Raw genomic sequence first — 66348 nt, 5'->3', positions numbered from 1 at the left:
ACCGAATACTCGAATTTTGAAAACTGCTGACTAGGCTCTCTTGCTGAATTGTCATCCTACTGACAAATAACGTCCATGTTACTTTACTTATTAGTCGTGCCAAATTACCTCTCATGTGATCACATGACATGGCTTGTCGGTCCTAAGTGTAGAACATTCATATAGAAACGCCATTAAGATTGAAAAATTGGCCAACTTATTTGAAAGGTCTCTGGTTCAGCCCATGAGTCTAGCTGATTTTTCTATAAAGAAAAAGTAAAAGAGAGGGAAAAAGCCATTTGGAAAAGTATTACTCTATCACCGCCACCGTCCCATCAAGAAAGAAGAAAAAGGAAATGATGAAATCTTCTCTCCTTACTGTGGTACGCATCATCCAGATGGGATCTTGTTAGATGTTCCCGTGCAGTAGCTAGTGCTTGGTTATGGTCTAAGAGAAGAAAAGGATGTCAAGACTAGAATTAGAATGAGACAGGATGAGAGAATCTTTTGATCTTTTATTCTGTTCATATTGCATTTTAGTTTTTATCTTTTCTATTCTCTATTCATTGGTTAAAAGGAAGAATTGATTTACCTGGTTCAGATAATGATGTTGCAGATTCCAGACCATAGGATTAAACTTTGTTTGTAATACTACTTCCTTCAGTTTCAAGAATGATCCTGCAATAACACAACCATCACTCCAAATCAAGTACCTGAATGATCCAGAATTCCATGTCACGGGTTTCTCAGTTTCTGGCAATTGACATTCTACTGTTAAAAATATATATTAATTGATCAGTTTGCCCATTTGGTAACTGCTGAATTGGCTGAAATGAATTGCTTATAGGTTTGTCCGTCCGTGGATTAAATATTAATTGCTTATTAGATAAGGCAAATGGATAGGCAATTCTGTCCAGTCAATTCAGCCATTATCAAGTGGCCCCATGAAATAAATTAATCGCTGAATGGCATGTTTGGATGATTCCTGTATCATAAATACTAATATTCTATTATATGACTATTAATAATTGTCAATTCTTAGGCTGTATTTGGAAACAATGCAAATAAGTGTGAATGCAAATATGTAGAGTGTAAAATAGTTCGTATAAATTGTAAAATTGGGTTAGTTTTGCACTGACAAATTTACCTTCTTACCAAATAGACTTTTAGTTATAATGGGTGTAAACATGAATTCCAATAAAGTATATTGTTTTTTTTTTTAATCAAAAGTCCACTTGAATGCATATTTACTTCTTTTTTTATTGATGTACTTTTACAACTTATTATCAATGTAAATATGCATTGGTGTGTCATTTGTCAATGCATAAATATAATGTTGCCAAATACATGCAAAAGTAAACCAGAGTACAAATTTACCCTGAACCAGGATTTACACTCCATTTACATTGTTTCCAAATACAGCCTTATGTATTTTTATTGTTTATTTTTCGTTTTACAAAGCCCGTACATGGCACGGGTACCTGCTAATACATTAAAGGACAAAATAATAGGTCATTCAGTTCAGCCATTATCAAATGGCCCAACATTTATCTCCCCTTTAGGTATAAGTGTAAAATGACTTTAAAATCCTATTCAAGATTGTGAAAAGTATCTTACAGTAATAGAAGAATGTCAGGAATACACGAGGCTTCATCTTGAAGAACTTCTGTTGAAGTACTTTCTTTCCCTTTCCCATATCCTATTAGCCTTTATCCCAACAAATTGTTAGTGCCTGCTTTGAAGGTAAATTCTCTCCATCGAAGGTAAGGAGATGCAGAAAAGGATAACAGAAGGTGCAAAAGTTGGGTTGAGCAGAGCCCAACTTGTCAAAATCCTTAAACAAGAGGAAGCTAGTGGTGACTGGTGAGCAATGGGGAAGGTTTCATTTTGGCTTGCACAGAAATCTGTTAGGCATCATTAAAGCAATATCTTTCACTACTTGTGCTTTTGTTTAAACAAACACTATGCTTTTAAGCAAGATTGTTTTGATTTGTTTTCAGAACTAGCAACAAGAAAAAAAATTCACATTGTAGAATTAGGGGGTTTCTACAATGTGAATTGTTTTTCTTATTGCTAGTTTCAAAAACAAATCAAAATCAATTTCTTAGAAAACAGAATGTTTCTTAAAGCAAAAACACAAGAAACATGTTCTTGCTTGTGTATGTGTTTTTTGCTTTTAAAAAGCAAAAACACGTTGCTTTCAAAAACATGTTTTCATTTGATTATTGAACATCATGCTCCATAAATCATATAATTTCTATACCAGAGAAATTGTAACTAATATTTTATTGGTTTCAAAACATGTATTGTTTTTTGACACAAAACCAACTTTTTTCTCCCTTTGAAAATGAAAACAGAGTTCAAGAACATGTGTTTTTTTTTTTTTTTTTGGCTGAAGTGGTGATTCCGAAAACAAATGAAAACAAAAACTCATTTGCATGTGCAAGTCCCTTTTAACATAGACCGATGGAGTGAGTTAAATTTTTTTATTTGTTTTGTCCGAAAATCTATGATACTGAAAAGATATGGTACTGGAAGAGATTTGACCAATCAAAACATTCAACGAATTTGATGAATACCACCTGATTGGTCACCTCTTTTATGATATAGTTGATTGGTTGTAAACTTTCTGGAATCATGCCTTTCTGCCATCAAAGTCAAATTTATTTCTTTGTTCCCTAACGCCTCTTTTTTCTCTCCTTTCTCTTTACGCCTTTACCCTCTACTACCCCACTGCTGGTCATCATCAACTATCAGATTGGAGGCCTCTCCCTTGTAGCTTTTGTTGTTTTCTTCCACCACGAACCAGGCCCAAGCTAGCCATCACTGCAAATCTAGCCACCAATTGGTTCGTGAGTGTTTATTGTTAAAATAAGGGTTTGGTGAAAAAAGTCCTTCTTTTAAATGGAATTATTTTAGGTATTTTAAAAATTATGTGATGGGTGAAGATGGGTCAAAAAGCAATAGGTGCTTAATATTTTTTTTTTGAATTTCATTGGTGCTTAAAATTAAGCACTTCTTTGGTATTTATTCTACGGGCTTATTTCCAGGAATATATGTCATTATTGAGGCTTACTTACACCAATAAATGCTGATTGGTATGATCCAGGCCTAAAATAAGTGCTTAAAAATGAGCACTCCCAAACATGAGTCTTCTACCACAAACCACCGACAGAGAGAAATCGAACGGAAGAAGTAGTTTAAAGAGGTTAATCCAAACTATGGTGCTAGCCAATTTTCTTGCCCATATCTGAGTCCATTCTTTGATATGCAAGTTCCTCTTTTTCTTAGTGACACAAACCACGGAGCTATCCGTTAGAACCAACATAATCGGTTCAATTGGTCCAGTTCTATTGCATAGATCCAAAAACCAACCTATTGACAACTAACTCTATAGGACACTTCTAAATTTTTACTCATATAGAGGAATGTGAAACCAAATTTTTATAACTTCTATCCAACTATTCCTAAAATATCTTTTTTTTTTTTTTTTTTTTTTTCGTTTGGTTATACAGCAGGTAGCCCATCCCTGATACGGGATGCCCATAACCCCACAAGGCCCCAACCCCTGGTGTTGTCGGGAATCAATCCCAACTGAGACATCCATTAGTTTGGCTCCAAAAACGTCTATTTTAAGGCACCTATCATTCACCAGCATTCTATTGGTTGTTATTATTGTTTAGGAGAATTTCACCAAAGTACAAGGTCTTTTTTTTTAATTTTTTTATTTATTACTTATTATTTTTATGTTTATTTTATTTAATTAATCATTTATCTGTTTGGCTTTTCCACAGCATGGGACTCTTAACATAAATAACATAAATATTCCTAGTAAGGGGGAGAAATAATATAAATAAACATTCTTTGTTTTTAATTTTTTTTTCATAACTAATAAACTATTAAACAAAAAAGGGAAAATTATAATTAGAGCCGATTGTACATTTAAAATTAGGCTGCGGGTTGGTCTAAAACGAACAAAATTCTGACAACTCTCTACATTTCAAATTATAAAAACCCCTGTCATGTCATGAGAGGCTTATGTGGTGGTTGCTAACATGGAACTCTAAATTCATGTTAGATATAGTAAAAAGCCTATACCGAAAATAGGTTTTCGGTTTTTCTCCCGCTCCCTCTATCTCTCGATCCCCCTCCCTTCTCTCTCACTCTCAAAGTCATCTCTAGATCTCCCTCCCTCCCTCTCTCTTTCTCTCTCTCTCTCTCTCTCTCGATTGATATCTCCTTTTCCATCATCTCTATCATTTTCCCTCGATCTTTCTCAAACTCTTTCTCTTGTTTATGTTTGTTTTTCTTAAATGGACCAACCACTTATACATTCAAATTATAATTTTCTATCAAGTTGGTGTAAATTTCATAACCAAGAATTTCTTGTGAATTTTTATCAAATTGGTGTAATGATTTTAGAACCATACCATGTTGGTCTCATGTTCTTTTATACAATTTGATTAATACCATTCAAGTGTGTAAGAAAATAAAAAAAGGAGCGGGAGAGAAATTGAGGGAGAATAATAGGCAAAGAGAGAGAGAGAGAGATAACTCTTTTTATTTTCAAATCACCTAGCATTAAAGGGCAATTTTGGTATAAGCTTTTTGCTGTGTCCAACATGGATTAAGTGTCCAATGTTGGCAGCAACCACATAAGCCTCCGATGATAGGGCAATGATTTTTATAATTTGAAATGTACAATCAGATCTGACTATAATTTTCCCAAAAAAAGAGATTTTTATTAGATCTAGGACCTCTTTTTTTGGTAGGTTTTGCACTTAGTGCTAGTGGGCATAACCTTAGAAATAAGGAAAATTAATGCAAATGATTTTTTTTTGCAGTGTTTTTAGTTGGCATAAGAAATTGAAATCATACTTTTTCAAAAAATTCCAAAAGAAAATCTCAAATAAAAATATCACTTTTGGAAGTGGGAATACAAAGGGCATTCTAATAATTTCAAAGGATTTTGGAAGAAGTGTTCAATGTTTTCCATGTGATGTAGGTTGTTTCTTGTAGCAGTATTTAAAGGCTCAGTTTGGAAGGAGTACAAATACAAATATGTAGAGCGCAAAACCTTGTATTTTGTATTATTTTGTATGTATTTGCACTGTACATATTTGTATTTGTATTCTTTTCAAACTAAGCCAAAAGATTCCATCAAGGTTACACAACTGTTGATTTAGGTAAGTATTACATTGCTATTTGGCTTACTTACAAAATTTAATTAGAAAAGAAATTCTTCCAATTTATCCTACAATACCTGTATATTTTATGTTAGGGAAAATTTCAGTATAGTATCTTGAACTTTAAGGGTAGTGTCAAGTTAATACCCGAACTTTAAAACGTATCGCTGTATTACCCAAACTTTTGAAAACTATTAATTGAGTACCCACCATTAGTAGTCCGTTAGTTAATTGACACACATGATGTCACATGCGATTTATAACATTCTAAAATTCCAAAATTACCCTTTTAAAGAAGACACCGTTCATTGTATTTTTCCTTGAAACTCAAACTAAATCAAAGCAACAACAATCTTTTCCTCCTTGTTCCTTGAAACTTCCTAGTATGACCCTCCTTGTTCCTAGAAAACCCATATTTGAGTTTGGACAACAACAACGATCGTTTCGTCATGGAAGAACCAGAGTTACTAATGCAAAGCAAGGTTTTTAAAACCGAATCAGACAATGAACGGGCTAGGGTCCGGTTCTCGGGTTGAATGGTCCAACCATTCGAATCGAATGGACGACCCATTCTGACAAAAAAAATAAAAAAACAAAAAACGGCCAAAACCGTTGGACAATTCAAATGGTTCAATCACCTGGGTCAATGATTTGCTGACGAAATCAACGGTTTTTGGTGAAATAACGGTTCTAGGATGAAACAGAACTAGTCTGACCAGTTCCCGGTGTTTCCAGTCCGATCCGGTTTGGTTTTAAAAACCATGATGCAAAGTGCACCGTCAACAAAAAAATCAAACTTGTCCAAACCTGAAAGATCAAGTCCATCATCTGCCTCAACTTTGACAAGAAATTCCCAAAGAAGTTTCCATCTTGAGACCGCCTGCTCTGATTGGAAAGTCACTCTCTTGACTTACCCACTATTTAAAGATGGTGGATTCAAATATTTTTCACCCTCTAAAACTTCCTCATCCTTGGTCCCCACATCGCCACATTTCTCTTGACTCACTTCCTCATCCTTTGCAATCCCTTCACCTCAGTTTTTCTGACTTTCCATCCTTTTAGAACATCTAAACTACCTCATCCTTTGCAACCTCTTCGGCAGTTCCCTTGGCCTGGCTCATTTCCTTCATTACCAACTACATTTTCTAAGTCGTTATTCCCATTTTCTTGCCTTGTAAGCATTGAAGAATCTTTCTCAGCATCCCAAAACAATCCCTCGAGTTCATTGACCATAGCACCATATAGATTACCCATCAAGAATTTCGGTGCATCAGGGCCATTGAAACCATCATAAGTGCCGATGAAGAGCCACCCATGTTCTTTAGACATGACGACATGGCCCACTGAATTTTGCTATCATTCTTTCCCTCTGGTTCACCTCCATACCCTAATGCTGGACCATATTTCCGATTGACAAAATTAAGAACCGGCACCACCTAGGGTCATTTTTTCTCCAAAAAATTCTGGTAAAACACCTTCCAAATTCCAGAAATCCCCTTCTTCCTCTTTTTTTTTTTTTTCCATGTAAAAACCACCAAGTGGAGCCAAGAAAGGGACTCTCCCCCATCAGAAGCACTGGTCACATCGAGCAGACCAGATAATGCGCCTCGCTGAGATTACCATAGATGACGAAAATCTAAACCCCAATTCATCTGAAGAGGACGAATTCATTTTTAAGCTCAAGAGATCTCTTGTATTCAAGTAGAGGAGGCCGTGATCTCTTTGAGGAAGGTAATGAGAACCCAAGAAGAAATTAGGGCTACCCTCAGTGTGCCTCAATTGCTGTTAGCCCTGCGACCTCTCCTGGTATCACGATATTCTACTATTTAGATAAACGCGGTGGCAACATTGGTGAATCTATCATTGGAGAAGGTCAACAAGGTGAAGATCGTAAGGTCATGCAGGGGCTATACCACCATTGATTGATGAGGTGGATTCGCTGAGGCACAGGAACACACAGCCAGTGCCCTCTTCAACCTGGTGCTTGACAATGACAACAAAATGACAATAGGGGTTTTAGGGGCATTGTCGCCGCTTCTGCACCTGCTCCGTCCGAGAGCGAAGAATATCATGAAAATGGGTTCAATCCCAACGCTGTCAAGGGGAAGGGGAAGAAGAGAGATTGGAGGAGAGGGAGAGAGAGAGAGAGAGAGAGAAATGTGAAGAAATCTGAGGTAGAGGAGATTACCGCCGTTGCTGTTAGTGTATCGTGAGGCCGGGGAAGATGAACAATGTTTTTCTTGTTAGAGGGTAATATGGGGATTAAAAAATATTGCAACGGCCTTTTTGAACGGAAGACTAACAAAAGGGGGTCTTTGTCTCATGGTCATAGCATGGGGGGGGGGTCTTTGTTGCAAAACAAAGTACAAGGGGGTCTTGTAGTTTACCCAAAGAATTATGTTGGTATATGAACTTGTTGAGTTGACATTACACTACCGGTCCCAAGCCCAAATATAAGATGTTTGTTTTAGATTGGCAGATCGCATAAGAACTTGTATTTATAAACACTAGTGTGAGGGCACGAACTAGGCATGTGTGCAAGTAAAGGTAATGATATAAATTACGATGCATAAAGACAAAAATGATCAAATTTAGCTTTTATAATCTGTACCAAAATCAAAACAAGAACTTGCATTTATAAACTCATAAAAGTTATCAAATTTAGCTTAATCATTTTATGCCTCCATTGCCATCCCATCTCCCAGCAAAGGTTCAAAGTATCGAATTCAATGATGCGGTGCACTAAGATTAAAAATGTAGCAAGGTGCCAGACTTGGGATCAAATCCCACCTGCACCTGGGTTGGAGGATAGACTACCCCAGTTGTGTATCCCTTTCAAATGATACCCAAAATAATGTTTCAATCTTCAGGCTCAGTTTGGAAGGAATATATATATAAATTTGTAGAATGCAAAAACTTATATTTTGTATGTATTTGTACTGTACATATTTGTATTTGTAATCTTTCCAAACTAGACCACAAGAATAATCAGGGTATCCCTGAGAAAGGTCATTCAAAATTCAAAAACGAAAAGTGGCCACATGTCCTAAATCCCCTTATTTGGCACATCATGTGGGTTCAAAACTGATACATATTGCTCGATACACACCAATACATTGCGATATGTTGAACTTTGCTCACGACAGTATAAAATTGGTTCACTTTGAATCGTGTTTTGCTAGAAAACAGTTTCATGGTTTTACTTGCAAAATAAGGAGACAAGGACTGAAGACAATGGAAAATTGCATCTAACACAAAGTGAATGACATGAAGAAGCTTATTTTTCAAAATTTTGCCTTTCTTCTGGGTGATGAAATGCATAAATTTGAACCATTTGATAGACGACAGCTAACTTCCAAGGTAAAGAACCCCATTATCAATTCTACATGGCTAACTGGTTTGCAATGATAATACGCCCATAAAATCTCCTCCATGACATGTACTGAACTACTAATAGTAACCTATGTCATTATTACCACTCTTTTTGATAGATGAAATATATCATTATTACCACTGTGGTTAGTCAAACTACATGCAATCTCAGACTGTTACAAGCTATTTGACAAGAATTATACATACAATGTCTGCTCAGGATCACAAAATTTTTCTACACTCCATCTCCAAAGAATTGCTCATTGCATGCAAAAGTAAACATTCACATGATGAAGCTGTTTCAAACTCAAGGAATGTGAAGAAAAAGTATATTTACCTGAAAGTAAAAACTAATTAATCAGTATCATTACAAAAGTTGAAATCAAATCAATTATCAGAGCTAAGAATAATAACTCCCAGTGCTATAAAAAGTAAAGGAGGTACAACTTACAATGGAGCAACAGAAGGCATGCCTTGCATTTCACTGGAAGTTCTTTTGGACTTGTGCTTTGATTTTTTGTCCCGCTTCTTACTCCTATCAAACAAACCAATACCAACATCAATCCAAGGAAAGAGAAGGATATTACAATCATGAAAATGCTTTTGATGTATGCAAGTGTCTAGAAAGTACTCATCCTGTGAGGTTGGATCCAAACATGACTTGAGTTTCCGATCAATGTGCCTCATATCTTTGGTGGTAGGAATATTGAGTTTCCTCACCTACACAAGAGGTCATTATTCAATGATGTAAAGAGTGCATACTTGACAAGATGGAGATTATTGTTAGAAACATGTACATTTTGCTGCTAATCCCTGGGCATTGCTAAGAGTATTAAAGAGTAACAATTTGTAACCTGACAGTTCTATCAACACTTGAGGAGAGAGATATAGAGGCTGCAACAGCAATCAAGAGCTTCTGAAACTTATACCCCGAGGACAGATATAAAAATGGAATTTGATATGGCAATTTCTCAAGATTCCAGCTTCTTGAGATGGTTATAGCAAGGTACTGACATGCAACTAAGGTACAACTCAAACTTGGTTTCACCACCAAATTGATAGGCTATTCCAAGTCATTGATCAAGTCAGGCAGGGCCCTTCCTCCCCTAGGCTCAACTTTTTTTTTTTTGATTGATAACAAAGACTTTTATTAATAGATATTAATAAAGAAAGATACAAAAGGAGGGGTAAAAACTCTTAAACCTCCCAAGAAAGCAGCAGTTCAGGTTACAATATTGCCCAGAAAAAATTCTCTTCCCACCCCTTGTTTGGCCAATGAATCTGCCAAGGAATTGGCGCAGCTCTTAGTCCATTGAAACTTGACTTCCATATTTTGTATGAGATGTCTAACTTTCTTCTTTTCATTTAGAAACTTCCACAAACTAGAATTATCCTTCATTAACCAGTTTATAGCCAACTTAGAATCACCTTCCACCATCAGTTTTTTGATATTTAACTCTTGAGCTCTTTTTAACCCTTCAAAACAGCCAATATTTCAGCTCTAAGAGAGTCCCCCATCCAACAGAACCAGAATACAATGCGATAATTTGACCTTCATCATCCCTGAAAGCTCCCCCTATACCCAACAGGCCTGGATTTCCTTCACTACTACCATCAAAGTTTAGTTTAGTGAACCCTGAAGCTGGAGGGGATCAAACTGGGTAAGATACATTCTTCCTTGGAGCTGACCAAGCCACTTCTCTCCACTTCCTGATGATATCTCCTTCTAAATAGTTTTCAAAAATTTGCAAAGTCTTAACCCAATGAATCACCCTTATAGAAATTAGTTCAATGATTACACCCTTATTTCGTTCTTTCCCATGAAAGGTCCGTTGGTTCCTTTCCTCCCAGACTGTCCAACATATAGCTGTTCTTACACACCTCCACAGAATTTCCCTCTCTTCTTCAGCCCCCTAATAGTAGTAGAATGGAATAGGCTTTGTACATTTGAAAGGGGGGGGGGGGGGGTCCACCTACAACCAAAAAGATAGAAAAACCAACACCAGATTTCTAAAACAAATGGGCAAGAAACCAATAAGTGATAACAAGTCTCACCATTTTTCTTACAAAGAATGCACCAGTGTGGTTTTAAACACCAATTAGGCCTTTTTCTTTGGAGTAAGTTGCAAGTGTTACACTTTTCAAGGAAAACTTCCCAACAAAAGGCACTAATCCCTTAGGCTCAACTTTTAATGTAGTTAAGGAGTTCCTATGTTTCCATCAATGCTAAAAACCAGGATCTACACATCAAACTTGTAGGGTGGACAGAAAATCATGTATCCTACTGTTCTTTTTCTCCAAATCTGGAGGGTAGGACAATATTATATCAAGGAACCCTTAATCCCTTATAAAGATGAGCAATATCAATGCTAACAGCCGGGTTCAGTACATTGAATTTTAGTGGTTTACAGTCAAGACTTGTCTATAATGCCACAATCTCAGATAAAGACCAAGACAGGCACTTCATTGTTGATTGTCCAAACCCTGATATCCACTAAAAGATTAATATTTTTTTTGATAAACCATTAAAATATTAATAATCACTTAATTTTGCTTTATGTTGATGTAAAGTTCGAAAAATCGCAGTACTTTGAATTACTAGAGGTTATAAAGATATTTTTAGTACCCAGGAGTCTATGTCATCCAGTGATTCAGTAAGCTCCAAAATGCTATGTGCAGAATGTTGACGAGAGATGATGTTCTCCAGGTATCTGCAGAGATTTATGAAAATTTGGAGCAAGTTGAATAATTAGTTAGAACAAGAGAGCATTCCACATGCAAGAGAGAGAATATGAAATATGATGAGTGCATGATGGAAAAGCTTAGAACCTCTCAAAATTGATGACTCTGTGTACCTCATTTGACCTACGTAGAGCAGCCAATGCTAACTGCATAAAACAAAAAGAAACATCATAAATAATAGCCCTTATAAGCCAAAACCAACAATTGATTTTTCAATCTGGATTTCCTCTGTAAGAGCAAGATCTCAAATGATAGCCACCTTTTCAACTTCATTTAATTCTAAAGCCCACTAGAGCATGTCTACAGTTGGAAATGACATCAAAGAATTTATTCACCCTTTGTTTACTAGCAAATAGTGACACAGTGCATATTTAAATCAAACATTTCCTTTTAGCAGGAAACAAAGTTTTTTAATTGAAAATAAAATTGAAATATTCATATATGGAGTACAGGGAACAGTGCACCATATGCAAGAACCGTATGCAAAAGACAAAATTGTTTCTATACAACATTTTATAAATGATCAAGGTATTATGGACTTGAAATGCCTTGTCCAAAGTCTTAAAATGCGTAAAATATAAGATACAGTCATGGGCAAAAGAACTAATATCAATACAAAGTCATAGCATCCTTCTTTCAGTTTTTTATTTATATTTCACTCCTTCCAAATTCTGCCAACAAATCCCAGCATGATCTCCAGTCTCCACCAGAAGCTCTTGGCCACCCTTCAGAAAGCTCCCTAGCATGAACACCTTTCCCATTAAGTCCTACTCCATATCTAACCTTTCTCAGGTTGCAAACCTGGGGCATTGGCCATGCCGCTCTTGGTTATTTCATGCTATGGCAACCAAGATTGACAAAAACTCATCAAAGTGATTCATAGTCTTTATTAGAAAGATCAAATCAATTTTACCCATTGTTAAACCTGTCCTATATTACAAATGTTTCCCAACAATCCTTACTACAGAAATAACCACTTTGGATGAACAACCTTATGCTACACAAGAAGTTTAATTGAAGAATACCTGTCCAGGAGGGAAGAGAAGTGGTGCATCTGTAAGCATTGTTTTATCTACCTCCAACTTTGCAGTTTCTCGTAAATCCTGTTAAAGTATCAAGATAGAAGCACAAAACATGTCAGTTGAAAAAAGGAAAAGAAAAAGCTGGTGAATATAATCATTAGTAGTCAAGGCATTGCCTAGGCACCCTTGGTTGGGCACCTCACCTGAGCATCTAGACTTATAGCAAGAAGGCATTTCTCTAAGCAACCAGGTGCCAATCTAGGCAACAAGGAGCCCAGCTAGATGATAACGTGCCCACTTAGGCAACAAAATCACAAGGTAGATGCCTTGTTATAATATTATTTCTATGGCTACATCTTGCTGACATGTATGTTTATACATTCTATTATATACTATATATGTCATTTACACTTTTTTTTGAAGTTATTACTTAAAAGTTTTAATTTTTAAAAAGATTCAAGGTTTTGAGATGGAAAAAAGAAAGAAGGATAAAGAGGTTTATTTTTCTTTTGTAATTTCTATTATCCCTCTCTCTCTCTCTCTTTCTCTCTCTTACATTAAATAAAATGGTGGCTCCACCAATGTTCTTTTTCTCTTTTTTTTTATATTAATTTAAAAAAGGTCACCCTTGACTTTTGTCTCCAGCTCACTTCTTCCCTAAAAATAAGTCTCTTCAGTTCACTTTCCAGTGCTTCCTTCTCCACCTTAGCTTCCTGAGAAGAGCTCCCTTCCTCTTCCATTCTATCCAGTCTAGCCATTTTCTCAAGAATCTCTTTCTTCCTTTTCACCACATCACCAAAAACCTCCCTGTTCCACCCCCTTAATTCCTCAAACACTTGCAATTTTCTCACCAACCTGAAACCTGCAGATCCTTCAAATCGCAGGTCACCCCAATTTCCTTTCTACCCACACCCTAAAGTTAGGATGGTCCAGCCATAGTTGTCAAGGCGATGCCTAGGTGGGCGCCTAGGCGACAACGCGCCCTTGGAGTCTCGCCTCGCCTAATCGCCAAGCAGATTTCTATAGCGTGTTATAACAAACTTTTGTTCTTAATTTTTTGAGGTTATAATTATAAAATAGACATTTTTTAAACTAAAATATTCATTTTGTGTGTTTATATACTATTTCTTTTTGTTATTTTCTTATTTGTTAGGTTTTAATCAACACAAACATTTCTAAATGCTGTATTGAACCCTCAAAGACTTCAAAACCTGAACCAATAAGTAAGAAAGAACATAAAATGTTGTCCAATCAATACATTTTCTTCTTTTTCTTTACTAATTTTGTGTTTTTATATACTAATTTCTTCTTCTCCCACCTTTTCTTTTCTTCTATTCCTATAACAGAAATAGGGGTTCAGCCCCTATATTTTTCGAATTTTCTTTCTTTCTTCTTTTTCTTCTCATGAATATGTTGGAATATGTTGATTTTCTATACTTTACATGAAGTTTATACTTTTCTTATGAAAATTATGGATATTTATTAAGGAAATATGATTATGGAACCTAGGGAACTACCCTAGGATGCATGTTTTTACTTAAAAAAAATCCATCGCCTAGGCGACTAAGCGCCCCCTTGTCGCCTAGCCTTGCCTTGGCACCTTGAAAACTATGGGTCCAGTCACATATTTTCGAACTTGAATGGCTTTGTTCCTGATCTCTCAACAAAATTTCTCAATATAAGTTTATGATCTGATAAAAAAATCAGTAAAGCTTCCTGCACCACACCCCCTACATGCTCCTCCCATTCCCTTGAGAAAAGAAACCTATCCAATTTCCACAAGATAGCTGGATATTGGCCATTTGACCAAGTGAACCTACCTCCATTCAGTGGTGGATAGATTAATCCATTTCCTTTGATAAACTCCCCAAACCTCTTCATTCCCACACTTATTCTCCTGAGAAAAGAAACCTATCCAATTTCCACAAGATAGCTAGATATTGGCCATTTCCTGATTCTACGAGCCACCTCTGTGCTATGCCCCTCGAGGCAAGCCCAAACAAGTCCATGTTAGGGTCTTAAATTCTTAGTTTTCACACAAAAATAATGATTTTATAGTTTTAATTGCTTTATTAAGAAGATATTTTATTAAGATGAATGAATGAACAACATTACCTTTGGTGAGCGAGCGATGGACTTGTTTGGGCTTGCCTTGAGGGGCGTGGCATGGGGGTTCAGAGCCGGAGCCTCCGGCCCAACCACTAGAATAAAAATAAGCAAAAAAACGTCAAATTTTCAAAAGGTGCACACCTGAGCTGAGGCGCAAGGCGCACTAGGCGCACCAGGCGTGCACCTTTTGAAAGGGCTACGCCTAGGACCTGGGCGAGGCACCTACCCTAAAATGTGCCTTGCCTATGAGCCTAGGTGCGCCTTTTAAATCACTGCCCCAACACTAGTCGCCCCCAACTTCCTAAAGACACATTGAAATCGAGTAAACATCTCTCCTTTCCCCAACCTTCTTCATCCATCTAGGGTCCCATATAATCATCATACCGCCATACAACCCCTTTGCATTCAGAGCCATCCAATCTCTAGCATCATAACCCCAAATCTCATTTTTTAAACTCATGTCAACAAACTCCAATTTTGTTTCTTGTAAAAGCACCACATCCAGCTTAATAACTTCATCTTCCTACCTTTCCCCTCCTTTCAGCAATAGCCTTCTCCCATCTCCCTACTCTTCCCCTTCCTCTTCATCCCAACCTTCCTTCTCCTCTCCAAACTTTCTTTCTTCTCACTCTCCTCCCTTTTGGCTTTCTCAAAATGTTCAAATGTTCTTCTAACAACACCTTCCCTTCCCAATAAGAAAAGCCCCAAACACTTTCCAACCTCAATTTGTCTCTCCACCAAACTAGTGACCTCCACTCTTCCTTCCACGACTCCTTGGCTCCCAACTTTGTCTTCTCTCCCCCCCTGTCCCCTTTCGCTTCACCTGCCCCCCATGCCCCACCCTCGGTACCAATCTCCCCCTTCTCTACCTCAGTCCCCCTAGACTCCTTAACACCCGTACCTTCTTGAGACACCTCCTTCCTATTTCTGTTATACACTTGCTGTAATTGGTCCCCACTCTCATCCACACCATCAAGCTTACTCTTCTTCCCCCCTTCCCTTCATCCTTTCCAACTTTTCTCTCCTCTATCTTCCTCCCTACTTAATCCCCCTCTTTTGAGTTAGAGAAATTAGAAGATTCACTCACCTCAATAACCTTGAGAAGAGAAGAAACATTGACATGGGGGCCTGATGTAGTGTTGGAGGAGACACTCACAATAGGGTCACTTGAATGCACCTCGTTTGCCCCTACTTCAACTACCCAATTCACCCCACCTAAAGAAGGGCTCCACATGCTGAGTGTCTGTGATCCGTATTGTTGTAATTTGAACACCAGACTCTTAGACAAGCCGAACGAACCATGGACCAGACCCCGACCTCCTCTCCATTGTTTGAAGATCTTCCTTTATCCTTTGATGTGTGACATGTGTCTTTCCCCCTGTCGTTCCCTTACCACCCTCTCACTCGGGGCTCTATGTTATCGAAACCTTCTTGCCATTCTTGTATCTAGTCACAACCCAAACGCAATCACCTCCTCAGTCCCATCTTTTTTCTTTCTTTTTCCTCTTCGAGAGAAGACACAAGTCCCTAAAACCCACTTCCCTCTCTTTCCAATACTATCCTTACCCTTCACAACCCTTAAGCTTCCTCTTTGAATGCTACCTACATTCCCTTTTGCATAACTATCTACTATGTGGGCCCTAGCCCTCACGTTCTCCTTATCGAGACCTACCCCTTATGTTTATACCCATACTTCAGTGTCTTTGCCAATGACTCAACCCCCTCTTTAATCCCTTTCAGTCGATTGGTTCACTATCAAATCCAAAGAGCTTGTAAGGAGACTAAGTCTAACAAACTTTAATCCGTAAAACAAGATGAAGCCCTGCCTTGCTCCCTTTTTCTAGTTCTTTGTTTTCTTTTTTCCTCCTTGTCTTAGCCTGTTAGGTTTCATCTAGAGTGGAAACTCTAGTAAAGAAGAGGATAAGTCTATGTATTATGGTTTTGTTGCATTGGTGTCCATGACTCTTTGCTTATGTGAGGAGCATTTTGTTCAGCATTCCTTTTCTGCCTTTGAAATAAATTTGGCAATTGGCATTTCAGTATCAATAGCTTTTACACTTGGGCTTATTGCAAATGCTGTTTTATAAAAATTACAGGAAGAATTGTTTAAGAGAATACCAAAACCTCAACTTGAGTTTTTATGCTTTACATGTGAATCTATAATTCCCAGATTTTCCTAATTCCTACTCTGTTAAGTAGAGTATCTTTAATCTATTTTGGGTTATTGCTTCTATGAGTTTAGTTCTTTCTATAGTTCCATGCTTACTATTTACAGCAATTTATTAGTAAGTTTAGGTAGAACTTATTGAGATTCAACTTAATCACTTGTTCAAATGGGTCAAAGGTCAACAGAATCTACCATGGGTTCCTTAGTTAGAAAGGCTGTAAATAGGATGAATTGATGCAAGTCTTATTGGGTTAGCATTCACCTAAGCCAGGCATCTGAAGGTGTAAGAAAAGTACTTCATATTTTAAAGGCATGGGCCACAAGTAGGGTGAACCTCAAGGTGTAAGCATCATGCACTTTTTCAAACAATGTTATTATCTTGCCTCTATTTTGTATTTTTAGGCAATTCTCTTGGATTTTGTCATCACCATATACTCAGCTTGAACCCTCATCACATTGCATGTTTACTTATACAGGTTTAAAGAGAGACCATTATCCAATGTTGGTCCAAGATATTTGGGGTCTTCGGAGGGGTAGACTGGATACACCTAACCTTTTCTTTTTTTTTGGAATGTCATTGCTGATTTCTTTGCAGATAAATATGATTGATTCTATCCTATCAATTTGGCTGTTTTGTTAATGATATCCACTCACAAGTCACAAGTTTGGGAGACAATAGTACATTAGGGACAATGTTTTAAAAGTGCAAGGCACAAAAAAAGCGCAAGAGCCAATTTGTGCCTGAGGCGCAAGGCGAGGTGCACGCCTTTTTAAGCAAGGCGGAAAATTAAAAAAAAAAGCTAAAAAATAAAAAAGGTAAAAAAATGCCAAAAAAATTTAAAAAAATGCAAAAAAATATTAAACATAATGTTAATAAAAAATATAAACTTAAATTTTAAAATAAATGTTTTAAAAAACCTATTATCTAAAATTAAAATACAAACACATAACATGTAAAGCATATTCAAATGAAAATTTAAAAATAAAAGCAAACATATAAAGCATTTTCAAGAATGTAAAACCCACAATCTCTTTTTTTTTCCTTAATTGCATTGCTTCAAGTAGCTAATGTGATGTAAAACATATTGCACTCTTGATTCTATGAGTCGCCTTTGTACCACACCCCTCGAGGCAAGCCTGAACAAGTCTATGTTAGGGTCTAAAATTCTTATTTCTCACATAAAAAATAATCATTTTATAACTTTCATTGCCTTTTAAGAAGATATTTTGTTGTAATGAATGAATAGACAACATTAGCAAATAGGGGGTTCTCGCATGCCTGGGCTGAGGCGCAAGGCGCATCAGGTGCACCAGGCACACGCCTAGGACCTAGGTGAGGCGCATACCCCAAAATGCGCCTTGCCTGTGCACCTAGGTGCACACCTTTTAAATCAGTGATCATGGATGAACTAAAAAATCTGCTGATTGTCCATGTTTATAAACAAGCAGCAGCCATGTTCATACACCTTCACTTAAATGCATATCTGTGGAACATGACTACATGTTTGTCAAACCTTTGTTTGAAAGTGTCATAAAAAGCTAATTGACAACAAAGCAGGTAAGCAGTATATATGCATAGATAGATAGATGGAAAGGGCACCTTCAACATTTGTAGCTGGCCATTCTTAGCTTGACAAAACTCCTGAAGACCCAGCACAAAATGTTATAATATAAAAAATAAATGAGCAAAAAATAAGTATACAACAACATGATATACTAATAATAAAATAAAATCCTTGAGTGGAAGTAGAATCTGTCTGTGGTACAAAAATGTGTATAAGGTCATAGAAAAGTAAATATGCCTTAACCCACCTCCATATCATCAATGAAGCCTTCGATTGATCGATATGGTGTAAAAACAATAAGATCAAATCCGAGGCTCTGCATAAAAAGAAATAAATACTTGAAACTGATGAATGAAAAAAGCAGTGAGATAAAACAATAACATGCAAAGCATATCCATGCCTGAAGAACTATCATCTCATTATTGAGAATCACTTGATGGTCCTGCTGAATCCCCTTACCAAGCTCCTCTGCGGAAACATGATTTTCTTCTACTTTACATGATGCATATATGCAAGTTAACCTGTACATATTAAAGGGCCTAATAAATAAGTCATCTAAAATCCCGATTAAAATATCAAGAAACCAAAAAGAAAAAAAAGAATATCAGATTAAAAAAGAATTGTATCACCAATAAGAAACTCTAAGGCATATGGCTAAGATGTAGATTTCACATAAGAAAATTCAATGCATAGATCAATATTACTTTCAAGCACAATGTATGTTCCTTACCAATTATTTTTGACAATCATATTCTGATGAAACAAGAACATTTTCATATGACTTAATATAATTGTAATGTTTTAGAGGATAAAAATTCAAAGAATGTATGGAAATATCAAAACTAGGCACTTACATTATGTGTTTTGGGTGGTGCTCCATGACAGACCATTGCAGATAAAACCTTTTGAAGTATAAGATGGCTGTTGCCTGCAAAGCACAAACTTTTCATTTCCAAGAAAAGGTAATAGTACAACATGTTAAAAGCAGCCCTTATTTTCTAAACTACAAATTCACACACCTGAATTTTATGTGGGAATCCAAAGGCTCCACAAACTTCTTGAATCTTGTGTTCATAAAATACCCGCATGAGTTTCTCTTCTTCAGTATTAAGTGGCTTTGGAAGGGAATGCTTTTCAGCTAAGATGCAGATAAAATAAAATTTTCACAACCATCGGAATATAGTGATTTTTTGATAAGCTAACTTTCAGGAACTCTTGGTCAAAAGAAAAAAGAAGAATGGCCTTATCAAGCAACTGGGAAACTTCTGGAGAGACATAAATGTAGTCCAAAGAGAAGGATGAAGAACTTAGAAATCTGATACAGAAATTACCATGATTTTTTCCATCAAGCTGAGGTTCTGGGTAAGACAGTGATCCATCAACATCTACTTCAATACGTGTTGCTCCAAACTACAAAAAGTTATCAGTAGCTAACATTGATGAGAACACATATGCTATTAAGACATGAAATACCAATTAGTAAAACCAACTCAAAATAAATTCCAATGATGAGATAAAACCACCAAAGTATTTGCCTCAGAAGAATGCTGGTATATCCTATTTTCTAATAAAAAGTCAATAAATCATGCCCTAGATATGAAACGGTTGTACCTTGACGTTCATTGTCAATATCCCTAATCTTGATAGCAATTTTATCAAAAATGTCTCACTTTTAGATTCTGCTAAGAGCATGAAGTATTGATATTCTAGAACTTGTGCAATTCCTGAAACTTTTCCAACAAGCAAGTACTAATTTTACTTCGTCAACATATTCTTGATTAACTGCCTCTCAGAAAGAAAAAAAAAAAGAGAAAATACCATCTGCGCATAAAATCGAACGAACTGCATTAACATATTCTATTCAAACAATGCACATAATTTCATTCTAATAGCCATTGCCCACAAAAACAAATCATTCCAATAGCCATTTGACCACAGATCGCTTACTGTAACTATAATACTGATAGGATGCAGGAAAAAAGACTAGTTCCATACCTGCTCCAGTGTTTTTATAGCTCTTTGATTAGTAGCTTGGTATTTTTCCATCTATACGGATAAAATGTGAAAAAAAAACACATATTAGATAACCAAATTTCTTCTTTTAATTTACAACTTCCATTTCCTACATTAAAGGAGATCTGATTCAGGGACAACAGCAACGAACATAATGGTATGCTTTACCAGATCGTGTGGGGTGAAAATCCATTTAGCTCGATGGGTCGATGTCTGAAAATCAGCCATGGCGACTGAAACCCTGAATTCAGAAGCTCTGGAATTCAATATACGTATACAATTAAAAACCAAAAAACAAAAAAATCTATGAAGGTCTATATTGTTAACACCAGAGATCGAGAATCAAAATCGAGAGAGACTTGTAGGAAGAGAATAGAAAACAAATTCGAACAGATTAGGGTTTTGGCATGGTTTTGCAAGTGAACCGCGAATCACCATTAGAGAGGCTTTAACGAGGGAGGAGTGCTCTCTCAGTCTCAGGAGAGGGAGGCGCAAAACAGCGCACTGCTAGGGCCATGGGCACGTTTGGGACGGTAGGAATCTGCTACCAACAAAACGCTTCCAATCTTCAGCCGCACATCGGGAACATCTCCTCACCCGTTGAAAGATATTCCCAATTTCCGACTGCAATGGCTGGTTGGGGCCTCTTGGGAGCGTTCTGTTGGTAACAGATCTGAACTTCGTTTGGAAATGAGTTAAGCTAGTTCCTCCCAAGAAACTATTCAAACAGGCTGTAGTGGACAGCCCTTGACTGACCGACAGTGGATTGGGGCTTTCAGACTAAAATAGCCGAATGGGACCCACCTTGGAAAGCCAGAAGCCGCTGCATTCAGCCCTTCCAAAATGACACGTGCTTCGACCCGAGTCTAAACCCGAAACCCATTGGCCCAACTCCCAATTGCAGTTGGGCTGCAAACGAGCCGAGCTAAGCCGTGATCGGCTCGAGCTCAGCTCTGGCTTGTCAAGGCTCGAGTTCTGCTCTCGAGCTTGAAGACAGAACTGTGCCTGCAGCCCGCCTTCCAAGTTCCAAAGTCTGAACTCTGTGTGTGAGAGAGAGAGAGAGAGAGAGAGTTGCAGCAATGGAAGCAAAGAAGGTTCACAACGGCAGCAATAGAGACAAGAAATTGAAACGAAAAGAGGTTATTGTTTAATCCTTCTCTGCGTCCTCTTATATTTGTTGATCCTTACTTCTCAATGGAACCAAAATCGATCTTTTTTGTATTTTGGGATCACAAAGCAATTGAAAATTTCTTGCTTTTTCCTCAATTTCAACTGTAACCTATTGCCCAAGGCGATACTGTGATTTCTGCATTTAAACCGGAGTGGGGTGTGTGTTGTATTGGTGTAGATACTGGAAAAGAAGAAGGCTATTGATGAAATTATAAAAGCTGCATCGAATGAGAAGGATCATCTAACTTCTTTTCCACCCTTCCGCCGTTACGACAGAAATGGTATAATAATAGAAGACGGGCTTATTTGCTTTTCTTTCTTCTCTTTCTTTCCTCACTGTTTTGGTGTCGGAAATGCAATTCCTATGTAGAATGTTCCCTCAATAAACTTCAAGTAACTGTGCAGATTCTGTGCAGTCATATTTTTTGTCCTCTTCTAGCAGATATCTGTCATTGTTTGATTGATTAGTTGTGACTCTCTCCCCTTTCCTGTGCCTGTTCTTTGAGATTTTGAAGCAAAAAACAAGATCTATTTCCTTTTAATTCATTTTGAGTGTCATAGAAGAACTTGGTTAAAGAAAAAAATAAGCACATTTTCTATTTGATGTCTGATTATTGGCACTTCATGGAGTTAACTGTATTAAGATAATTTCATACTGTTAGCCTTTACTTTACCACTGCAGTCTCATTTGCCTTCAGTTTCAACTTGCCTTTATGTGATTGTCTGTTCATAATTGATGAGGATTGTAGCTCATAAATAAAATTTGTGGTTTGATAATATGTTAGGTGGAGCCATACCTCTAATTTATATTTGACTACGGTACTAGGGTTATATGTATACATGGAGTCAGGTTCTGGAGAGCATCTATCCTCTTCTATGAAGCGTTATATTCAGAACCTCCTTAAGGTAGTGAAAATGCAGCGGTTTAACTAGTCCTTTTCTTTTGTTGGATCAGAATGATTTATGCCTTCTCTCCATAATTGTATGATGGTATAATACCAAACCAATCTAAAACCTTTTAGGTGAATATGGAGGACCCATATGGACCAGAATGGCCAACAGAAGAGAAAGTGAAGCGCAGGGAGATGGTTGCTCCAGAGGCTCGCTATATATTTGTTCGTGAGGCTCCAACTGCAAGTATAAATGAGAATCCAACAAAAGAAAGTAATATGGCATGTATTCATCCCACAGGAGATGGAGATCCTCTTGTTGGATTTGTGCATTACCGCTTTATTGTGGAGGAAGATGTACCTCTTGTTTATGTGTATGAACTACAGCTGGAGGCTCGTGTACAAGGGAGAGGATTAGGGAAATTTTTGATGCAATTAATTGAGCTTATTGCTCGCAAGGTAGGGATTTCATTTTCTTCATTTTCTTCATTTTCTTCTTAATACAATCTTCACTAAAATAAGAAAATGGTTGGAATAATTTCTTATTGTAAGATTTAATCATATTTTTCATTTATCTTGTTGATGTCCTATGTTAAATATGTCATTGTTTTGTATCCTTATCCAACAAGGATAATAAAAATTAAAAAAAAAACAAATTTGCATATTGTTATTAAGGTGAGGGTTTGGTTAATTTTCAATAGTATTTCTATATATTTCCTATATGTTTTGACCTACTAATTTCCTTCCATTGTTTTCTACATACAAACACAATATTTTATTAATATTGAATTGTTTATTTGAGAATAAATTTCATGCATGGTGTTCAGATAGTGATTTTGGATCTTTTGTAGAACCGCATGGGTGCTGTGATGCTAACTGTTCAAAAAGCCAATGTTTCAGCCATGAATTTTTATACAAATAAGCTAAGGTAAATAATGGACTTGATTTTTAACGCACTAATGCCTCAATTTGTGGAAGTTAATTTCAGCAAAGGTGTTTTTGACAATACAGATATACAATCTCATCAATTTCACCATCAAGAGTTGATCCATTGGTATGTAATTATATGCTCTTATGTGTCAGAACTTTGAAGTTTATTGTCCACTAATTTATTTTACCTCTTTCCATCTCTTTTTGCATCACTGCTTTTTTTTTTTTTTCAGATAGGGTTTGAGAAGAGTTATGAAATTCTTTGTAAAGCATTTGACCATGAATCCAAATCCAAATTAGAGGTATATCATGTCTGGCAGAAACATATAGATATATTCTTTGTTTACTAATCTTATCCTTATACTTTTTACTTTATGTCATCTTCCATCATGCATGCTGAAAGCATGCAACCATAAATGCATACATACAGTCAAATGTTAGTCCAACCATTTTCTTGAACATGTATATGCAATAACTGGTGATTGGTTGCTTGTGAATATTGAACTAAAAAAAGATGAGTTTGATGCTTTTTTTGAGTAACTTATTGATTGAAATCACCAAGGGATGCCTAAATTTCTCATGAAATGTAGTCAGATTGGAAATAGTTTGCTACCCAGTAAAGAATTGTATAAATGTAGTTAAGGTCTAAACACTATCTCTGGGCCAACATGATAGAAGGATTTGGAAGTGGGATTATACAGGTTCTTTCACATTGAGGTCCTTTTTTAAGAAGCTAAAATCACAACCCGGAAACAAATTCCAGAGCTTCAAGCATAGTTTTCAAGGCGCCAAGGCGAGGCTGGGCGTCAGGGGGGCGCCTAGGCGTCGCCTAGCTGATGGATTTTTTATATAGAAAACATAGATCCTAGGGTAGTTCCCTAGGTACCATAGCCATATTTCCTTAATAATTATTCATAATTTTCATAAGAAAAGTATAGAGTTCATGTTAAAGTATAGAAAATCAACATATTCATGAGAAGAAAAAAAAGAAGGAAAAGAAAATTCAAAAAATATAGGGGCTGAACCCTTATTTAGTAGTAGTAGTAGTAGTAGACAAAATTTTAAGTTCTTCCTTACTTATTGGTTCAGGTTTTAAAGTCTTTGAGGGTTCAATATAGCATTTAGCAATGTTTGTATTGATTAAATCCTAACAAAAAAGAAAATAATAAAAACAAGTTAGTATATAAACACAAAAAATGAATATTTTAGTTTAATAGTGCCTATTTTATAATTATAATGTCAAAAAATAAAGAATGAAAAAATATTTTACAATGCATAGTACAAAACTGCTTGGCGATTAGGCGAGGTGAGCCTCAAAAGGCGCCTTGTCGCCTAGGCGTCACCTTGACAACTATGGCTTCAAGATATGGCTATTAACTGTACCATGAAAAGTGTTTTTTTTTTTTTTTTTTTTGCATCAACAATAATGTTAGAGAAGCATTATTGTAAATAAAACAAAAATGAAGGTTTGGGTATAAGAAGACTAAGAGAAGTGAATTTAGCATTGCTTGGTAAGTGGTTTTGGAGGTTTGGTCAACAAGGGAGTTCTTTGTGGAGAGTAATTCAAGCAAAATATGGCACAAGAAATGAAGGGTGGGATCCAGGTGAAGCAAATCAGTTGTATGGCTGCTCAAGGATTGTTGGTGTGAGAATATTTCATTAAAGGATAACTTCCCAGAACTCTTTGCTGCTGCTATCGATAAGGAGGCGAAAGTGGCAGACTATGTGCAGTTTCAAAATGGGGAATACATATGGGATCTACAGTTCAGAACTCAGAAGATACCTGAGTTCTGGAAGGATTGTTGGTGTGAGAATATTTCATTAAAGGATAACTTCCCAGAACTCTTTGCTGCTGCTATTGATAAGGAGGCGAAAGTGGCAGACTATGTGCAGTTTCAAAATGGGGAATACATATGGGATCTACAGTTCAGAACTCAGAAGATACCTGAATGATTGGGAGATTGAACCGTTTCGAAGGCTACTCCAGAAGCTGTAAAACATGCAAATTGATAGGAATTCAGAAAGATAGGAGGGTGTGGTGAGAGGATAGTAAGTGTCAGTTCACGGTTAAATCTTTTGTAATAAGTTGATTCGAGAGGAAGAGCGGGATTTTCCTTTAAACATAATCTGGTGCAGGCATATCCATTGTCGTCAAGGTGACACCTAAGTGGGCGCCTAGGCGACAAGGTGCCCTTGGAGGCTCGCCTCACCTAATGCCAAGCAGTTTTGCACATTGTGCTATAAAGTACTTTTATGTTCTTAATTTTTTGAAATTATAATCATAAAATAGACATTATTAAACTAAAACATTCATTTTGTGTGTTTTATATACTAATTCCTTTTTTATTATTTTTGTATTTGTTAGGGTTTGGTCAACACAAACATTGCTAAATGTTGTATTTAACCTTCAAAGACTTCAAAACCTGAACTAATAAGGAAGGACTTAAAAGTTTGTCTAATCAACACATTATCTTCTTCTTCTTCTTCCACTTTTTCTTTTCTTCTTTTCCTATAACAAAATAGGGTTCAGCCCCCATTCTTTTTGAATTTTCTTTTCTTTCTTCTTTTTCTTATGAATATGTTGATTTTCTATACTTTAACACAAAAATTATACTTTTCTTATGAAAATTATGGATACTTATTAAGGAAATATGGTTATGGAAGTATGAAACCTAGGGAACTACCCTAGGATATATGTTTTTTACTTGAAAAAGATCCATCACCTAAGTGATGCCTAGGTGCCCACCTAGGTGACTAGATGACAAGGTGCTCCCCTGTCGCCTAGCCTCACCTTGGGACATTGAAAACTATGGGCATATCCCTTCAAAAGTAGGCTTTCTTTTTTGTCTGGTTGCCTACCTGAACATGATCCTCATCCTTACAAAGGACAACCTGATTAGGAGGGGAGTGGTGATCGATTCACTAGGGTGCATGCTGTATAACAGGATAGAAGAATCAGGTGATCATTTATTACTACATTGCAGTTTCAGCCATAACATTTGGGTGAGAGTGTTTAAGATCTTTGCTCTAAAGAGATGTTGTCAAGCTTCAGTTAAAGATTTTGTGAAAGGTTGGTGGATCCGAGGCTTGAGTAGAGCAGGAAAAGCAATTTGGCAAATAGTTCCAGGAGCAGTCTTCTGGTTGATATGGCAGGAAAGAAACTCAAGGCTGTTCTAGAGCAAAGGATGTCAGGAGGAGGAAGTTTGGCAAAAAATTGTGAGGAAGCTGTTTACCTGGGCATCAGGACAGTTAGTTTTAGATGGATCCGTCCTTAGTTCTCTTTTGGAAGTTGAAAATCTTTTTGTAATCTCAAATTGGATAGTGGTCTAATTTGCTTTGTACTTTGCCATTGTACAGCCGCTGGTTGTACTTGGTCTTTATGCTTTAATGAAATGATACCTTATCTATTGTAAAAAAAAAAGAACAATAATGTTAGAGAAACGTTTAATAGCTGGCAAACTCGTGAGAAGGGATATGGTGCTGGATAGTAATGACTGGGTCTTATGCTCTGTAGATGTTGAAACAGCAGACACTTATTCCAATATTGTCTTTTTACTATGGTCATATGGGAAATAGCTAGGCTTTTGTGGATGGAGAGGATTCTTCCCAGCCACAATAGAAAATTTTCTACAAGGCTGGATCTACAAGGATTAAGTGAGAAAGGAAAAGTACTGTGGGAGATATTGTCTTCTTTTGTCTTTTGGTGTATTTGGACTGTGAGAAATGCATGTATACATGGCAACATATCAAGTACGAAGGTGACATTTTGGAAGAGTTCAACGAATTTTATGCTCTCAACCATTGATACACATTCTCTTTAGGGAGTTCCTTATAGTTTGTACTTTAAAAGGAATACTTTGTTTTTTAACACTAACATATTGAATTACATATTTTGAGTTTTCTCATTGTGTAGATCCTTGGTGTAGATGGGTGTTGATCTTCATAATCATCATCTAAGCCTTATCCCAACTATATGGGGTTGGCTACAAGAATCCTATTTCATCATTCGATTCTGTTTAGTGCCATATCCATTGTTAAATTAAATTATGAGCCATATCCACATGGATGCTGATGTAACCACATATTTTTATAGCAATACAATATCATCATCATCATCCATGCCTTATCCCAACTATATGGGGTCGGCTACATGAGTCCTATTTCACCATTCCGTTCTATTTAATGCCATACCATTTGTTAAAATTTGGGCACTTAAGTCATTTATAATTATAACTACTTTGACCCAAGTCCTTTTTGGTCTATCCCTAGCCCTTCTACCCTGTTTTAACTTGAAACAGATCACTTCTTCTTATGGATGTTGTTAGTGGTCTTCTATGCACGTGAACAAACCATCTTAATTTACTTTCTCTCATTTTTTCATCTATTGGAGCTATTCCTAGGTTCTTTCGAATAACCTCATTTTGTCACCTATATGCATTTCTGTCACACTCGTTTTTTGGACATGTTGTTTCTTGACTTTCCAACATTCTGCTCCATACAACATACCTAGCCTTACAACTGTTTTATAATATGCTTTCCCTTCTCTTTATGCCTTTTCTCTGTTTAAAAAAGAGCCTATCTCTTATTTTTATTCATTATCTGATGGGGTGGTGTGGAATTTGGGTTTCAGAAGAGGCTTGAGAGAGAATGGGTGCTCCCTTCTTGTCACTGAGTTATTGCAAATTCTTTATTCAATTGTTGTAGACTCTCTCATGTCTACTGAGAAAATTTGGACTACCGATTCTTCTAGGCTAGTATCACAAATTTCTAATGGGTCCTCCTTTTTGGCGAGTGAAATTTGGTGCAAACTAGTTCCTTTAAAAATAAAGGTTCTTTGTTGGGAGGTTTATCATGGAAAAATCAACACTCTGAACTTGTAGCAAAAAATAAGAAAAAAAAAGTGTAGTTGTCCCCAAACTGGTGCACACTCTATAAGGCAAATGGTGAAACTGATTATCACTTATTAATTTCTTGCTCTTTCATTACCTCTATTTGGGAGTGGTTCTTTTCTATCTTGGGTGCAAGTGGACTCTACCTACAAGTTTGGTTAGTTTGTTTGAAGGTGAAACTTTTAGGTGGCCAAGGAAAAGAGGAAGAGTAAAGAGATGCACTGGGCTGCTATACTTTGGATAGTTTGGGAAGAAAGACATGTGAGACCTTTCATGGAAGAGGAAATAAATTTGGAAGCAATTTTAGAATGCATTGTAATAAGGGTGATTCATTGTGTTAAATCTATGGACTTGTTCTCACCCTACATTTTTAATGACTTAAGAAGGAATTGGAGGGAAGTGGCTTTGTCATCTATAGGAAACAATAGAACACTTAAAAGCTTCGGAGCTATCTTTGGAAAATTTTGCAAAACTTAATTTTGATGGGAGCAGCCTTGGTAACCCAACATCCTCAGGCATTAGGGGGTGGGTAGGGATAAAGATGCAAGTATAATAGCCATTTCCTTGGGCCGTATTGGCCAAGAAGATTCCACTAAAGCTTGCTTGCTGTACTCAATGGGGCCCAAATATTAAAAGAGTTAAGTTTGGAAAGGTTGATTTTGAGGGGGACTCTAAAGTGGTGGTCAGCTGGTTAAAGAATGAAAAGAAGACAACATGTTAGAGAAGCAGATGTAAATTTTCATTGGGTTCCAAGGGATGCCAATGGGTTGGCAGGCCCTTAAGCTAGGCAAGGGGTAAATAGGGGGCAGTTGTATTGGGATCATTTGTAATGTCTGCACTCCCTAGCCCTTTGGATCCTCTTTGTAAATTATTGTTTATATTAATGAAACGATATATCATTAATTATAAAATAAAAAAAAATTTCTCTTCGATCTAAATGGTATCGTCTACCACACAGGACTCCAGATGCACTCCTCCATTTTGTCCATCCTGCTCTAATTCTATTAGCAACATCCTTCTCAAAATTTAGGGGGTGTTTTTGAGAGATGAGGGAGGTAGAGTGCTGGCCCTGTATTCAGGCCCTATAGTGGTGGGAGACTCCTTAAGAGCAGAAGTTTTTGCTTTCCTAGAAGGTCTCAGATTGGCAAAGCATTGTGGATTGCAACAGTTAGAACTGGAGGGAGACTCCAAACTGGTAATAGGCTGGTTGCAATCTAGAAGCTTGGGCACGTGGCTTTTCAGACATCAGTTAAGGGAAATCTCAACCTTAGCAAGGGAGATTGGGGTGAGGTTTATTTGGGCAAGAAGATCAGCAAATGGTTTGGTTGATGCTTTAGCAAAGCAAGGAATCAATAGGCAAGAGTTCTTTTGGGCCTGTTTATGAGACAGTTTGTATCAAAGGGTTCTGCATCTGGCCCTTGGATGGTGGAAGTTGTAATTTTTATCGATTATTATAAATGAAAGTTGTCGTTTTCTCATCATAAAAAAGAAAAAAAAAACATCCTTCTCGATCTCTCCCTTGTTATGAATTATCGAACCTAGGTACTATTAAAGGTCACATTGCATTATCCCTTGATCCCCAATTCTAAGTGTATCCTCATTTGCAGTCTTATTATTATTAAATTTAAATATCATATATTCTGTTTTAGTCCTAGTTATTTTAAATCCTCTTGTTTCTAAATTATTTGTCCATAAACTTAATTTTGCATTAAGTCCTTTGTTAGTTCCATCAATTAAGATATTGCATTATAGCAATACAATATATTACCATTAAAAAAGGAAGGGAAATTCTTACCGTGGAGTGAGTGCATTGAATGGTAAAGTATTCTCTAAATAGGATAGTTTGAGTGTAGGAAATTGGGAATTAGTTTTGGACTAGTGAGTAGTGAAGGATGGGAAGATGTTTTGAAGTTTGTCCAAGATTATTTGGACTTTCTTTATCCAAAGATTTAACTAGAGGTTAATATAAAGAAGAAAATTGAGAAAGTAAACTTCTAATCTGGTTTGCAGGCATCTATTGCTAGAAGAAAAAGAAAGTGTACATTATCTTGTATCTAGGAGGATGCAAGAGTCTAGATTCTTGGTGACCTTGTTCATTTCTATAATCCAATATTTTTCTTAATTCACTTAAATTGTATACATCTAGAGGAACCATTGTTTCCATGGTTGATCCCCTTGCATCCATAATTTCTCAAGATAAGGCCATTATGGGTGATAAACTAAAGAAGTAAGGAATCAATATTTCCAAACAGCAATTAGGTGTATTTTGTGCCCAAGAGATGAGGTAACATGGATTCTTTATTTTATTTTTTTATTGTGATGTAGCTAGGGATTTTATGGAGTTTCTTCTTTTTTCTTTCCAGTTATTGTGGTGTGTCTGTTAAAATCTTATGAAATTTCATGTTGTGGCCACTGGCCAGTGTTCCTTTTGGAGTTTGAGGTTGCCTTCTTGGATTGTTTCTTCACTTCATTTATATTAGGGGCTCATGAAAAGAAGGGGATAGGAGAAAGGACAAATTGAAGACTTCTCTGTGGCTATGTTTCACTTTTAGTTCCGACTTGAAGCTTTGGGTTGAAGGAACTCAATTGTTTTGAATTTCAGGGTTATAGGATGAGTGCAGTTTCTATTTTGTTGGAGGTATGGTGCAGAATATTTTTATGGACTGTTTTCTGGATTTAAGTTGTAAATTTGGTCCATTTTGTATTTCAAGATTAATGAACAGTAGAAATGGAAGAAATAAAGGAAAAAGAATTGGGGCATAAGAGAGTGAGAGCTACGCCTCACTAGATATATTTTTTTATATTAAATCTCAGTAATAAGGTAAAACTACAATAGTATCCTCCCTTAATTGGCAGACAATGATCAAGTGCAAAATACCCTATGCAGTATGCTAACAAAGACGCTGGAGGGTTTATTCTTTCATACTCTTATACAGCTAAATATACAAATTGAATAGAGAACGAAGCTATCACAAGTGTTTGTTTGTGCAGAAAAAAATGACAACAAAGCCTTATACCAACTTTATGGGGTTGGGCTTATGCAAAAGTATATGTGGTCAATAGTATGTTCACATATGGAAGCTAAGAAGGGCTAATTGACATCAACCACTTAGTGGCTGCAGCTCTATGGAACCATTTCATCAATTCTGCATGTTTGCATCTAGCAATGTATGTTGTTGATACTGGTAATTTTGAAAGTAAAAATTGTAGAAAAATAATAGAAAAGAGAAGCATGAGAATAAGAAGAGAAAGATGAGGCAAGAAAGAAAAAGCAAAGGTGTAGCAATAAGCTGTTCCATCCAATATGTAGAAAATGTTACAACTATGTAAAAGGACAATTATATCCTCAATAATTAAATGAAAAACAAAGCAGAAATAACTTTGATATTCAAAAGACATAAGTATTCCCGAATGTCAGCAGGTTGGGTTAGTGGTAAACCTGCATTGATCCAACCCTTACGGGTTAAGATTGGGTCAGCCTTGATTGGGTTGGGACTGCCCCATTCTAAACCTGGCCTGTTCGCACGTGGAATTGAAACATTTGTAAAAATAGCCTTGGTCGAGTATAGATTGTACTATTTGTAGGGAGGGTCAGATCAGGTTTGGATTTCTAATTCTGTAGACAGGTCTGTTCAGTTTTGGTTTAGAGTGTCTTCAGGTCAGGTTTGGGTTGAGCCTTACCTGTACTCTACCCGATCAGTTGACATCTCTAACTCTGATATTACTAGTTGTTCTCTACAATAAATGAAACTGTTTACTAATGGTTCTATATGTTTGTATGTCATTTGTATTTTTATAAAAATTGATGTGAACATTATATTGGTCAAAATTGACTAAACCTCTATTTATTGATGATAGCCCATGTGCATGTCTCTTTGTTGTTGATCATCATCATTGTTATTATTGTTAGTTTGTTATTATCATCATCATTTTTATTTTGGGTGGGGGAGGAAGGTTGGTGCTTGCATGTGTCATGACAGAATGGTGGTTAACTTTTATTTATGGGTTGGGCTTATGCTTTAGTGCAGCAACTTGCTTATGAATGTACTTGGCTGATAGACTAGTGCTTAATTTAATACAGGAAAGAAACTTTTTTATTGATGAGTAACTTCTCCAGCCAACTACCCAAACTTTTGAAAGGTATGCTTTCTTATTGCTGCTAAACTGCATGGGTCTTACTGTTGAGAAATTGTGTTTGAAGTTTTAAAGGGAGTTATCTAAGTTTAAATAATCTCTTTGTGTTTTTGATTCATAAATTTTTATTTTTAGGGCTGTTTTCCCCCAAATGTAGAGCCAAGGAGTATCAAAGGAACAAGCATGGTTGCCAAGAAGTTGGGTTTAATTGGCATTACATGTCCGGTGCTCCTGATCTTTATACCTTTGCATGTCAATAAAATAAGAAAATCACACAAGACTAACTTCCATCCATTCTGGATGATGATTTGACAAGTTTATTATTGAGGAACTTGTAAAATATAGCTTGCATCAAATTTACTCAAGAGAAGAATCCATGAATTCTAGGAAGGATGGTAGTGCATTTTACCACATTGTGACACTATTTCTTATATCTTTGGCTATTCTCGACATATTTACTTATTTAGCTTTTTTTATGTTATCACTGATGAAAATAGATTAAAAGGTTGCAAAAATGTAGAAACTAAAAAAATGGTATAATAAGCAATTAAGGGAATTAATAAAACAAAACTCAATGGAGCATAAAATCAGAAGAAAGTATTAGCTTTTGAAACAAGGATGAATATATAGACACATGAAGGGTGAGGCTTAATCAGAGTCAGAGAAAAGATTACAGACACATGAAGAGTTGGATTACCAGTCTGAGAAAGGATGAGCATTCTTTCCATTATCATTTACTAAGCAAACAGTAAATCTTCACTGAGGAAAATAAGTGACCTCAAATCACACATTTGATGCTGCTGCTAAAAACCTTAATTTTTGAAAGATAACTACAATTGTAAACCATTTCTTTTGTAGGGACTAAGAATTAAGACCCTAACATGGACTTGCTTGGACTTGCCTCAAGGGACTTTGTACAAAGGCAGCTCGTAGAATTAGAACTGAAAGATGATTTAACATAACATTATCTATTTGTAATAATGCAATTGGGAAAGAAATAAAAAAAAAAAATCAAAAGTTTGACATGCTTGAACTATTGGGTGCTTGAATATGTTTAACACATTATGTTTGATTTTATTTCTGTATTTTCACTTTAAATATGTTTTATTATATATTATGTTTATGTAATTTAATTTTAACTAATAGATTTGTTTTTTAACATCTAGTTTTAAATTAAAGTTTGCATTGTTTTTAATTAATACTATGTTTATCATTTTCCTGATTTATTTTGATTTTTTACGTTTGTTGCAAATTTTTGAATTTTTTAAAAATTGTGCCTTGTTTCAGAAAGCTGCACGCCTCACTTTGCGCCAAATGCCCTTTGCACTATTTCACGCTTTGTGCTTTTAAAACACTGGACACATTTTAGACCAGATCCACTTCCTCTCCTCTTTCACACACAGACACAAAGTAGTTTCTATTATCTTCTGCACTCGATCTGGTTGCATCTCCATGCTTTGGTTAAGGGCCATGTTTCCCTTTTCCAAACCTTTTCATTTTTCTTAGTATGTCTTTATAAACCATTCTAATTTATCTGTGTGGAAATACAATTTAAATGTCAATTTGTCCTTTATTTGGCACTTGTCAAGTGTCCTTTCATTATTTTCTAGACTTTCCAAAAAATGCCAAGCACTGCATATTTGGAGGGATACCTAACTTGTGTTCTAACCTAGTTTTGATATGGCTTATTGTCCATGGTCCCGCAACCTGTAGCTTATCCAATGTACCCACTAGTAATTAAGATCAACTTTGTCTTCTTTTCTGTTGCAACTAATCAGTTTTGGGAGGTGTACAAGGATTGCACCTGTGTTTGAATTTCTTGATGCCAAGAAAAAAGAGTGTAGCAAAAAAGCATTTTATGTGCTGAAACGTTCCCCAAAGACGTGGTTTAAAATGTTCAATAATTTAATTGTTCATCAACGGGGAACAATAGCAGTCATTGTGCATATGGATAATATCTCGATGACAAGTGATAATGCTTGAGAAACCCAACAACTTAAATCCTTTGGAAAAGTGTTTCTGATTGAAGACTTTAGGTATCTAAAGTACTCGAATTTGAAGTTGCTCGATAGTCCAAAGTTCTTTAATTCCTTTTTCTGTATCTTTGTTGTTTGTAGATTATATATAAAAGTTTTGGATTCTTTAATTCCTTCAAAACCTTGATTTTAAGTCGAGCCAGACTGTTCTAATTATTCGAGTTGACTATGGCTGGCTCTGCAAGTTGGGCAGGCTCAGGTTGAGGATTTGTTAATATTGGACTGGGCCCAGCCTGAGGCCTTAGGCCCGATGATGTGTAATTTCCAAAAAGTCGGGTATATCTGACTTGTGTATATGGCAAAGCAACAACATAACCAGTTAGCTCCAATTTTACGTGCCTTAGGAAAACTCATCTCCAAGGCTGTGTTTGGTTTGAAGGAAAAAGTAGGGAAACCAAACATAGCCTAAAAGCTAGCTGTTAGAGGGAGGGAACCCAAGCACAGATATACCTCACAACAATATCCCATACTACCAATGTGGAACAAATGGATCGTAACATCCAATCGCCTTTCCTTTTCAGTTCTCAGATCACTGTCCATTGTAGAAAGAAACTTATCTCCAAATATAATTCAAGATAAGTGGTTAGAACTTACGGTTGAATTGAATTAGGTAGATCATGATGGCTGGCTGCAGTCACCGCCAGTGCTTTAACTTTTAAGACTCGGAACCAGAATGACTCATGGCTCCCAGATTTACTGGTTAATCGGCCAGTTTGCCCTTCAGGCTTCAACCTATGAAAACCTGCCAAAATCGTCATTTAACTGTGAGTCTGAAAGACCATTGGTTCACGATTTTTATGGGCTGACCATCCAGTCTGGGTCGAGTCTTAAAACTCACCGCTCTCTTTAAATTTTAATTTTTGTTTTATGACAAGCTGTCTTTCCTTTAAACCTTTTTTTTTTTTTTTTCCTTCAGCTATCTACCATGGCACCATCAAAGGGCCTTATTGAAAGATTTTGTCTAAAACGTCAATAGTATTAGAAAACCTTTAGCTACAGCTGCAAAATATCGCTTTCTCCAAATTCCAATCTGGTCCAGGGTAGTCTGAAATCCATTTATATTTAGATTGAATATGGTTTCACTCCACCCCAATCCAACCCAACAATTTGATAATATCTGAATATATATGCCTCATGCTTGTATCAACCATTAATTTAAGTTGTCTTTCGGTAGAATTGGTTTGAATGTTGTATCCTTACTAAAACAATTAAACAATCATAGGTTCTAGTCTTGTAGTATTTCATTCATGATGCTGATATACTTATTCTTGGAATAAACCCAACGTGGTTCTAGCCTTCTAGGCTCAATGCCCCTGCCTTGGCTCATGTGGTAATGCTGGAAAGAACGCTGTAAACTAGTTATGGAACCTGTTTCAATTTACCCCCTCTCCATATTGGTTGCAGACCAAGCCCAAATTACTGAATTGATTCATTTTAGAGTAGGAGAGGTCCTCTATACAACTCGTTGGACAGCATCAACCCTGTATGATTCATCGGCTTGCTCCTCGTACTATTAAAATAAATGTAGATGGAGCTGTGGAGTCTGTGAATTCTGGCATTGGTATTATTACGCATAATCATCGTGGCCCTATTGACTTTGTCTTTGCACGCTCTATTTGCCTACCGGCTACCACATGCTGACTTTGAGATTATGGAAGCCAAAGCCTTGAAGGCAGGATTGCAGATGGAAAAAAGATATGTGCCTTTCTCACATCATCCTTGAAGGAGACACAAAAGATTGTTTCATCTTGTGGAATCCTCTCTTTGAGGTTCCTTGGTGATAGCATACCATTGTCGTAGATTGCAAGGAATCTTATAGTTGGTTATCCACATGTGCATTCAGTTGTATGCTTGATTGTGATCAAGGTTCAAAGAATTGGAAATGCAAGGTGTCTCAAAAAGGCAATTTAAAGAGACGTATTAGGACACACATAGATACAAGTGAAAAAATCAAGACAAACATGAATACACTAGAAAATCCAAAACAATTCTTCAAAAATATATTAACAACAATAAAAACAAGTTTTATATGACTAACTATTTATTTAAACATAAAGAACATACTTTAATGGTTTATAATTATATAAAGTATTGGGACATAATTGTTAATCATTGAAAAATAATGGAAGAACTAAAATGTGCTTGTATATATACTAATATTTATTATATATAAGTTGGAATATATACCTTAATTTTTAATGAATAAATATAATTTATATTTATATTTATTAGTATATAAAATTTAATAATCAAATTTTAGCATTTATTGAGAAACATCTACTAAGAGAAAATAGATTACTTAAAAATCAAAATACATATTATGAAGATAAGCAATTAAGGTATGGCATAGGTGGCCAGTACATCGTGAAATTTTAAACCTTGGCAATATTCACACATGCAAGTGTCATGGGATTTGTTATGTATTTATAAATACAGCACCGGGCTGATTGAATAATGATATAAAGAAATCTTTTTCTTCTTCCCATCTTGCTTGTCATTTTACATGGTATCAAAGCTATTGCTACAAATCAAGAAGCTCTTCCATTCCATTTTACAACTGTGATTGGTATGGCAGCAAGTGAAATCACTGATGACCAAAGCAGAGCTGATATAATAGCAGATCTAGACTCTTCTTACTACTTGACAAGCTGGGCGCAATGCTTGTATTAATGCCTTTTAATGGATACAATTATTCAACCTAGCGAAGGGCGATGATCAATGCACTTTGGGCAAAGAACAAAGGGAGAATGGCTGTTCAGCACATCCTAAGAATTCTTACTCTCGCCGTACAGTTGGGAATAGGTGCCAGCTCGGAATTGATGCCAATACACGGCCGGGTGTTGATGTTTTAGGGTGGAGGTGTTTGTTATTTTAAATTATATAGGGTTGCAGTAGAATTCAGAATTCTGCAGTGTGGTATAGTGTATTTTTCTGAAGAACAAAGTGGGATTCATTGATGGAATGATAGAGAAACCCGATCAATCCAAGGTCAGTGAACTATGTGCCTGGAAACGTTGTAATTCAATAATAATAAGGTCAATGAACAAACCACTGCTTAGGCACCATTCTTGGACAAACCTTTCAGCTACCAACACCACAACACCACCTCCAAAGACATTGAGAAGCAAAGTTGTACATCAAAAAGTCCCATTGTTCTTGCCCACAGCACCCTTGCGAACTTGCAATAAATAAATATGAGCTACCTCTTGCGTGGCCTCTCACTTTCTTAATGTGGTTGTCCATACTCCATACCAATTGGTGCTACAGTTTTCCACACTTTGGTCTTGGGGAATCTCTCCAACTCTTCATAACTTAGCCTATTGTAGAAAGATTTTAATGTGAAATTTTTTATCTATCAGGTTTGACTCTGCTAATCCTTTGCATCATCTCCATTCACTGCCCTATCTCCTAGTCATTCGGGTTCCTTCTAAAAAAGCTGACACCAGTTGGTTGCCAGGAGTTCACATCGTCTGTCCCCCACAAATGGGGAGTGGTGTGGCAAATTGCTATTGGTCGGGGACAAAAAAATATTCTGTACCAAGGGACAGACGATGTGGATTCAGTTGCCAGCATCCCTGTCATAGGAAAAGACATAAGACGTCTTAGATCATGTCTTCCTTGTTCTGTGCGATCTCAAGGAGGGTTGGGAATATCTCTTTAAGAGATTGATTTCTAGACCAACTATCCTGCCAAAATTTTATCCTTATTTCATCTCCAACTACAAACTTGATAATCTTTCTAAATTCTCTTGCTAATTTATGTGGACCCTCCATATTGCATGATTTCTCCCAGTTCCCAATTCAGATTGCTTGAACCATGTTTTGCCAAAATAGTTCTTCACCACAAATTGTTAAGTTGAAATTTTCAGTTCTCCCCCTGCCTTCCTTGAGTTGCAAACCTTACTCCACTTGACCAGGTGGAAATTGAAATCATCCTTCCACCTCCACCCTTTTCACAAGAAATCTCTCATTTTCTTTTCAATCATCTTGGCTGTATTTATCGGGGTTGGGAATAAGAATAATAAATATGTAGTTAGAGAAGATAGAGTACTTTTGACTAGGGTTAAATTTCTTCCTTCTGGCAAGTATCTTGTTTTCCAGGAGATTAATTTCTTTTTAATTATCTCCATCACCACCTCCCAAATCTTCTTTGAAATGCATCTCTGTCCAACATCTTGTATGGACCTATAGCTCTTGTTCATATCCATGGTCTAGGAAACCAACCCATCACATCAAAACAAGAAAAGGTCTACTTGAGAATGGTGTAGGCCTGATGGTTCAGCATTATTTACTCCCTAGCAAGAACATCCGGTAGATGGGTTAACCTTCTTTTAAGCCAATATATCAGTTAGCCTTGTGTTTTCCTCATGGTTTCCCTATCTTTATTTCCCATATGGATTCATATTTTTAACAATTAAATTCATTTTTAACCTACAAAAATGGAAAACAATCAACACACATTACAATAAAATCCCTCTTAGGTCTTCATTTTTTTCAATAAAATCCATCGTTACTCTCTAATATTTTTTTGATCAATATTATTACCCTCTAATAAAATCATTCTTAACCCCACTTCATCAATAGTATTACTTTGTAAGTTGTAGCATCTCCCCTCTCCTATTAAATCCCTTTTTTCCTCTTAAGTCCCCCTTTTGACTCTCTTAATAAAGGAAGGGTATAAAATAGATGGTTTTTGGGTCAGGTTAAGGGTGAACCCAACCTTAAATATAGAACCTAACCTGAATAAAAAATTATGTTAAAACCCAAATTTGCCAAATAATGTGTGGAATCGAGACAATTAAACTTATCAGTGCACTTGATTGTATGATTGCCACAATGTTGTAACTGGCAAATAGAACTAATGATGGTGTTTAAACCTCACAATTGGCAAGCCCTAGTCTAGGGTAGGGGAGCTCCTGATGAGTAACTGATCTTGGCCCTAGTATTTGGATTGAAATTGACTTAACACCTCTTTTTTCCTCTCTCTAGATTTAGTTTGAAATTAACTTAACACCTCTTTGGTGGCACTTGATATCATAGGGAGTGGGTATGAGAGACTGGCATTTTGCACCCAAAACCAGAAGAGGAGAAAAAGGTTTTAAGAACCTTCATTAGAGAACCCAATAAAGGACAGATTTCAATAAGCACCCAACCAAAAAGCACAGAATGACCCAATAAAAGACACAAGTGGACTTGGATTGGTTCGAGAGGATCGAATAGACTTTTTGGTTTTTTCAAACCATGATTTTCAGTTTTATTTATTTATTTATTTTTTTTGAGAAATTGGATGATCCATCAAATTGAACTTATGAAAATCATCTGGATTTTATAATGGGGGGACTTGAACTTGTAACAATTGAAGCATAATACCACATCTTACTTTCAATTTATCTGATGTCTATATTGACTTAATATGTATATTCTTGCATTGCAAAATTGCAATTTACATGCCACAAAAATGAGGACCATGTATGCAAACAAATGGAACCATTGGACCTATGATCAAATAGCCTTTCCGGGTTTATAAATGCTCTAGGTCTGACAACATTGGACACAAAAGGACTTCCAAGAACAATATGATACACAATGGAACAAGCTCTGACCAACCAATTTCAATCCATGACAAGCTCTTCCTCTCCATTTTGATGTTTTTATGTTAAGAAACCATTCCTTTAATATATATATATATATATATATATATATAGAGAGAGAGAGAGAGAGAGAGAGAGAGAGAGTAGATATGTTGTTGCTTAAAGTTTATGCGTTGGAAGAAGTCTACATTCGTTCTTGTTTTCCTAAAAAAGATTATGTTAAATGGGATGAGAGAGAAATGGATGCATATAGAAATTTTGTATACACAAATGTTATCTTAATTTCTTCCCCCTATTGGCCTGCTTGACTAAATTGCCCCCTCTCTAGCTTGACCTAACTTTCAGAGAATGAGAGATCCTAATGTCAACAATCAAAGAGATTTATAACCTAAATATATGGAATTGAAAATGACCTACGACAGAGTTCTAACCTATGCAAACTTGAGTCGAAGATGGTGTTCCTCTACAAAGTAGAACCTCAACAAGCTTCAACTCGTTGATGGTTAAACTCGAACCTTTGCAAAATCACTTTGAGAGATTTATTCTTTTGGTTAAAGTTGAACTCGTTGATGGTGTTCTGGTTTAAGTCAAAGAGGAAGAGTGATGGAGGGAGAATTGGAATTGGTGTGTGATTCTCAATGGAGGGAAAAGTATAAAATACGGCAGCTTGGTGGTGGAAAAGGGAAGTTTCTAATTTGTCTAGTTAGCAACAAGTAATTGTTTTTTAAGCAAATTGTCAACAAGTAAATTGATAAGACAAAAATAGCAATGGTTATTTTAATTAGCAACTAAAATAATTTAGGCTTCTTGCCTTAAATTGTGAATAGATACATAATATTATATTTTTTATTTTATTTTGGGTGTTGAATCAACAACTTGGGCTGAAACAATCGATAATTGATAGGTCAACCTATTATACTTTTAATTTTTATGTTAAAAATCAAGATTTGAGGATAAAAAAGCGATGCTATAAAAACTCATGTTTTTCGACCCACCATTGATATGGCCAATTAATTCATCACCCAATTAAGATTCTAGTTTCCATTTGCATGAAACCTATCATTTGGTCAAAAACCATCTAGACTTACACAATTGAACTGTTGAGTTGTTCAACCTAGTCAACAGATCATAGTTGCACATTCAATGTATATGCAAACTTATGGAGGCCATAACTTTGTGTTTGGATGTTCGATTAAGGTAATTCTTTTTAAGTAACATTTTGATATTTGTGTCCTAGGTTCCTTTCCCACTCTTTTCATCAAAAAAACCGCTTTTTTGGTTACGTTTCAATGGGCATTCTGGTGACCCCCAACTTTCTTGAACAGAAGAGGAAATGATTTGAGACTGTTCATTTTTATCAACATGTGAATGGTTGATAAAGAAAATTAGATGACACTGAAAGGGCATTTGTGTCTTTTCAAATGTCACTTAACGGCTGGTTAATGACAGGTACTGAATTGACACATTTTGAAAGTTCGGGTACTTTATTGTTGCGTTTTAATGTTTGGGGACCAAAGTGGCACTAGGCCCAAAGTATAGGGTACTAATCGGAAAATTTCCCATTATTTTTAAGGATTTTATCTCTAAACGCTTTGACACCAAAACTTCACATCTATAGACTGGACCATGATTCAAAGTATCGATACAATTGATATGTATGAACATGCATATCAGTCATTTTGATACTATAAAACACTATTTTTTTAATTTTTTTTCTCTGATATTTTCACCGGGGGGGTCTTAACACTTAATAAGCCAAGCTTCAGTAAAAGCCTTGAAAAAGGCATTTCGTTTAACCACCAATACGATATGATACACCCGATACAGGGGGTGTATGTGTTAAAATTTTAACCTTTGGACTGGACTGGTGACAACCACTACTTTTTCTTCTTCATTTTCTTTTCTTTAAATTTAACTTTTTAGCCAAATCCTAGTATGTAAAGACAGTGTCTTTTTCACACAGCTCCTATGAAATGAGAGACTGAGGATGTGTTAAAAAAATGTCCATGTTCCACAAGGGAGATTGTGGTTTGTGGATGAGAATAAGCTGATACAAACAACTGTGTTTTAAGTATATAAATTAGATGTTTATATTTTAATTATCTACATAAAATTAAATCTATATTTTAAAGTAGAGTGTTTTATTTTTTTGAACTAGTGTTGTAGAAGTTTCTTTCATACCATTCTATTCATGATAAACTGATTCTTGTGAAAACTTTGCAAATAAAATTAAGTGGGTTCATTTCAATTATACCAAATCTTGTGCAAAGTATATTTCATTTTTATCTCTCTTTTGTTTACTCTCAACTGATCCCATGAACCCAACATGATATAACATGATATAGAGGTATGTAGCATTTCCATCTAGACCGACCCCTGCCCTGTCACAAAAATAACTAATAAATAAATTTAAATTGTAGCAGTAGCCAGTAGGTCATAATAATTTATAGGGTCATTTACTAGAACTTCCCATATAATTTTATAGATTTTCTTAAACCTATCTATAATTTTTGTTTTACTAAAACTTCTCTTATAGTTTACAATCAATTTATTTAATCAACCTTCAATTGGGTGAAAGTAGAAAATAGCAGTTTTAACCCTAACATCAATTCAAATAAACTTATTCGAAAGAAATTAAGAACAAAAATACCATTTTTGCCTTAGTAAAACATAGACAACAATTCTATTTTTCTCTATTTAGTCAATTTTATTTTCTATGCAAAAGCGTGTTTACGTTGAATTAAATATCTAAAAATATTTTCCCTGTCCTAGGCAACCCATCATTAATAAAAAAACTAAATAAAATTAAATCTATGTGCCATGCTGGGTTTTTATCGTGCTAAAACTCCACCTTGCTCTACTATTGACATAGAATTTCATTTTCACCATGTTTCAGTTGAAGGAGAGCATTAATTGTTATAAGGTCCCTATTGGAGTTCTCTTCAAACTCCCCTTGGCGTATCCATCAAATAATAGGGGTGAACAAGAAAAATCGAAAAATGGAACTGATCGAGTTGGTTCAGTATTAAAAAAAAAAAACTGAAAGTATCGGTTTGTTTCGATTAATCAAAATAGAAAACCGGTGATTAACCGAACTGATTGATATACATATATTTATATATATTTATGTATATTATATATTTTTTATATATTATAAATTAATAAATGTGCATTATATAAATACATATATATTTATAATATAATATATTATTTATTATTTAAAATCTAATATTTTATATACATTTTTAGTGTTTTATTATATATTTATGTTATTTTTATAATATATATTGTAAATAATAAAAAACTGACAAACCGATGAATCGAACCGGTCAACCGATAAACGAATCGGCTTCGGTTCAATTTCGGTTACCGGTTTTCCAAAATCCAATAACCCCAATTTAATTTCCAAAAAACCAGTAACCTAACGGTGAGCACCCCTATCAAATAATTGCCGATTGCAGGTTATTGCTAAGACAAATCTCCTCTTGCTCAGTGGTTAGTTTCACTGAGAGATCATGTAACCACTAATATGCAAAGGAAAGCCCTCTCTATCACTAATATGCACACTTGGTCTGTCAGTCCACATTTTCTTCTCAGCATTCGAATCTGATTGTAATCTGAGCTTATAAATTTATGAATTTTGCCTTTCGGATATCAAGAAAAAAAATTAAAAAAAAAGCTAACCCTAATTAGGAATTCTAGAAAGATGATCTAAAATTGGACTGCGAAACTGAAATTTGAAGGATAGTTAGAGGGTAATTCAATAATAACAAGTTAAAAGAACCTAGAAATTAGCTGCATTTTTTTTTTCATTGTAAAATGTAAATGGAGCAAAAAAAGAAATGATTTTCACACTATTTACTTTGGCTTAGACTGTGTTTTGATTGGAGTAAAAATAAAAATAATATGTTTATTCCAGCCAAGGATTTTTTGGTGGATGATTTCAGGAGAACTTGGGGAGGGATTGCAGCCAACTCCACAGTGATCAGTCAAACTCATGAAGATTGGAAGCCTCCGAGTATTAATAGATTGAAGCTAAACTTTGACAGAAGTTTATAAGGCAATCCAGGCCCTTTTGGAATGGGTAAGGGATGAGAATGGACTGAAAGCCATCCACAATTTGCTATCAGTTTTCTCCCCTCTGATCAGGTATGAATTAAATTCAGGAAATTTCATAAAGTTTTGAGAACAAATTTGGATAAGGAATACCCCTTTGAAGGACCAATTTCCATCTTTTTATGCCTTCTCTGATTTGAAAAATGGTATATAGAGATAAAATATACATACATATAGTGTGAACTATTGGGAAAATTTTGGAACGTTGAAAAATGGTGTATAGAGATAAAATATGCATGTATATGAAATCAATATAAATTTAATTAATGCATATATGTATAATTAATAGAAATTCTAATGATCACTTTTTTTAGTTTCTTTTAAATTTTCTGATTGGACACTTGTATACACCATTCTTTATTTGAATTAAATGTCACCTACATGCAAGTTAAATAAATCCTCTGTTATTTTAACTATCAATATATCATTCAAAGAACTTGGTTTAAATTTTATTAATGGTATTAGATTTAAATCTTAGTGGTGAGTAATCATATGATTAATAAGTTAATATGAATGACCTAGGTTTACAGTTTATTAATGGCATTAGATTTTTGGATAAATCATACTGCCTCTCCCTCTACTTTGGGGGTAGTGAGTTAGTGACACTTAACCTCCCACTAACTCTCTCTTTTTTTTTTTTTTTTTTTTATGCCAAAAGGCAAAATGAAATCATTGCTTAATAAAATCAGAATACAAATGATGTCCAGAAAAGTCAAAAGCCCACGACCATGTAGTAATATGAGGCAAAGAGAAAGCATGAGAAGCAATCAAATGAAATGAGCCACGGAATTAGAGGATCGATGACAAAATTGAATTGAGCAATGAGGGATGCGGTGAAGGATATCCTTGTAGTTCGCAATAATTTGCTGAATTTTCCACGGAATATTAGAGTTTCTCTCCAATCAATGATAATTTTTGCATCATCCAACAATCATGTTATGCAAAAATTTCAGCCATTAGAGTGGTGAAAAATCAAATATTTGTTGAAACTCTAATACTGAAATTGCAGAAGAGAAAATTTTGAGTTTTCTCTTCTTGGATCGAATGGGTTTTGGACCACCAAAGATCCAATCTTTTGGAACAAGGTTTTATGCATTATTTGATTTTGAAGTTCACAAATGTAGAATTCGATGTGGTGTTCACACCTAAGCCAAATCCTCTTTAAACCATTGCAAGTTGAAGATGGTGCAACTTTGATCTTGTACTCTTAGATTTTTCTCCAAAAGTTACAATAGTAAAGGTCTGACTTTTCTCACAATTTTGGGCAAGATTTTAATCCAAAAAAAAAAACCTAAAAGAGTGTTGGAAATATTGAATAAAAGGGCTGGTCGAATGGGGTTTAAAATCTGAGTCAAAACCTCTTGTAAAGGTAGGGTAGAATTCAACAAGTAATGAGTGTATAGGATACCTCCAACCCCTTCATGTTCCAATCTATTTATAGATTTCGGAGGGCTGCATGAGCCCCTCTTAATATTATTACAACTCTTGACTCCTTTAGGATAAGATTAAAGAGATTTCAACCTCTTAAATAAGTCATTAGATTGGAATCCATCTAACAAGTCAAATGCTATTCTTACTAGACTTCTCTAGTACATAGCTTGATTAGGACTCTATTTTGAGTATTCTAATTATCAATTAATACTCTAGTAGTTTTGAAAAGATTCTTATTCATTTGGGAATTACAACTTATATGGTGTGGGACCCATAACTCAATGGGAGAGCTAATATGTCATATGCTTTATGCAAGTTAGCGGCCCAGTTACTTAAATTTTTATTAGTCTTAAGCTAATTTAACTCGTACTAATATGGGCTTAAGTAATTAGGCCCATAAAGTGTTTAAACACTTAAACTACTTGGAATTTTACCAATTAGTCACTTGTAGTTAAGGGAAGGATTTTTTCCCTCTTTGTCCTTATGACATGATGTCCAACTTCCAATACTACCTAGATCCTTCATTGATGATTTAGATAATCCTACTATCAGCAAAATTAGGAGTCTAAAGAGGAACTTGTACAAAGTATTCTTTGTATCCTGACACAATAGCAGATCTTATCACATTGATCATTAGTCAAAATACCATCCTTAAATGCCCCAACATACTTAGATATTTGACCCCAGAAGGATCTCATTGGTTGGATCATTCATTAAGGATTTAGATAATCCTATTGTCGACAAATTTAAGAGTCCAAAGAGGAAGTTATACAAAGTATTCTCTTTAACATACTAGTAGATCCTATTACATTGATCATTAGTCAAAATATCATTTTTAAATGCCTCAACATACCTAGGTATTTTACTCTAGAAGGATCACACTAGTTGGTACATAAAAAATAGACAAGTTTAATACTCAACCCAATATCAATATTAAGTCTAGGGATTAAGAGAAACAATTAGTTTTTCCACCTATCATAAAGTTCAAGAACCTGGGTTTGGTCCAATTCAATGTTTCTTATAAACGCTCACCCTCACACCTTAGGTCACAAGTCAAGCAACTAAGGCCCCACTACTCCACAAACTTAGGCAGTGTGAGAATGACAACTTGTTAGAATAGATTTCCCCAAGTGTATCCATTGGTTGTAAAATTTAAGTCCATATTAAATTAGTTATTTGGTCTTATACATAATACTAATATGAACTATGTGCAATTTACTAAAACAACCCAAATGATACTTAAAATGAATGCTCCTTTATTCATAATAAATTATGTATAATACATCAATTGGTGCTGAAACCATACACATTATCTAACGATTTTTGCATCACCTTCCAGAATAAAATGGTAGAGATCCAAACAGAGAGATAGTTTCAAAGCCTCAAATAGAGAAAATGCTTTAACATGTGAAGGGGAGTCTCCTTAGATGTTTGTAACTTGCATAGTGATGAAATTGCCCCGATGATAAAAAAGAACACAGCTTGCACCAGAATCTCGACCATTAAACGCTCCATCAAATTTCATTTTCATCATGCAACCATGTGGGGGTGCAGTCCATTGATGAGATATAGGTAGGAAGAGAGAGTGGTATATAATCAGTTAATAGAAAATTTTTCCTCTATTGAGCATTAATGATCTATACATCAAGGTAAGGATCAAAAGGTCTGCTAAAGAAGACAACCACACACCTTGCCCTACAAATATTCCAAATACTTGGGGAGAAAGCCATAGACAAAGAACTATGATAAGAATGCATAGAATAATCCATCCTAACCCAATATGATAGCCAATCTGAATGATAACTTGACTATACATGTCAATTTAATGCGACAGAAGAACATTGAAAGAGTAAATGCTCCAAAGATTTCTCATGATGATTTGTATAGAGCACACAATGTGTCAACCCTTGCATGCCTTCTTTGAATAACATCTTTCATTGGAAAACACCCATGGATGCATTTCCACAAGAAAAGCTGTATGCAAACAGGAATAAATTTAAATCTCCAAAATGCCCTCCAGCTTATTACATTTCCAAATGCCAAGTGATATTTGAGAAGATTTTAGTGATTCACCTTGTAGTAATTTACAAGCTGACGCCACAGTGAACCAACCACATGTAGGGTAAAATGCCAACCCCCACTCCCACCCCCGCCCCCTTAACGCTCATTTTCCACAAAGACCCACCCTGAATATGAAGACAATGGGTTTGCTTAATTATCTTTGGGGTGGAGGAATTTATGAGAAACTTTCTAGTTATTGTAAAAAGATTCCATGCCCCCAAAAATATCCAGGTGACTCTTGGGCTTTGTTAGTTTTTCAAAATGTCACTTACTCAAGTAAATGTTTTTTAAGAAATTTATCCAGTTAAATTCACTTGTTTATGTTTTTTTGCTTTTTAGATAAATTTTGTAATGATTTTTTTATTCATAAAAAGCTAATATTAAAATAAATAAATTTGTTCCATTATGTTTTATAAATTTTCTCCTAAAATTTACCAAAAAAAGAACAATATAAAATTGGTCAATGAAAATCACTTTTCCATTAACTAACTTTCCTCCCTTTTATTTCCCAAAAAAACCAATGGGGCCTTGATATGAGCTGATAAAGGAGAGAAGGGAGCTCATCAGTGAAGATGAACCAGAAGTGGAGGACGTCTGACTTAGCTATAAATGTGAAAAGCTCTCCGATTTGAAGTTTTGGTCCAGATTGCTGACGGTTAGGAAGGTCCAATTTGGTTGTTGTTCAATGTTTCGATCTTGGTTGTTGGCTTTGTGTTGGTCTTTGTATTGGTCATTGTATTGGTTGTTGGCTTTGTGTTGGTCTTTGTATTGGTCATTGTATTGGTTGGTGCTGTTTACTGTTTAGGGGCCGAGAGTGTATTTGTCTTTTATCTTTTGAGTAGTCCTGATTTTTTGGTTGGCTGTTTCTCTTTTATGAATCCTACTTTTCCTTTCCAGTAAAAGTTTCTGTTTTATATACTATAAAAAAAATTCAAATTCCAGCACTTTGCCCTTGCCACATTAGAGCTCCGTCAAAATAGATATTGTCATGTGACTGGAATGTGCATTATTAAAGAAAGTAGAAATTTGCATAAAATATAGAAAATACAACAAAAAATATAAAGAAAAATAGAAAATTGCAGAAAATATAACAAAGAAAGAAAAAATACAATAAAAAAGAAAATTACATAAAGCATTAAAAATTGCAAAAATAAAACAAAAATACGGAAAGAAAGGAAATTGAGAAAATATATACAACAAAAATAAAGAAAATTGTAGACAAAGAAAGAAGGAGAATACAAAAAGACTGAAAAATACCATGGTGGAAGGGGCATAGTGCTGGAATCTAGAAATTCATGGTGGGTCTTTGTCGCCAATGAAAATTTGGAGGGCTTAGATCAGTACTGCCAAAATACAGGGTAGCTAGTTGTAATTTACCCTAGAATTTTTTTCCCCTGTGTGAATGAAGAAAGGGATTAAATGGCAAGATTTACATAGTGTTTCGAAGTGTTGGCATTTTTTGGGATTGATTTTCAAGAAAAAATATGTATGCTTCCAAGACCCGTTTTTTACAAAAAAGCGCTTCTGCCACATAGGCAGTGAGCAACTGTATACTGTTTAGTAAGGTGATTTTCATCACCGTTTTTCATGTATGTGTTGACAGGTAAGCATCACATAGGATACATATCAGTCAACCGTTGGGAGAAACGATTCACCAATGCATGAAACACCAAATTTAGCGTTTCATGCATCGATGGAGTCCCGATTTTCAAGACATGTCCGATTTTTTAATAATCGGCTGAACCAAACAATGAGATACATGGGCGTTTGTTGAAATGCCTATGTGGACCTAACGTGGCACCACTGTTTTTGAAAAACAGCTGCAGTTCCAAACATCCCCTTAAAAAACCACAAATTTGGGCCATTGCACTGTTCTCTGGATTTACACAGCCCATTTTTGGAGTCCGGTTAGTGGAATTTGTAATTCCATTTCCCCGATAATTCAAACACAAGCTTGAATGGAAGCAAGATTCATAAAATTTTGTCTGAGCTGAAGGAATATATAACACCAATCAAGCAAGTAATCTTGTCCATCTAAATCAATATTTTCAAAACCGGATCGGACTGGATGGTTGGATCGGAAAAATCAGGAATCAGTCTGACTGGCTCCGTTTTATCCCAAAACCATTATTTGGCCAAAAACCATCGATTTGGTCAATGAACCATTAACCTGGACAGTCAAACCATTGAACCATTTGACCTGAGAACAGTTTTTAACCATTTTTTGATTTTTTTTTTATTTTTATGTCAAAACGGCCCATCCTATGACCAAACCGTTTGACCCAAACCCATAACGATTCCCTCTCTGGTCTGATTTTAAAAACCTTCATATAAACAACTAAATGCATAGATCATTGGTCTTCTCTGTTTATGGGTTTGGTAGACTGTCTCCCTAAACGGTGGTAGTATTTTATCACCAATTTTTTTACCCACTAATGAATTATGATTCGCCAATGGTTTCACCAAAAGTTTTGACCGAGTGAATTTTAAACAAGGCTATGTCCTAAACTTCTTCGATCAATGGTATAAATATATTGATTTGGAGTATGTCTACATATATTTCATATAGTTAGTTTACCCTGGATTCATATATAATTAGCTAGTTTATTTTGAAATGTTCTACAACTCCCTGCAGACTCTGATGTGACGACATAAATATATTGAACGCTAGCTATTCTATTTCTTGGCCCTTGACACTCTCCAAAGCATTATCTGATATAAAATGGAACAGGGAATTATTAGTCTATTTGCAACTCTCAAGATATTTTTGAATGTCAACTTTCAACAACCATAAAAAAAGTAAGCAACTCTCTAATTCTTATCAGGATAAATATCTGATTTGTCAACTTTCAACAACATTAATAAAAGGGCAGCACCTGCAACTTTCCAACTCTAGCTGAATATATGAATCATATTCTAAGCCCACTTGCTCACTAGCTTGTATCTCTACCATGGTGCTGGCTGTAGGGTTTATACGTTAGGTCTAATCCAACATTGTCTATATTGTGTTGCCCTTTTCAGCTTCTGAATGCCCTTTTAGGGTTCTCTCTACATGTGTATCAAATTTGTCGGTGGCAGTGGTTTGGGTCAAATGGGCAACCCATATTAGAAGAGGGAAACCTAAATCCTATTTACCAATATTGTCTATATTGTATAGCCCTTATCAGCCCATACCGGGTGCATTCTGTTTAATGAAAATTAAAATCCTATTGACCAAGATATATATATTCTTTTTTCAGATTTATGTATTCCTTGATTATACCCATTTCTGAGGTAGGTAAGTAACAATCTCATTTAAGGGAAAAGTTGTCAATACTTAAATAGGATAAAATTACCCATTTTAATAATAGATTTTTATGATTAAAATGGTCATTATCATATTTACCTGGAAAGTAAAAGGACATGAATAAATGCACTTGCCCGAGTAAGTATTTCCCAAGAAACACTTAAAAGAAAATGGGAGCTTAATTTAGTATGTGTTTGGTTTCGTGGTCGTTTATGGATAGAACGTTTATTTGTACATTTCCACTTTAAACGTTCTTGTTTTTTACTTTAAACATTTCCTGTTTTTGTTGTTTGATTCTTCACTTTAAACGTATTTTACTATCCACCTCAGATTAATACCCATTAAAGTGTGCCACATCAGCATTTGGTTTCAAGAAACACTGGGGTGTTGGGGAAACAAGAATTTGACATTTTTCCAAATGCCCCATGCACAAAAATCAAAGCGTTTCAGTTTTCTGATAAGTAGTAAAACTGAATAGTTATTTCATTTTGCTTCATATGCAATAAACACCAACCCCTATATGCAATAAACACAATGCTATATGACGCTGATATGACAGCATTTTTCAATAAACAAACCAAACACAACTTTATTCCTGTTTAACACAGAAACTTGAGCATGAGAGCGGAGCCATCAAATTCATCAACTACACAGAGAGGTTATATACTGCTCATCAGATGCATGCACCTGATTCTCTTTATAAAAGATAAGAAGGAGATGGATAAGGAAATACAGAGTGGACAAAAAACTAAACCAGCTGGGTCAACCTGGTGGTCAGGACAAACTAGTCGGTCTCATATTTTTTGCTACATCCAATACCGTCCCTGGTTCCAAGTTCTGCCTCTATTTTCCTGGTTAATCGGCATTCAACCAGCTCACCAATAGTAGTGTTTGCGTATGGTGGTCCAAATTCCACTTGCCCTCTGCTTTACTGTTTGTTTGTTTTCTTTTATGATCTTGTGAATAGTAATACCACAGGAAATAGAAAAATACTATCTAAACCAATCTAGTCACCGACCCACAAATTATCAGAATTGATTGAAGAGAGAAAGCAAACAGAAAACTTCTCCCCCATAACATAACAAACTTCAATATTAGAAAATTGATTAATTGCTTTTTTAATACATATCTCTACAAAGGACACCATCAGATTTTACTTTCAAGTATCAAAACTATGTCCTTTTCATCCACACCCACCACACTATTTGCATCACTCTATTCCAATTCATACCTCACCGATTAGGGTTTTTGACTCAGTTTGGGGTAAGCCAGGAGTGAAGTCAACTCGAGAATGATGGAGATGATTCAGGGGCTCATCTTAGAATTTAAAAGTTTATGAATTATCCTTATATGACATGCAAAATAATGAAATAATCTATTTTTTTTTATTTTTTTAGCACTAATCAATATAATATCTCAAGCTCATGCAAATATTAAAATAGTTAGTTATTATTGTATTATGAATTACCCAAAAAAGGCGAATAATATAAGATAATACATGATGTGTATCCAGGGATTATTGAGGAAAACGCCCCTTATATCACCCAACCCATCAATTCTAGAAGTCATCTGTTGGTGGGGTGGCATGAGACCTACCCATATTGATCAAGAAAAAAAAAAGATCATCAGAGAAGAGACGACATCTAACCACTCTATATATATATTTCTGAATTTAGTGATAGAAGGGGAAGAGTTAGACAGCATTTGAGAAGGAAAAATAACGAGAGAAATTAAAAAAAGAAGAAACAAATAACTGTACACTAACAAATAGCAAGCTAGTACGTACAACTGAGCAAGCTCAGATAAGATCTTTGGAGTTTCTCATACTAATTAATTCAGGCTAAGGATTGATCACAGCGTGATAAAAACAGCTGCTTACTGTTAAATTCAGATACTTGATCTACCATTACACAAAAATTCAACTGTTGGGCACACCTCAAATTGGATCGGTACTCGCTCAAATCTATCAGACAAGAAGTAGCTTCCAAACCCTCTTGAATCTCTCAAGACGTCGACCTCTGCAGTGAAAACTGCCGAGACGGGCCTGTGATCTGACAACTTACATTCTCCTCTACTGTACTGGCTTTGCTTCAATCCCTTGCCAAACCAAAGAATCCGATCGCACCTATATATAAGCACCCTCTCCACATGAATCCTGAATACTAATTGATAAATTAATTGAATTAGTCGATTGATCATGGAGATTTGGTTCTGCTACTTACCATGCAGGAGCTCGTCTCTTTTCTCCCCTTTTACCTTGAAGACACCCATAATATACGTCCGAATTTGGGCAGTATTTGTACGTGGGTCCGAATTCAATTACTCCTTCATTCCACCCTTCGAATACGTGACCCTCCGTGAGCTCAGTCCTTAGCTTTACGTTCACGAGAAATGATTTCAGAATACTGATCATTTACAGAGAATGTTGATTTCTTATAAATATATGAAGTTCATAACTGTGATCACTTAGAAGAGAATTTAGCACCTGATCGTTTTCTAATAAGACGTCCCATTCTCCTTTCTCGACTAACAATCGTGTGGTGGCCTCTGGTAAAGAAATTCTATAGTTCAAGTCTCCAAGCAAAATTACCCGGCTGCATGGGACCAGACATAATTAGTGGAAATACTTCAAGCCAGTTTCTCTAAATTTACAAGATGATTTAATTTACCCAGAACGTGTTTCAGGTGGTTTAATTTGGTTTAGCTATGAATTCAGTTTACTAATCTATTCCAAGTAATGATAAAATAATCTGGTATTAGCCCGCAAGAGAGAAAAATGGGTAGCACCATAATCACAGGAGAGAGAGAGAGAGAGAGAGAGAGAGAGAGAGAGAGAATTTTAATTTCAAACAGACAAACAGTGAAGGATTGCGCTTTATACTTTTATGTGATTTTTGTAGCAAGAATTTGTTTCTATAGATTGAATTTACATACTCGTGATCTAGAATTGTTCGTGGCAAATCAAGTGACGGACCGCGAGGAAAGCTTGTTCTAGATAATATTTCTGCAACATTTGAGTTTCTGTTCCTCTCATCTCCTTCTTTCCCTCCAGAAGCTAAATGACTACAAACAAAGCAGAAGCTTGTTTCACGCAAGTAAAATCTGACGGACACCGAGCCCTGCATACCAATATTTGGCAAATATGAGAAGCTAAAGTTTTGGAGAGAGAGAGAGAGAGAGAGAGAGAGAGTAACAAAGGTTCTTCCTCTAAGTGAAATACCTTATTTCCAAGGCAACCCATGATACCGCAACCTACGCATGAGACGCTTGGATGCCGGATATATCTGTGGAGGTCGCTTCTAACCCAGACTGAGATCAATATTCCGACCATCTTCTTACTTATGATGCATCGGAAGGTTCGTGGAACACTGCTTTCTTTCAAATTTCCATCCTTCACAGGATAAACTTTTTGTAACTCTCCGACTTTAGTCTCTTGGTATATATCAGATGGAGATATTTTCTTGTTCAGAGCTGCTCTAATTAAAGAGTTCCATTTCATAGAAATCCTACTGTTTTCAGAGCCCAGAACATTTCCAGCGTTGAGAGTCACGATCTCCTGGAACCTGAATATATGAAATGTAAACGCATATATTTTCTATCAGAGTCGATAGAAAATTAAACCAACATAATTATTGTTTTGTTTTGTATCATACCCAAGAACATAAATGTCACAAGGGTTGTTCTGTATGTTCAGCAAATCCTCCATGTTCAGATCCTCCATTGGTGCAATGGCTCCCACATTCCATGTGCTAACAAACACTCTATCCAAAGAAATCATCAGAAATTAAACAAAACCCAAGTTAGAATACACCAGATACTATCATATGGACCAATTCAAGAAATAATCAGATAAAAGTCTAGAGCTTACTCGTACTTGAATGAACACTTCCGATCACTGAATTGTGCCTTGGGGGAGGAAGAAACATGATGGGATGAGCATGGAATTTCCAGCAAGGTCTCGGTGTTGTCAGGAAAATCTGCCACAAAATTGTTGCTACCCGATCTCTTTCGTAGGATCTTATTTGCTACTAATCTAGGCCACATGACCTTACAACCACATAAGATTGAATTAGTATAATCACTACAAGCTAGGAATTAGTCAGAAAGAGATCTGAACTTAGTACTTGTGGAAATGAGAGAGAGAGATGCTCACCTCCCGCCTTCCCTGCATGGTGTTTGTGTCAATCTGCTCTTGGGGTTGTCTCGAAGAAAGAAGAGCTGGATATAGAAGTCCACAAACAGATAAACTAAGAAGAAAGACATCATGCGTGGAGAGAGATGAGGCTTAGGTGAAGGGCCCACAACTCCTCCCTCAGCCGAAGTAATATTTACAGTTCGGCAAGTTGTAACGAGAGAGGCTTTGGAGTGATATTAATGATGATGCAAGTGGGGGTTAACTGATTGGAATAATTTTCATTTGTTTATATATGGAGAGAAACAAGAAGAGATAATTGAAAACATGGGTCTCTCTACGGCCTCGGTTGTTTGTTTGCTTGTTTTGTGGAGGTTTTTGTCTGAAGATTTTATTTATAATGAAGCAGGTGGGTGGGTCCATAGAAGCAAATGCTCCTCATCAGAAAGAAGACAAAGGTGCCCAAGCAACTTGTTGGGGCTTGTGGCCTTGAGGTCAAAACACTCGTTTGGTGTGTCTGAGGAAGAACCACGACGGCTATGTGGGCTGTCTCTCACTATTAGAGGACACCATTTGAGGGCACGGGAGGCTGGGAGAAGGTCAAGAAATTGGTGGCCAAAGATTGATGACTGAAATATTTATGGCTATAAAATTAAGCACATTTTATCAAACACCTTTTGGGTATTTTTCGGCTCAAAACAAGAAAGAAGTTGGTGACTTAAACTATAGTTTTTTGTGATTCTACACTCTCTGATGGATGAATAACGAAGGGTGATACGGAGTGGCATGGGACAAACTGATTGATATAGTTAATTAGCCATTGTTGTTACATATCGGATAGCCCAACTGGGGTCTCTGGGCCATGGTACGCATGGGCATCTCTTGACCCTTGAATAGGCCTAAGCTTTTCAACAAACAAAAAAAAAAAAGGGATAGGCCTAAGCTTATTATATATTTTCTTTTATTTCTTTTCTTTGTTCTCTAGCCTAAGCTTAACTAAAAATTTAAGGCCCAGCTTTTGACAGATGAACTGAATTTATTGGGTGTATCTCTATTAGAAATTGGCACATGTGGAGAAAATACTGTATGAAAGGGTTCGCATACTGTAGACTAATAGAAGAAAAGGAAATAATATTCTATGGGAAAAGGACAAAACAGAAAGAAGGACAGGAGGCAATCTGGGTTCATACAGGCTAGTGGGAGGCATGTCTAATCCATTTGCATGAGATAGAAATGATTAAAATTAATGAAACCACTTCGATGAAAATGCCTTTATTCAATATTAATTGCTTTTAGTTATATCAGAAATATTCTTTTTTTGGTAGGCCATCAAATATGTTCAATAAAAAATTGCAGATTTAATTTACAATACTTGCTATATTTTAACAGGCAATTAATAACTGGTTTTAAGATTGAAATGCACATGTGACATTTAATTTCTATGAATATTAAAAGTATAACACAATGAAAAAGAATTAACTCAAATGATATTTTTAGATAATTGGGGCATTAGACTTTCATAAATTTAAAAGCAACAGTAGTTTTCGTTCAGCTATGTTCAAATTCTTCTTATCACATAAGCAAAGTTGATTTTCTTCATAAAAGACCTTAGTAAGTAAGGATCATGCTCATGCTTTAAATGATGATTTACATTTTAATTTGAAGGTTTTGCCAAGTTTTTGTTGTTCTATTAGGGGTGTAAGTCAGGCAGATTGGGCCGGGTTATGGTCAATCTGAGCTCGATTCTAAAATTTGGGCTTAAGGCTCGAGCTTGAGGTGAAGCTCAATTTTTCTAACCCAAGCCCAGCCCACATTGTAATTTGATGTGTTCATGTTGGGCTTGGGCCCAGCCTGGTTCGGATTGGTCAATAAATCCACTCTAAAATTATACATATATGTATTTATGCAATTATATATACATATATTTATGTATACATGTATGCAATATATATATATATATATATATATATATATATATATATGTGTGTGTGTGTGTGTGTGTGTGTGTGTGTGTGTGTGCCGATGCAAAAATTAACATATATATATGATGCTGTGCAATCTGGGCACTCCTAGCTAGTAGTTGACTGGCGACGGACGGTACCTGAGAAGAAGACAATGAAGGATTCCCAGGGGACTTGCCCGGTGGGAATACTTCGATGCTTAAGTTAGAACGCTGGAGAAAGTAGTAAAGAGTGCAAAGAAGGCTAAGAGTGCAGGTCGCGCTAGATCATTGAGTGTTCGAGATTAGCTCGAAATAAAGGTCAGATATGTTCAAGATACCTTTCCCCTTCGACCATGGGGCTCTTAAATATGAGCGTTCTTGTCAAATCAGACATAACCGCCATTGGACCTCTATCACAACCGTTATTTGCTAGGGCTGCGTAGGTAACCATTGTAGAGTACTACCTAATTAGATGAGCGACACGTCTTGGAAGGACAGACACACCACCATCTGTCGAGAGACGTGGGTGCAGTCTGCCAGGCTGGCAGGGACTGCGCCATCAGTCAGGAGACGTGGTGCAGTCTGACAAGTACGATCTTGTCAGATAGAAGTTTCCTGAAAACATCGCGTCGCTTAGTAGAGAGCTGCCTTGTAGCGAGTTATCCTGTTGCGAGCTCCTAGGGGTACTTCGAGGTGATTCCTCTTGAGGTTGCCTTAGGGGCAGTTCCTCTACCTGAGTATCGAAGCGAGCTGGTTATCCTAGCTCGCAAGTTGGGATAGACTTGTCTTGGAGTATTCCCTTTTAGCACGTCAGGGGTCCTCGAGCTCGCCCTGTAGCGAGCTCACCCTGTGGCGAGCTGTGACGTAGCGAGTTGCCATGCGGGCTCATTAATTAGTCGCGGTCAGGCCGTTGTGCTGAACTGTTACTTGTGGTGAATCATGTCCACGTGTCACAATCTCAAGGGGTCGGGTCAAATCACCCTCCATCAATATACATTTGTGTATAGTTGGGACAAATTCGTATCAGATTCGGCCTACCTAAGGGCTAGGCCTGAGCCTAGTCCAAAAAATAGAAAAAAAAAACCGATTTCATGGGCCTGAGCCCAACCCATGTAAAATTTTGGATTAGGTCGGTTAAGGCTCGGGTTGGGCCCGCCCAAGTTGCACCTCTATGTTCTATAGTGAGCTATAAAAAGTAACATTTGTAATTGCTATATTTTAGTTATACTACTGCATCAATATCCATTTGGTAGTTATAATATTAGTTATATTAGTTCATGATTAATGCTTTCTAATGTCTGTCAACTAATAATTATTTTTTTTTTGGGGGGGGGGGGTGGAGAGACCGCGTTCTGTGCACCCGTGGGTGCACTGGACGTGCACAGGACGCGTGAGAACCTGCGAATTAGAAAATGACACGTCGATCCGGCCAACATTAACGTCTGTTTGAGCGTTAATGTGGTCTGGTCGGTCAATTGGACGGTTCATGCGGATACGAACTGGTCTGGGACAAAAGGACCTCGTTTCTTCCATTCTGTTTCCCTGAGAGCTCCTTCCGCCGAACCCTACCCATACAATAAACCCTTCCTCCATCACCGGCGATAGAGCTCCGGCGATTAATTAACGACGACAAAAAGACCTCCGGCGGCGACATATTCTTCTTCTCTTCTCTTCTTCTTCTACTCTCCATTCTTCTTCTTCGACAAGTAACTCTGGTGGTAGGGTCAGCGATCATTCTTCTTCTCCTCTTCTTCTCGTTGGAGTTTGACCACTATGTTTACGAGATGCACTTGCACCGCAGAAGGTGCCATGGAAGCTACTCAAGAGGGAGACACCAGAGGTTCGAAAGAGAGTGTTTGTTTGCCCATAACCCAGCTGCTTGCACCATGATCCTTGCCACACTTGGCGATCTCGTCGGCATAAAGAAGCACAACAATCACAAGCAAGCGGCTGGGTGTGGCTGTGCGAAGAAAAAGAATAAGACCTCTTCTCTGTGTTGCTAAAAGAACAAGAAGAGGAGGTTGTGCCTGAATGGTAAGGTCTCTGGTGTTTCCACTCCCTTGTTGACCGGAAGAAAAGCCGAACAGACTACCACCGAGAACACTATGCCGTCTGAAACCCGAACTAGAACCTAGTGCTTGAACGGTAGTGTCTCTGGTATTTCGAATGGTAAGGTCTCTGGTGCAGAGGCGGCAAACCTTTTATTCCTTCTCCATTGTCGCCCCGAACTAGCACCTAGCACTACCTGAATGGCAAGGTCTTTGATGTAGAGGCAAGCCCTCTACTCCTCCTCCATCATCGCCCACGAAAATGCAATGGCATGGACTTCGGCTTCTTCAGGCCATCATTTCTAGATGTATTTATAAATTAGGGCTTTAGCTTCTTCAGGGCTTCAAAAATCAAAAATCAAATTCCATAGAGAGAAGAAGAAGAGAAAAGAACACATCGCCGCTAGAGGTCTCATTGCCGCCATCGATCAATTGCTGGAACTCTGTGGCCGCCGATGGAGGAAAGGTAGAGTTCGGTGGAAGGAGCTCTCAAAGGGAAACAAAATCGAAGAAATTTGTCCATGTTTCAGACCGGTTTATATCTGCACGAACCGGTTCATTTCCGCGTGAACCATCTGATTGAACCGACCAGACCACATTAACGCTCAAATGGACGTTAACATTGGCCTGGTCGACGTGTCGTTTTTGCAGGTTGAAGTATTAATAAATAGATAATTAACAAATTAAAGTTATAACTCTTGATGATGAAGTAGTGAAACAAGATTTGCAAAGGTAAAGAGTGGGCTCCTGCTCAACCCATTAATTCTTTCCTTCAATTGTTTTTTCTTTTATTTTTTAATTCAATATTCTAGATGACAGTATGTTAGATAAAATAACTTATGAAAAAATAAAAACACATCACCATGCACAACATTTAATGTATCTGCTATTAGTGCACTGTTGTATTTTTGTTGCTTCTAATTAAGCTGAATTCCCATTTATAAAAAACATGGGCATTCAGGTAGTAGCCAATCTTTATTGTGGGATTTAATTAGATCTTAAAATTGGAGGATTTCATAATGGTTTAACTTTGAATTTTGAAGTTATAAGTTAAATTTGATTGTATATATTTACCCTTTACTTGGATATGTCCATAGCGGGTGCCCTTATATACTGGTTATTTAAAAGTAGGAAACTCTTATGTAATGAAATTCACAACCTTTGTATCCAAGCAACAAAATGCAAAATTGCAAATCATATGTTAGGAAATTAAAGCTGGTGCAGAATAAAGTTTATTTTGGTTTTTAATGAACTGCAAAAGTATAACTTTGGGCGCATTGTCTGATCAATAAAACATAAGAATTTAAGTATTGGCAATCCAGTCCAGATACCATTACATAACAAGATGATGACCTAAGAAATTACAATATAAATTAAATATATCTTAGGTGAATCAAATGCATTTTAGATGTATATAAAATGTTTATGTAGAGAGCAAGAAATCTCTTCTAACATAATCAACTTATTTGTTTTTTCAGAACACCATATTCAGGGTGGTAAAGAAAAACCCTATGGATCGAGAACATAAAAACCTTAATTACCACTCGAGAGAAGCTATACACCGAAATTATCTGATATAAAATAATACAACAGAAACACAATTAATCCTTTGATTTGTGATTCTAATTATTTGGGTAAGTTTTTATCTGAGAAACATTTATTTGGGTAAATGCATTTACCCATATTCTTTTCCCGATCCTCTTATAAATCTGAAAAAAAAAATGAGGTTCTTGATCAATGAGAACTAAAATCCTACTAACCAACTTTCTCCTCTCTCAAAATCCGAAAAAAAAAAGACCCCTAAATGTGATATACCAGTCCATCATCTCAGATCTTAACTAAGATGTCATAAGGAGCCTGGTCAGATTTATCAAAATATTTGTCACAACATTCATCCAGGCCATGTTAGCAAGAGCATCTGCCACACGATTTCCTTCCTGTACGGTGTCATCATCATTCATATACAATTTCCATGTTATCCATATAAATTGGGTAAGAAAGAAATGTATGGGAACTGCCAAATATTTTTCATAATATGAGTCGAAAAAGAAAATAGATTTTTGTTTACTTCACTTGTACTATTAGGCAAAGTAACAACAAGATAACCAGACAACATTTACCTTTGGAGCTGATCCTACGCCCTAGTGTCTCAAGTTTTGACACAAACTGGTTGTGGAGCAAAGTCCAAACATATCCAACCTTTTCATCTTTCTTTTTATTATTTGCAGTCTCCCTTCAGAGCTATTAAAAACTTCTCTTCATTTTGCAAGGCACATTTATAAATTTTTACACTGCAAATTAAACAAATCCAAGTGAGTCTTATATATTTTTGTGGTGTTTGCTAGGAATGTCACCATTAATATAATGCAAAGATCCTGTTAACTCCATATGTCCATATCTAGACTCCTTCAATGATAAAAGTTGAATAATGGACCTCAGATCAACCTGCCTTAAGAGACTTTATATATTGTGGTTTTGTTCTATATATGCCCATGTTTATATGACTAGCTGAGCTCAAAATGAAGTCAGAGAGACTCCATTAATTGGACGATGAATCACTGTCTATAATCTGTATTAGTTGTGGCAAAAAAAAAAATGTAAGATGCCTGTTAAAAAAGGGTTGTCGGCAATAAATGTCCCATTCAATGAATCTGACATAATATTTTATTTAGTAATGTTTCCAATTAAACAGTCTGCTGAACCAATCCCAAGAATATCTGTTATATTTAAGACTTAAGAGGATTGAAAAGGGAAATGGTTGAAGCAAGTATCACACCAGTACAACTCTTATAATTATTTTTAACCTAATAATTAACTACTTCCTTGCAGGACAATTGATGATACCATTTTTTTTCTTTGGGTCCACTTTACTATCTACTGTCATTAGTTTATAAATTAAGGTATATTTATGTCTGTCTTAGATAAGTCATTTGGGAAGAAAGGTATAATCGACTTAGGAATACTAGACTTGTTTTTTTTCTTTTATTTTGAGGTACCTAGGAATATTAGACATGAAAGCATAGGTGGAGACCCTTCCACATGTCCTCTCCTTTATGTGGTTAGGGCACATTTCAGTCCAACAGCTCCTGCATGTGAAAAAATCAAGGTTTTAAAATTGAATCGGACAATGAACCCAGTCAGGGGTCTGGTTCTTGGGTCAAACAGTCTATCATTCAAATCAAATGGATAGTTCATTCTGACAAAAAATTAAAAAATAAAAAACAATCAAAATCATTGGACGGTTCGAATGATTTAAACGGTTTGACCTCCGGGATCAGTAGTTTACTAACCAAATCAATGATTTTAATGAAATAATGGTTCTAAGGTAAAATGGAATCGATCACCTAAACGGATCCCAGTTTTTCCGGTCCGACCATCCGGTCCAGTCCTGCTTTAATAACCATGAAAAAAATTAAACCCATTTCTTTGAGCACTTTTTAATTTAGAAAACAGTGAGATTCAAGGGCTAACATCACTTTAAATTTGAAGATATGTCTAATGTTGGAATTTCTCTTTTCGAAGAACTATTAGTTTGACCATATTATCTCCGAATTTGCTTGAAGTAGCTATATTCTATGTAGAAGAAAAGTTCAAATTATAGAGTGAGAGAAGGGGGAGGGGGGAATATTACCTGAGGCCCATAGGAAAAAAAAGAAGTATACTTGGAGAAGGTAGATCAGGGTTCGTGGGTTGGATGCTATATATGGTGGTTCTGGATATTATTTAAAATAGGGCCTATGACCTTGGAACAGTACCCAACCAAACCTATACCTACAGCCTAGCTTTCATTTTAATAACAATACAATGCTAACGTAAACCTTTTGCTCTATGGTTTGTTTATTTGGACAACTCCATTAGCAAATGGGTTTTTATCAGGAATCATTTCCAACCACAGGAACCGAATCACCAATAGAAGATCTTTTATAGATAATGAAGTCTTTATTTAATTAACTGGACCAGACATACATCACTCTCACTCATATAAAGAAAAGAGAGTGTTCATTTTATTTTGTTTTAATCTATTTTCCAAAATATGAACATTGTTTTGTTCATTTCGTCATAGTTTATAGATTATAGCTTTCAATAGAGGGAACCCATGTATGTGTATCCTGAGATAGTGAGAGTGTGAGAGAAGAGAATTGAAGCCTAATTAATTTTTAGTTTCAAATTCGAAGGCACAATTATTACAATAATCAAAATTTGATAAGCCAACATTTGAATTATAATTACAACAAATATTGTAATTAAGCATAAACATGTAAATGAAAATTTCATTTATTAGAACTTATCATTTGAGATTGATGCAATAGTTAGATATTCAACAATCCCCACAAGGAAATTTTCATATAACCCTGAATCTTTTTGGGCTAAAAGAGTCTAAAGTTGCTATTACTTCAGCTGCCTTCAATAGGAGCCAATTGTCTAAATTAAAGCGTCAACCCAGATATAATGCTTTATAGATAGCTAGTTAGCTGTAGAAAGAATTTATATAAAATATGAATCTCGGTTCATCTGAAGGACAGAAGAAAAATGTCGCCGAAAAAGATTTTATTAAGCATATTATAATGTCATTGTGTACAAGTAACCTTTTTAAATGAAATGCTACGCAATTCCAATCTTTCTGGTTGAACCACTGCATCACGTATCATGCTTGATTGTAACATTTAGATTTAAGTAACCTCCTGATGCTTAAATAAACACCAATTACTGGTCAGAATTTCTCAAACGTTGTGTAGTTGAGGTCCTAGCAACAGCAGTAATTAATGAGATGAGGAACCAAAGGTCTCATCACAACCTAAAATTGTCTCCTTAGGGAATCCTTAAGGCTGATTTAAAAAACAAAATAAGGTGAATATTTTATTATTAAGAAGGGAAAAGTATATAAGATGTATAGAAATTCATGGAGGTGTCAACCTACACCTAGGTTGGGGGTTATATGTTTGGGGATGGATTACCCTCCCGTTGTCTAGCCCTCCAAAAAATATAAAAAAATAAATACAAACCCATCAAGCACAAAACCACCATATATAGTAGGACTAAGCCCAGTTCCCATACAACTGAAGCGTAGGACCTGGGAATTAGGGATTAGTTGAACCCAGTGGTTGTCCAACAGCCGGTGGAACCAAAGGCTAAATGCTAAGTGATGGGCCCACAACCATATAATCCATCCATAAATGCTAAGTGACAGACTCAAAGTCTATGGATCGAATACATTTTAAAGATAGGATTAGATGAATGCAATAGCTGTTCAGAAGGATGTGGAACTAATACTTACACTCAATACCAGTTATAAAATACATAGGCCCACAACCATTCAAAATTTCTCACGGCAGGCCCCATGTATTTTGTCACTGGCGTGGGGCATTATCATTGGTTCCATAATCCGATTTCTAATTTATGACCGGCATGAGACATTATCATTAGTTCTACAGCCGTTAAACAGCCATTGTGCATTAAGATAATCCGATCCGAGTACTTGGGCCCAATCACCCCACCAATCCCAACATCAAACCAACTAACCCAAGGCAAAAGATATGACTCCCCACTAATACAGCAAAACAAGAGTTCACATCTGCACCTCACAAGGGAGCGCCCTACAGTGTCCCACAGCACATCCTGCTGTGTATTAGAAACATCTCCAGATGATAATACCAGTCTCAACGATGTCATCATCGAGAGATATTCCCAATACATGGTGATGATGTACTGTGGGACACTGTAGGGCACAGACCTGAACTCCCAAAACAACAGCACACACCCAACCGAAAACATAGAAACTTCTAACCTAAACCACTGAACTCGACCAGCAGAGTTCATTCCCCTTCCACCACCAAGGAAAATGCCCCTTGGTGGTGGAAAAGAATTTCCTATAAAACAATTTTCATCTCAGCATATTAATGTTTGGTTATTTGAATGGAATTTTCTTTTTTGATAATATTCTATCAGAATAATGCATAAGACAGTGCTATTGTTTTTTTTTTTTTCTTTTTATCTTAGAAGCTTTTAATCTGTTCTTAAAAATTACAAGGAATACCATTACAAGCATTTTCTTGAATAGAAACATTTAAGTTGTATTTGGCCTGAGAAATAAGAGATAAACAGAGGGTTGAAGGAATGTTCTTAAGGAATTTTGTAAAAGTTCTTAAGAATTTTCCCTCAACATTATTTTTTCTATCTTATTTTCTATCAAACCATAGCCTTATTTTTCTAGTTTTCTATCCAAGATTACAGAAAATATTTTATATTCAAAAGATTCAACTGTTGGCTAACAATAAAATAAATATATACAGAGAAGGGAATGGAAAAAGAGCCGTATACTCTTGACAATTGACATAATGCACATGTTATCTCACTCCCTTTATCTTTGGACAGTCCATTATTGGTAAGAAAGTCTCAAATTAAAGAGTGGTTGAATACAATTCCATATACCAAAAATGATAGTATGGTTAACCTAGTAAAGGAAATCCTGGAATTTTTCCCAACTCATCATTATTTGACAATAAATTGGACTGTGATGGTTTAAAGAGAGACCGTTATATCATGAGCAGTGATTTGGCCCTCCAATGGCATGAGGACATGTGCAATCAAATGACATCTTAGCATCGTGCAAGTAAGCCACGAAAGCACCTTGGACACCTCGCATCCGTCTGATGACCTCGACATCACCTCGATAGACCGAACTGCAAAGGGCCCAATAAGACATCAGATCGGCATGAGAGGGGACATGTCTCCGCCGACCTGACCTGAGTTCAGCTAGCGACTTGCCTAATGCACTGAGTGACCTCCTCCTTAAGCAAGTTATTATCTCCGATTTCCCTGAGATCACGATGCCACGTCGATAGAGTCAGTTATCACCCCGCCCACTTCGGGCGCAATTGGATAAACACCACCCGCTTATGCGGATTCCACTTCCGAACCAGATAGGCCAGAGATCTCATACGTGTTTCATGAGCCTCATGGCAGCTTGCCAATATAAGGGCGTCCCCTTGCTCTAAAAAGGTACACACAATTTATCATTCACAGCTCTCTATCTCTCTCAAAACTCTTCACCGACTTAAGCATCAGAGCGCCTGTCCCAGGTAAAATAACCCGGACACTCCGATCTCTTTTTTTGCAATTCAACTAGGCAACTTACTCAATTGTCATAGCTTTTGGGATACTCACCAACAAGGAGCGTCCGAATTATCTACCAACAAGGAGCACCAGATCACACAATTTCAATTTATAACAAGAAGACTATGTTAGTTTCCTTTTGGGATGCTGACCAATACAAAGCTGACTTAAGTGCCATAGCTTCTCCTGGGTCTATAAGTGTATTATTTTCCTATTATTAGCAGGCTTAGATCATGAGAAGGCTTTTCAAAAGCACATTTTTCTTTCTTTTAATTTTTTCTACTTCCCAAAACAAATTTTGAAATCCACGATATATATATATATATATCCCTTATTGTACATTAACTTGATAGTTACTGAACCTATACCTAACCCAAAATAAATAAAAACAAGCTAATAATGTACCCATGAAGACATTACAGCGT

At 36.2% G+C, this 66348-nt stretch overlaps 3 protein-coding genes across 6 annotated transcripts; 1 reads left to right on the top strand and 2 right to left on the bottom strand.

Annotated features, from left to right (window-relative positions):
• Positions 1-8646: 8646 nt before the first annotated feature.
• CYCH;1 (cyclin H;1) lies at positions 8647-20908 on the bottom strand. 3 transcript variants are annotated; one of them, XM_088986452.1, is made up of 15 exons: positions 20591-20908; positions 20324-20396; positions 20138-20188; positions 19474-19552; positions 19162-19280; positions 18997-19070; positions 18543-18663; positions 18390-18458; positions 18178-18219; positions 12305-12382; positions 11367-11425; positions 11164-11248; positions 9169-9257; positions 8989-9072; positions 8647-8874 (listed from the first exon to the last, which is right to left on the bottom strand). In XM_088986452.1, exons 2-15 carry the CDS (start codon positions 20381-20383, stop codon positions 8871-8873), a joined length of 1014 nt encoding a protein of 337 aa, XP_088842578.1. In that variant the 5' UTR covers positions 20384-20396; positions 20591-20908; the 3' UTR covers positions 8647-8870. The 3 variants fall into 3 exon arrangements, with proteins under 3 accessions (XP_088842578.1, XP_088842577.1, XP_088842579.1); XM_088986451.1 differs by having other exon boundaries at positions 20485-20656; XM_088986453.1 differs by lacking the exon at positions 8647-8874 and having other exon boundaries at positions 8985-9072; positions 20324-20908.
• A 153-nt stretch (positions 20909-21061) lies between these two features.
• Positions 21062-32579, top strand: LOC148855355 (Acyl-CoA N-acyltransferases (NAT) superfamily protein). Its single transcript, XM_088982243.1, has 9 exons — positions 21062-21294; positions 21504-21606; positions 22152-22231; positions 22348-22674; positions 23067-23143; positions 23227-23269; positions 23379-23447; positions 32116-32174; positions 32304-32579. Exons 1-8 carry the CDS (start codon positions 21235-21237, stop codon positions 32140-32142), a joined length of 786 nt encoding a protein of 261 aa, XP_088838369.1. The 5' UTR covers positions 21062-21234; the 3' UTR covers positions 32143-32174; positions 32304-32579.
• A 19739-nt stretch (positions 32580-52318) lies between these two features.
• LOC148855354 (type IV inositol polyphosphate 5-phosphatase 9-like) lies at positions 52319-55035 on the bottom strand. 2 transcript variants are annotated; one of them, XM_088986554.1, is made up of 8 exons: positions 54842-55035; positions 54563-54735; positions 54342-54449; positions 53909-54251; positions 53623-53807; positions 53174-53282; positions 52911-53062; positions 52319-52813 (listed from the first exon to the last, which is right to left on the bottom strand). In XM_088986554.1, exons 1-8 carry the CDS (start codon positions 54857-54859, stop codon positions 52576-52578), a joined length of 1326 nt encoding a protein of 441 aa, XP_088842680.1. In that variant the 5' UTR covers positions 54860-55035; the 3' UTR covers positions 52319-52575. The 2 variants fall into 2 exon arrangements, with proteins under 2 accessions (XP_088842680.1, XP_088842679.1); XM_088986553.1 differs by having other exon boundaries at positions 54557-54735; positions 54842-54987.
• Between the last annotated feature and the right edge of the window lie 11313 nt (positions 55036-66348).

The sequence above is a fragment of the Nelumbo lutea genome, chromosome 4 (assembly GCF_056320005.1).
Source record: "Nelumbo lutea isolate HS-2025 chromosome 4, American lotus-T2T, whole genome shotgun sequence".
Lineage (NCBI taxonomy): Eukaryota > Viridiplantae > Streptophyta > Magnoliopsida > Proteales > Nelumbonaceae > Nelumbo > Nelumbo lutea.
This window is presented reverse-complemented; position numbering and strand designations above follow the sequence as displayed.

What these genes read in the sequence shown, in the direction of transcription:
- LOC148855355 (XM_088982243.1), top strand. Translation starts at nt 21,235, where the DNA reads ATGGAAGCAAAGAAGGTTCACAACGGCAGCAATAGAGACAAGAAATTG. An exon ending in CCGCCGTTACGACAGAAATG is followed by an intron (nt 21,607 to 22,151) that starts GTATAATAATAG and finishes CTACGGTACTAG; the next exon opens with GGTTATATGTATACATGGAG. An exon ending in TTTTATACAAATAAGCTAAG is followed by an intron (nt 23,144 to 23,226) that starts GTAAATAATGGA and finishes TTGACAATACAG; the next exon opens with ATATACAATCTCATCAATTT.
- LOC148855354 (XM_088986553.1), bottom strand. An exon ending in AAGTGTTCATTCAAGTACGA is followed by an intron (nt 54,450 to 54,556) that starts GTAAGCTCTAGA and finishes TTCTTTGGATAG; the next exon opens with AGTGTTTGTTAGCACATGGA. An exon ending in AAGAGACGAGCTCCTGCATG is followed by an intron (nt 52,814 to 52,910) that starts GTAAGTAGCAGA and finishes GCTTATATATAG; the next exon opens with GTGCGATCGGATTCTTTGGT.